Source organism: Schistocerca piceifrons, chromosome 6, assembly GCF_021461385.2.
Source record: "Schistocerca piceifrons isolate TAMUIC-IGC-003096 chromosome 6, iqSchPice1.1, whole genome shotgun sequence".
Classification (NCBI taxonomy): domain Eukaryota; kingdom Metazoa; phylum Arthropoda; class Insecta; order Orthoptera; family Acrididae; genus Schistocerca; species Schistocerca piceifrons.
This window is the reverse complement of record NC_060143.1, coordinates 416,907,964-416,980,052: the sequence shown is the minus strand read 5'-3', so window position 1 is coordinate 416,980,052 and position 72,089 is coordinate 416,907,964.

Here is a 72,089-nt window from a genome sequence, read left to right as displayed (position 1 = left end):
AGGACACTCAGATTGATGAACGCTTTAATCTTCACATACAAAACAGTGATACGCGTTTCTGCAAATTTATTCAGGATCAAAATAAAGTCAAACGTCAGGTCATGGAAACAATCACTGCACAAAGACAAGAAGACAAACGTAAAATTTTCGCGAAAGCGAAGACGTATGTAGACAACAATATTGCCTCAGTGTCCGACGAAATTAATACCATCAAACAGTCCAACACAGAATTACGCGACGAAATTTCCAATCTTAAAGCAAAAACAGATACACACACAGTAGATATTCAAACAGTGACAGACAGATTCGAACAATTAGAACTAACACAGGATTGCGATGTCGTCAAATCTGACGTTAAAAAACTGAATGAAACTACGCGTAAATTGCAAAAACAGATTAATGCTACTGACACTAAAACTGACGATCAGGCAAAAATACTGACTGAAAAATATGATGAACTGGCCAGTCGTATTGATGCTATCGAAAGTGCTAATGATAATAAATCAGACGATACTGCACCGATTTCATTTAACCAAACACCTGAATTTCAAAACTTACAACAGACAATTAATGAGATCGATTCATCTAACAACACGTTACGTAGGAAGTTGTCAAGTTTACAACAAGAAGTAACAGAAATGAAAAACACTTCAGTTAATAACATACAACAGACACCAGTTTATGAACATTTGTCAGATACACGCAGCGCGTATGATTTGGGTAATCTACAGAGAGTACGGGACTTAGATTGCGAACAATCACAGTTCAATGGATTTTCTTACGATCCTGAACCTGTTCCATCACACAGAGATGATAATTTCGATTACAAACATTTTCTGTCAGTGAGAAAGTTTAAAGTTTTTAAAAACGATAGAACGCAGATTCACCCACTGGATTGGATTCAACAATTTAGCTTTGCTCTTCCACCGACTTGGCCTGTAACGCATAAAATTGAATTTATTTGCAGTTTTTTGGAAGGCGAACCGGCAACCCGTATGAGACCGATCGCGAGACAGTGTTACTCGGTAGAGGAATTTCAGAATGCTTTTCTGTCAGCATACTGGTCGAAGACGACACAGCGCGGAATTAAAGATCAACTAATTAGTTTGCCAAATTATGAGAACTCCAATTTTCCCAGTGTCACGCAATTTTTTGAGCATATGGTCCAACAAAATCAATACCTAAGTGAACCGTACAGTGAATCTGCACTTATACAATTATGCATTTCCAAATTACCACGGTCATTACGAGTGTCGCTTCTAACGGGCCAGCAAAAAGAAAACATTTCAGCATTCAGGGATCTTTTACAGCTCTTGGAAGTACAACAATCTGATTATTCTTTTGTAAACAAAAACTTTTCGTATAATAACCAAGGTCAACAAACGTACAGCAATTATGATCAGGGACGTAATTTCAATCGGAAAGATAACAGACGCTTTAGGAACGACAACTACCAAAACTTTAATAACAGGCAAAATTCTAATTATCAATACCGTCAAAATTTTCAGCAACAGGAACAACACTTTAGTAACATTAGAGGTATTTCACAACAACAACATCAAAACCAGCCGGTTAGCATACCTAACCAACAATGGAATACACAAGGTCAACCAGGCTTTAATGTTTCGCCGCGTGGACGTATAGCCCCTGGTCCAACAAATAGTAACGCACGGGAGCAGAGAAACAACTATGTACAAAGAAGACAGTATTTCAATTCCCATCGCAATACACCGTATAGGAATGACTATTACGACAGACGTAAAAACGATGAGCACAATTACCCGCGTACATATAATAACAGTCGGTCTCACCAACAGCAAAATCATACGCAAGAACATATTGTCATGAATGAACCCGACAGTAGGTACCATCCAGAGCGTAACACGTCTGGAAGAAGTAATAGGACAGTTCAAATAGTAGAAATACCACAGAACCCTCCTAATAATAATAACACGTCAGATAGAATCTGACTAGATACTGCACAGGACACATCTTCCAATAACACAAGCACTACGTTTGACACGCAAAATGTTGTTCACGAAAATGTAATTACTTTTGACGATATCAGAGACACTCTTTTACAGGAAAGACCAGTTATTCAGAAAACCATTTCACATCCTGTTATCGAAATTAAAATTGGTTCATCGAAATTCTCAGCAGTAATTGATTCCGGATTACCTATATCAGTAATAAATGAGGAGACTTTCAACGAGTGCAACAAAGAGAATACGTATCCGACATTACCATTAGGCAAAACAAAAGTGAAGGGAGCAGTATCGAGTAAAGGAGTAGACGTTAAATTACAGACGCATTTATCATTTTGTATTGGAGGTCATACTTTCCACTCTAATTTTTGGATTGTTCCTTTATTGACAACAGACGTTATTTTAGGTACGAATTTTCTGGTACAACACGACGCAGTTATCGATTTTCAAAATTCTTATATAATGTTAAAGGATGAAAATGTACAACTTGCTTTAGAATTTCAGCACTCATTATCTGCGGAAGAACAAACAATTAACCGCACAGAGGTCATTTCCGCAACACGTGACATAGACTGTAATCCCACATTGTTCACGGATACGTACGTACACAACTATAATACTCCAGACGAAGTGGACTACGACGTAATACAAATGATTTCCGATAAAGTTAGACAAAGCAGTGCAACTACAGACGACGAACGAACGCAATTACATAAAATTCTTTTACAGCAAGCTCCAGTTTTCGACAACATTCCTGGTACTATGTCCGGATTTATGTATGAATTTCAAGTCAAACCGCACGACACATTTAAAGCAAAGCATTATCCCATCCCATATATTCACAGAGAACAGGTTAAAAAGGAATTGCAGGATATGCTTGCCCAAGGAATTATAGAACCGGCAGTTAGTCCATACATAAACCCGCTACATATTGTTAAGAAAAAAGATGGCTCACTTCGCCTTGTACTTGATTCACGTCACATTAATGACATAATTATTAATGAAACAGATCGACCACAGACACTAGAGGAACTTTTACAGAAATTTCATGGTACTGCTATTTATTCTACATTAGATTTGAAATCGGGATTTTGGCAAATTCAACTTCATCCAAATTGCAGAAAATATACAGCTTTTCTCTGTTTCGGCGACTGTTATCAATTTTGCAAATTGCCGTTCGGCTTAACTATTTCTTCTGCAGCTTTTATTCGCGGTTTGAACACAATACTTCCGACAGAACTTAAGGACAGAATTACGACGTATGTAGACGACATTCTTATCGCAGAAGCTAACTGGTCTGAACACAATCTGATTCTTGAACAACTGTTACAAACTTTCCATGCACAAGGACTTACAGTTAACCTCAGTAAATCGCATTTTGGCAAAACTTCCATAAAATTTCTTGGACACGTAATTTCAGCAGAAGGCATTGCGCCTGATCCAGAAAAACTTCAAGCTCTAAGTGATATTACTGTTCCGACGACAAAAAAGCAATTACGCAGTTTTTTGGGCTTAATTAACTTTTTTCGCAAATTTATTCATCACTCTGCTTTAGACACGCCTAGACTATGCCAATTAACAGGTAAAAACACTATTTGGTCTTGGGATAAGCAAGCACACTCTGAATTCATGAACCTGAAACATGCTTTGTTGAATGCTCCACTATTATCGCACCCAGATCTTACCAGAAATTTTTCCATTGCCACCGACAGTACCAACACCGCTCTAGGCGTACACATTTTTCAGGAAATAGAAGAAGATGGTTCAACAGTAATTAAAAACATCGCATTTGCAAGTCGCATTTTGTCACCTGCTGAGCGAAATTATTCCGTTACAGAACTGGAAACATTATGTGTTGTATGGGCTTTCACGAGATTTAGGCACTTTCTTTATGGCAGACATACCACCGTTTACACAGACCACAGAGCGATACAATTTTTACTTTCGGCTAAATTCACACACGACAGGTTAAGTAGATGGAAACTATATTTACAAGAATTTAATTTTACGATTGTTCACATTCCCGGCACACAAAATGTTATAGCAGACGCACTATCGCGTTCTCTCGGCAACAATCAGCAAGACGTAGCAACCAAGTTCTGCAAAACAAATTTCAGTGTCATGTACATTCAGCAAGTTGCATTTGAAAACTTTATTTCATCGTCATTACAGGACATAGCAAAGGAGCAAAATAAAGACAACTTGTGGAAAGAAATTAAACAGCTTTGGCAAGATAAGAATAATGTTACGATTAGAAACCACTACACTGTACGCAATGACATTCTGTTTCGCCGCTCTCATCCTGACAGCAACAATTGGTTATTATGCATTCCTGACGAACTGGTTAACAAATTATTCTGGTACACTCATTTAAGTTACGCACATTACGGAGCAAGAAAATGTTTTCTTATACTGAGACAGAACTGTTATTTTACCAACATGGAGAAACGTATACGACGAGTTTTAGCGTCTTGTAAAATTTGCCAGAAAGCTAAATCAGACACCACTTCACATATTCCTCCTTTATATCCCATTATACCTGTTAAGTTAAGACACATGGCCGCAGTAGATATTTTTGGTCCGATTCCGAGAACTAACAGAGGTTTTTGCTACAAATTTGTCGCTGTTGAGCTCACTTCAAAATTTGTTACTTTCACTCCATTACGCAAAGCTACTGCTAAAACTGTTTCGAAAGCATTTGTAAAACATTTTCTATCTCATGTAGGGCATGTGATGAAAGTAATTTCTGACAATGGATCTCAATTTCGTAGTACCATATGGACACGCATGTTACGAGCCAGAAACATTTCTCCGATCTATATATCCAAGTACCACGCTTCTTCGAACCCCTGTGAACGATTAATGAAAGAAATTGGTAAGCTGTGCCGAATATACTGCCACAAAAGACATATTGATTGGGATACATACATACTCTCATTCCAAGATGTAATTAATTCCATTCCAAATGAATCCACTATGCTATCTCCGTCTGTTATACTGAAAAATGCTGAACCACCTAACAAAATTAAAGAATTAATAACATTTCCTACATCTCGTCGATTATGACACCACGAAATAATTGACATTGCGCTGAACAACATCAAACGTGCCGCAGAGCGCCGGAGAAGACAGCAAAAACAGGTTTGTACACGCCGCGTCTTTCACGTTGGACAGAAGATACTAGTACGTACACACTATTTATCCAGCAAATTAAAAGGTAAGTGCAGTAAATTTGAACTTCTATACGCAGGTCCATATCGGATTCGCAGCATCCCTCACCCCAATGTTGTACACGTCGAAACTTTGAGAACCAGAAAATCGAAAGGCAATCACCATATCTCAAACATTAAACCGTTTATTGAATGAAGACACTTTATGATTCAACACACTATGATGCCATTTACTAATGCAATTATATTCACCTGACTAATTACTGATGATTATCGTATTTTTTTCTTGGCAAGTGCCCGGCAAGGTAAGGTTAGTAGGTCGCTCTTCTTGTCGTTACACAACAGACCGTGCATATTTTTTCAGACACACTTACGTATTTTATGACTATTTATGCAATGTTAGCTAATGACATGTTAATTTCATTACATTTTTTTTTCATTAAAGTCTTTAATTCTCGCCTCTATTAACTACACTACATACAAGCTGAACACAACGAACGTCACATTTGTCTTTTTATGTACGATTGTATTCCAGTTTTGTTAGTATGCACTGTGAAATAGTTAGGATATAACACACACCAGTTGACTTTGACATTTTTTGCCTTATGACATCTCAACATCGTGACTGTTTTACATTTTTGCTGCTGCATTGTATTATTCTGTGTACATTTTTGCATCTGAACACTGTCAATGTCTTTGACATATTACGTTTTCTGTCATGTTATGCTGTATGGCTAATTGTGTCACCATAAACCAGTCATTATTTAGTGGGTATATGATTTAAATGCAAGACATTAATCTTTGTTCATCAATTTCAGAAAGAAATGATGCATGTAAGAAATAAATTCAACAGAAATGGAATTTCACCTACGGAATAAACGAAAGAAGGTGCAATAACTTTATGAGGAAGAGTAAATGGATCAGGATTGGCAGGCATTAACAAGAATATACTATACTCATCACAGAATAGCAGTCTTAACTAATTTTTTCTTTCAGAATACAAGGTGATTGATGCAGGCTGTCAGACTGAACTACACATCTTAGTTTTAGTGATGAAATATGCTAGAGATAAGGAATAGTTGTATAATGAGTAATGAAGTGATTTTTTGCAGATGATAATGAATACTGATGAATAATGACGAAGGAAATGATGTTATGAATAATGAAGTTTTTCTTTACAGGTGATGATGATAATGAAGTTATGATGATATGGATAATGAAGTTTTTTCTTTACAGATGAGGATAATGTTGAAGTTATGTATTTATGCTACGTAGTTATTTAAGTATTTGTTGCAGTTTGTTTTGACAGCAGGTGTTATATTGCATAGTAGGATGACGGAAAGTTTTGGAAAGGACAGCTATGGAACACATTTTTATACACATTTCACTACCTGTTAATTCGAAGTTCACTACTTTTCAGCATAGTGTGCGTTTCTTCTTTCAGGTCAATAATACATTTTGTATTTTTTTTTTCAGGAGAAGCATTTCATGATACTTACTAAACCTGTTACTTATTATACCTGTTCTAGTACTTGCATTTTTATTTTTTACCCATTTGTGTTTATGATTTATAAATGTGATCACATATACTGCCTTGTTGCATAACCTTGCTACAGCTGACTCATGACGAATGACGTTACCTATCCTCATTTGCAGCAATAGCTCAAAAGCAAATAGTGTTATGCCTCAGCAATTAATTATCGATCTCAACGCAATGCATTGCTAACAAAAAAAATGTATTACCAGTCCCAAATAGTGATACCAGTTTGAGAAAATTCTGAATAATACTGATTAGCTCTGAATAGTATGTCACTTGAGTATTGACTTCTTAATGAGACAAAAAAAAAGTATATATTTAAAATAATGCTTTGTCACTAGTTAATAACTGCCACTGTTTATTGTAATGAGGCTACTTATAATGCCTATGATTACTAATGCTATGACTAATTAACTGATTTTAATAATGACTTTGTAATGATCTGAATACTACTGAAGGAGAAACACTGTTTATTGTAATGAGACTACTTATAATGCGCACGATTATTAATGCTATGACTGTAATTAACTGATTTTTAATAATGACTTTGTAATAATCTGAATAATACTGAATGATGATTCTATTCAATACTTGCTGGCCACTGAGTGCCAATAATTAATGTCACTTGAAGAATTGTTATTAATTATGCCATTAATTAGCCTTTTTTTTTCCATGTTGAGTTTTCATGTTTTGGTTAATGGTCAATGAGTGCCAATAATTTGTATCACTCAATGTATTATGTTAATGCTAGGCCAATAATTGACTCTCCTTTTCAACTAAGACTTCTGATGAACATTATTCTGTCATACTAAATATACTTTGTAACTGGCCAAGGACCGCCACTGTTTATTGTAATACGATTACCCATGATGCCAGCTAGTGATTCTTAATAGATTGGAATGACACATAATTAATTAACTATGGTACTGTTTAATAATGCTTTGTAATTAGGAGAAGACTAATAATTCTTACTTTTGGAATGACAAATGATTAATTAACGACAAATGATTAATTAACTGTAATTAGACAAATGATTAATTATTGACAAATGATTAATTAACTGTAATTAGGAAAAGGCTAATGATTATTATTGGAATGACAAATGATTAATTAACTGTAATTAGGAGAAGGTTAATGATTCTTAATTACACTCTGTAACTGAAAAGAATGCGATTATTTAATAATGCTTTGTAACCAGGAAAAGAAGGCTACTGATTCCATGTAAAACAATTAATGAACATTTTTCTGTAATACTACATACTTGGTACAGAAATGTTCAATAACTGGGCTATGAATGCCACAAACTAATTAAGTCTCTAAATGTCAATATTATGTGACTTGATGTCCTTCACCTCATAAGCTGACTACCCTGAATTATTGCAATGTCCATTTGTCCTGTTTATCCTAGTGATCATGGAGCACTATATTTGGTTTTACACTAATTCTACGTTGGTGCGCCTTGTAAGAGCGTGGTGTTGACACGACATGCTGTCCACCACCGTGAGCGATGAAGACGTTATTATGGTCGCACTGTTTGGTGTACCTAATGTACTGCCAAAATGAAAACATGGAATATTACTACAATTCAGTGTCTTGGGTACGCTGATAAATTCTGATGGGAAAAGAACTTCAAGTTGTGTCACTTGGTGTTGTACTTCTGTGGAAAGATATGGACTTTCAGAGCAGCTGTGTGCAATCTAAAGTGCTACAACCATGATGCAATCCTTCCCTTTCCTATCCTGATTCTTGTCACATAAAAAAAAAAAGAAATTTTTTTTGGTAACATCATTTATGTTCATAGGTTATACATTTTTCGATTTGTTGAACTCCAGTGCGAGTACACTTATGGCACTGGTCGACATGATTTTTTTTGCCGTTATGTTTATTTGTTGTGAAAATGCTAAAGACATTTCTTCAGTGCGTGTGCACTTTGGACATGATTTTTTGCCATTATGATTATTTATTGCGAAAATGCTAAAGACATTTTTCGATTTGTTCTCAAGTACAGTATATGTACACTCTTGTCTTTTATATTGTATATACATTTTTATTTTTATGATATGTTCTGAACTACAGTGCATGTGCACTTCTGTTAGGTGTTAATATGTTTTCTACTGAACTTCAGTGCCTGTACACTTATCTCATTTTTCAATATGTTTTCTACTATTCTGTATATTCAATACTTTAATGCGAATGCACTTATGCCATTTGTTACTAATTGTACATACATTTCATCAATTACTGATATGTTCTCAACTGCAGTGCATGTGCACTCATGTCACTTGTCAACATAATATTTTTTGCCAGTCTGTTTATTTGTTCTGAATATGCTAAAGAATTTTTTCAGTGCCTGTGCACTTTGTTATCTGTCAAATAATTTGTATATACATTTTTCTGATTTGTTACTATGTTTTGTACTCACATTTTGTCTTTGTCTGATTATCTTGTACTTAGTGCGTGTGCACAACATTTACTTTATGTACTACATCTAAATATTCTGTAAATTGTAGAAGTTTATTAATTAATTAAAAAATTTTGCCGCGATTGGCAAGTCCAAATGACTCACCATCGCTGCCAAATTTTGCCCCCCCAGTGGAGGGTTATGAAACACGTATGTAACGCAGCAGCGATGGCGAGGCATTGTAGCATCTGTGACCAGAGAGTATGCGCTTGACCGCGCGAGTGTTGCGAGCGGTTCTCAGTCTGTCAGTAGTCGTTGCGAGTCTGTCAGTAGTCGTTGCGAGTCTGTCAGTAGTCGTTGCGAGTCTGTCAGTAGTCGTTGCGAGTCTGTCAGTAGTCGTTGCGAGTCTGTCAGTAGTCGTTGCGAGTCTGTAGCTCTGTCTAGTTGAGAGCAGTACTCTGTCAGTAGTCGTCGCGTGCAGTACGCTAATAGTCGTCATGCAGAGCGGTCGGTCAGTAGTAGCAGCCCAGTGCGGTTGTGTGATGTAGGCGGTCGGCAACACTGGTCAAGATGGTGAATAAGGTATACTGTTAATTAATATAATCATTAGATAATGAAAAATTTTATTTATTGTAATTATTCTCCAACAAGTCCCCCAATAATAATTTTTATTTCAAAAGCATTTTTTCAAAAATTTAATTTTTTATTGAACTAAAGATTTCGTTGCACTTCCCATTTCATTCTACTTCTTTTGAAGAAAAATTTCACTAGAATCACAAAAAGAGAATATTATTATTTGCAATGCAGTTCCTCCAAGCGGTGCGCAACAACAAGAGCAGAAATGTGACGTCCATTTATTCTGAGGTAAGACTTTAATTCTGATTGTTTTGCACAGGGCCAAAGACCGATATTTCGGTTTAATTGAATTTTCTTGTCACTGAATGGACTTTAATTTTTTTATGAAAAACTTATACTTAAGTCAGATTGCGATTCTCACTTTTATTGTCATTAAATTTAATTGCTAGGGGAGGTTACACTTGGCTCCCATTTGTATTAAGTATTGTCTTCATTTCTTTTAAATTACGGTGGGGAGGTTACAAGGTGACACGAAGAATTAAAGTTTGAATCCAATTTTATTGTTTCTTGGTATTAATTGTCCCTACGCTGAGCACGCACATCGATTTCTCACTCAGGGAATTACTTCCGTTTGCATCAGTAACCCTGTCTTTGACGACAACTGCTGACAACTCAGCTCAATTGTACGTTCTTCGTATTTGAGTTTCTTTGTTATCTAATGGGGAATAATAATTGTTTTTATGTCGGCGATCTTTCTTTTCCAATGTCCTTGAATGTTCGTGCTTATCCAGTATCACGAAGGCTAAGTCCAATCACAAATCTCACACGATTTAATTTCGTCGCGAATCTCCGTATCCCGTTATTTTGCTAACGGTAAAAATGACTTTGCTTTAGTATGATTTCTTAATAATAGTTCAGTCTATATCGCAAAACTTTCTAACTTCTGATTAGCGTAAAACAATCTAATAGCGCTTTCATGCATGCTACCATCGAAGTAGTACTAGAGAGCGACTAGATAGCAACTGAATCTAACATTTCCATTTCCGAGTGACATTGTAGTCACATTGAACTTCCTTTTCGTTGAGGCTACAACTCTCTTCTATGGCCAATTTACCATCTAGGCTTTAACCTTCGTTATTAACTTATTTGCAATTCTTTCTAGGATGTTTTTGTTGCGTATGCTACCATATTCCTTCATTCAGTCTCTATTTCATAGTAAATGTTATTGTTCACATGACATTCCTGTTGATCAAATTATCATAAGTGTAAATTTTGTTGTCAGTAGCTGCCGTCACTCTCAGGATTACTAGTTTTCCTACTTACTTTACAACAAAGGGTTGTTTATTAGGGTTTCTGTAATTGGGGGGGGGGGGGGCTACAGTAGGGATGATGTAGTCAAAGACACTCGCATCGGTCGCCTGCAGTAGCCCATTAACGCCAAATAACGCCACAATGTCTTCGTACGTCACACAATGATTTGTGCGGCTGTTTCGCGCAGTGTTGCTTGTCTATTTGCACTGACAGTTCTACGCAAACACCGCTGTTCTCGGTCGTTAAGTGAGGGATGTCGCCCTCTGCGTTGTTCATAGTGAAAGGCGATGTATGATATTTGCTACTCTCGGCACATTCGCGACGCTGTCGACCTCGGAATATTAAACTTTCTGACGATTTACAAAATGGAATATCCCATGCATCTAGCGCCAACATCCACTCTGCATTCAGAGACTGTTAATTCCCGTAGTGTGATCATAATCATGTCGGAAACCTTTTCACATGGATCACCTGAGTACAAATGGCAGTTCTGTCAGTGCACCGCCCTTTTATACCTTGCGACCCGATACTACCGCCATCTGTACATGTGCTTGTCGCTATCCCATGACTTTTGTCTCCTCAGTGTATTCTCTGTTAAGAGTTAAGTTCTTACTCATATCGGTACGCTTACGACAGCATGCACTAACTAATATGCTCCAAAACGTAGCGCATAACGAGATTTTTCCAGAGCTCATACCTCGGATTCCATTGGCGATAGGAAGGTAGGGTTTCCGATAGCCCTTGGGCTAGGGTCTATATGTGTACCCAATAGAAAATCATCTGTCCTATAGTAAAGGGACAAAGTTTGAATAGTAGACACATCCTGCTGCCTAAGCACATGGAGAAAATTGGCTGGTTCTTTTTCTATTAGATTTGGTGTACGGTGCGCCTTAAGGGTGCTATCGAATCAGCACATAGTTCACAGGCGGTTCCTGAGAAAACTCGAAAGACGTCGTTTTGGGGTTCGCCGATTGCTCTCCGAGGGTGCCTTTCGCAGTTGAAGGCGCAACGTCAGGGGAGAGTCTTATGTATATACCACGGCATATCAGTGGTTCAAATGGCTCTGAGCACTATAGGACTTAACATCTATGGTCATCAGTCCCATAGAACTTAGAACTACTTAAACCTAACTAACCTAAGGACATCACACAACACCCAGTCATCACGAGGCAGAGAAAATCCCTGACCCCGCCGGGAATCAAACCCGGGAATCACGGCATATCAACCCGGAAATGTTAAGTGATGACAACACCTGCAGTGAAAGCCTTCATTCTATAATCAGAGCGGGATAACTCTGTGCAGCTTGTACGACTGATCAAGACTTACATCTCGTACAGATTAGGCACACTGCCCCAGCACTTAGGCAATCTACCTCTGAATAATGAACTAGATATAAGAAAACTAGTTCTTTGTTGTTGTGGCCTTCAGTCTGAAGATTGGTCTGATGCAGCTCTCCACACTGCTATTACCTCGACAAGCGACCTCATCTCTAAATGACTATTACAATTTGAGCTGGTGCACTGCTGGCGCCAGTCCCCATCGGTCCTCATCACGATCGCCTGAGTCGAATTTCGATGTCTGCTTCGCTTCGTACCTTCAGCGGATGGATATTTAACCGCGGAGCGCGTGCGCGCTCTCTGGGAGTTCAGTTCGGGTACCAGCTGTGTCAGCGACACTCACAATTTGTGTTGTGCCTTTATGTAGCGTGGCGAGTGTCCGAGTCGATTCGACGAAGGAGCGTGGGCCGCTGCTGAGGCGTGTTTAGCCGTGATAATGCAGATCCGCTGCCGATGGTGATTGGCGTTTCTTGGGTAGGTGAAGGACAGATTTCCTTCGTGTCTCTTGCATGTGATTCCAAGTCAATGAACTGGAGTCGTCGAAGTGTTCATCGGTGGGTTCTCTTCATGATAATTGAATACCCCTGTGCACTGAAAACTATATCGGCTGTTTCAGTTACCTTTGATCTTGCTGCCTGACATGTCGACGGAATTTAAGGGAATGACAATGACGCAAAACCACTAGACATGAAGCTGTGTTTAATGCATACCAAATAGTGCGTAAGTTTATGCCTGGCGTTCAGAAGCGCGCCGAAACTTTTTTCCTAATTCCTTTTCTATTTTATTATTTTATTTGATATTTTAGAGGTCGCCTGATCAAATCTTAAGAGCCACTGTCACGTATGTTAAGTCTGCTTAAGGTTCATTTGTGCCTCGTGAATTTAAAAGTTTAGTGATAACTGGTTGGGTTAGTATCCTTTTGAATCTGTTGCGTCAGAATGTTTCTGCCGCTGATGTGTTTATGTTTCAGATGATTGGCGGTGGTCGACGCGAGTAAGCTCCGAACGGGTATCACGGTGCAAGAGTGAAAATTAAGGACCTGGACCGGTGTCTATGGTTACGTGGTTAACGTGCGGCAATTCCATCTTGCCGGTGGAGCGTTGTGGTTCTCCGCAAGCTTACTTGCAGATCAAAGTTGAGTACATTTTTATTTCACCTTCTGGTCCGTGCATCTCCTTTCGTTTTGCTCACGGCCATCACCAGTTTATCGTAAGGTCGAGGCGGTCCCATGTTAAGACGATTTCCTATGTTAAGACGATTTCATATGTTACTATTTTATTGAATGTATTATAATGCTGTTAAATTTACAGAAATTATAAGACCAATTTTGGAAAGATCTGAGCTTATTGGACTTAAGTGGATTAATGTCCTTAGCCGAGTCCTGAGTTAAATGAAAACCAATTTCTGTGTTAGTTGAAGCATGTTTGAGATTTAATTAATTATGGTTTTATGAATATTGTTTTAATTAATGAAAGTTGGCTAAGCAAATTTCGAAAGATCTGTATTTATTGGACTTAATGCATCCCCTAAGTTGTGGAAGTGGTTTTACAGTTTTGATGTGAATTATAAGAAAAACAGTTTAAATGAAAGTTTTGAAGCTTGTGAGGTTTATTTATGGCAGTTACATTTTATTAATAATGGTTTTATGAATATTGTTTTATTCAATGAAAGTTGGTTAAGCAAATTTGGAAAGATCCGAGTTTGTTGGACTTAATGCAGTCTTTAGCTGTTGGAAGTAGTCAGTTTTGAGGTGAATCACGTGAAACACTGTTCCATCGAAGTCATGAAGTTTGTGTGACTTAGTTCACTCAGTCGTATTTGATTAATGATGCTTTTATGAAAATTGCTTTAATTAATGAAATTTGAGTGAGACAATTTTGAAAAAGATGTGTTCCTACTGTTAATTTGATAAGAGGAATGATGTTTGTAATAAAGAAGTGTGTGACTGCTACAAACTAGTTACGTGTTTAATTTCGATGTGTCGGAAGACTCCACACATGAAAAATTACTGTGTTCATGCCTGTCTCATACCATGCAGATTTTGCCCTTCGTACCTCGTCTCATTTCCAAATCGGCTATTCCTCGATGCCTCAGACATGTTCCCTTGAAGGAAGAGGGACCTGGTTGAGGACTGATCAGATAATTGGATCGCAAAATATACTTGAACAGCAGTTTATTATCAGAAACAATTGAACTCTTTACAGCGATGAAATACACTGTTTAATAGCGGGATATCTGAAGACTGATGAATAAGACAGTTGCTGCCAAGGCTCGCCACCATCAATCAGTACAATCTGTGAAATGCCTGGACGCAAGATCGTAATTTAAGAAAGATAACAAAGATTGCCCCACGCTACCACGCCAAAATCAAATTCTCCAAATAAGTTAAAGTTCTAAGCATCTGGAGAAAATTTATTAATTTTTTATACCCACCTCAAAAATATTTTTAAATGCCAATTTCGTTAAGTGATGTGACATTTTACTCATGACATATTTTTTAAAGAAGTACTGATGTGAAAGTAAGGTCCAGAACCTGAAAATGTTGTGTATGACATTCTTTTGGGAATGCAGTATCTCCTACTAAGAATTATGCTTTTTAAGTCAAGTTAAACTTTTAAAAAAATGCTATTTTTAAGGAATCTGGTAGAAGAATTCATTAAAGAAAATAACTTTTTTTCATAATTTTAAAATTTAAAGTAACAGACTATATTACAATATTTTCTCACTCGTCTATGTTGGTCCTGCGTGGTTTAAGATTACCTCTGAACGCGGCTCAGCAGACAGACAGGTTATCGGGCTTATAACCAGAGTGAGATAAACCGCGCAAGGGTGAACCTAAAGACTAAGTCTAACTTACACTAGAGCACAGAAAATCTTCCAGGCAAATCGTTTACAATTCAGTATTCAAAAAAATTTGTCATAAAGTGCAGGTTTGAACACACGCACTCAACTCATGCTAACCAGTAATACGGCGAGATGGCAACCAATATCGAATTATAATCCTCAAATCACGAATAAATCTCCAGAAAATCAGCTGAACACAGCCAGGTAGAAAAGTACGAATAAACCCCTTTGCTCACAACAGAAAATCATATGAATAAATACAGATACCAAGTAGACCTGAAAGGAACCAGCGTGTAGAGGTTCACACATCAGTTAAGAACAAAATTATCACCCGTTAGAATAGGCCTCAGCTGGCTTCCTCCAGCGGTCGAGTAGCTATTAAACTCCAGGTGGCATGATGGCACCAGTAACACTCCACAGGGCTGGCTGCTTTCGTTCACACTTCCTCGGTAAACCTCCAACTATCCACATCGCTGTCAGCAGCTCGCTTCCCAGTTGCTTGCCGGTCCTCCGATATACTAGAAACGGGGCAGAGACATTCACACGGTAGATGCAAGCGATTACTGAGCATCTAGGATCTCCCAGGCGCACCTCACGTTCCTGTCCAGCATATCAAGAGAGGTAGCCAGCATACCTAGGGGCACGCTTCGTTCTGCTGCGCAGAATGAAATGCTGCCTTTCAGACACTTCTGGACACTGATGGTCGCATATTGAACCGTTTTTGTTGCAGTAATGGTACCGGTATGTAGTTGTATGACGTACCGTAGCAGCACGTTAAATGTGTTTCAGTTGAATTGGTTCTGCATTATTTCTCTTCCCCACGTCCTTGACATCAATGCTATCAAGTTTGGTACTCGTACGGTAATTGGCATTCGTGTTACAGCGTGTGAAATAGGGAAAGTTTAATTATAAAATCCGGACGATAACGCTAGATTATAGTCAGTTCATTCAAGCTGTCGGCGCACTTCAAGGAGATCATATGGAAATATCCTGTGACAAACGCACTACGACACGTACTCAACGTTTCTCGAAGCTATTTACCGGCACCTACACTCCTATACACGACTAGAGGTGCCAATTGCCCTAAAACTGCCAGCATTTGGTTTGCTGCATTTTTGACTTCCTCGATGCTATTCACAATGCTGATATTCGTTCCTTAATTCTGTCTTGCAGTAGATGTCATCTCACTTTGGCTATTTCTGTTGCAGTATTCAACATATCACGACGAACAGAGTAGATCAGACTTCGGGTATGACATTTTCATTCAGTAAGTATCCTTCATCGGGCCTACTCCTCTACACCACATAGTGGCAAAGTGCGTCTTACAGTCTTAATGGCATTTTAAAGTGAAATAACTTCGTGAAAAACAAAGTTCGTTGAGATAACTATTTTAACAATATTAGTATCGAATTTGACACTTTTCCGGTCATTTAGTTCCAGTGGGATTATTTTTTTATGTGGAGATGATGGAAAACTCCTCCCATTGTTGAATTAACACTTCACATGACAATATGCTGTATCCATCATAACACTGAAATATATGTCAGTAAGTATTCTTTGAAAATAATAATCAAAAACTTGCTCAGTTTATTAAGTACTTGCGACTCCACCCCAAGTTAGCAGGAGGTAATCGTTCATACCAACGAACAGGGAGCACAATGTACGTGCAAAAATCTGCAGGAAATATGCTGTGTCAAGTTTGGTTACTAAACTTACGCCCTTAGGAGGAAGACATATTCCAACGAAATGAATTTGCACCTAACTTTAGACAACGCATATATATCCGCATTTGCACTCACTTCATTACCAGAGCCAGTTTCACGACTTTCATGAAATACGTGTTCACACGTAGGCTGTACCTGTACTAAGCGTTTCACCCACTGGTCAGCTTGACACTGTTACCCAGACTACCATCCGTTACTGCAGTAGTGTTTGAAAATATTGTAGAAGTATTATCCATATCATCCGTGCCACAGTGTCACAATTTTGAATCGTTTCTGTACTCTTCTGTGACCTCTTCCGCGGCTGTTTATTAAACGATCAGCCGGAACTTCTTCTGCCACCTCGATGACATGATTTCTGCAGACCTAAAAGAAATATTCAGAGATGTTGCTATGATCCCTCTTACTATAAAACCAACCATAAAAGTTAAAATAATATCCCTATTACATTCAAGTGTGTCCATAAAATATTTTCGTCACGTTGCATATTTTCAATAATCGTCCTACTTGTGCACTGTCAGCGGAAATTATTTATGTTATCTTAGCGGCTAACACTTACGAATTAGTTTGTGAAACAATATTATCTGCGTTGTTCATTCTCCATTGGAAAAAAGAAAACATTTTACTACATATAGCACGAAAAATTCGATGTAACAAGGAACTGATTCACCACAATCTGTTTACTTGCATGTGCCTTGCGGAAGAACACTAGCTGTAAATAAATATTCTTACAAACGACTCCCGTATTGATTCTACGCCCTATAATGTAAGAAATCTTACTGCGAATTGCTCTCAGTGTTATCTATATCGGAAAATACCAAGAGGCACAAATGCTAGCTGAAGAAAAAGCCAGCTCTGAAGGAGATGAGTGATCGTCGATAAACTATTCATACCATTACACACGTATACGCTGATATCTCAAGATTACAAGTTGATAACATGAGAATAGTGTTCATACTTACTAGAGAAACTATTGTGATTATATCAGTACGAATAAAATCGATTGCTCGTAGCAAATAATGTAATAAACATAATTTGAGTCTAGTGATATGTCTGTTTACCAATGTCAGTTAAAGACTTACACCGCTTACGGATGTCTGGTAAGAGTCAGGACACGAAAAAAACATAACGTTTGACACTTTCAGGTATATCTCTCATTGACCAACCGCAATGTATGTCACACCACGGCTGTGTAGTTAAACGCTTATTGCAATATGTACATGAAACGCATGAGAAAATAATCTTTACTAGTTTTCTGTTGAATGAAAAGGAAATGTAGAAAGACTTATGGTCACTTGGCCAACGCATGCGGGAGTGGCTCCTCTAATTTGGCGATTATTCCTGCCCATTAGGTAAGAAGGTTAGTTCGTCGAAAATATTTTCTCCTATCCAATCAGCTCTCACTTGTAAACAGTTTCTCTTAAGTGACTTCATAACGAATGATCACCCATGAATTTAGTCTTCATCAAGCTTTACTTATGTGCTGAAATGACCTGTCCGAAACCTTTATACCTTTTCCGTAACTAATTTATCATTAGTTATTTTTATGACGCATCTCTCTTACTTTTACTGAAAAGAAGTTCACTCTGAAGCTACTCTATTATATTAATAATTATTTATTTCCATCATAAGTCTTGATAAGTAAACATTCCTCGAGGGTTTCAATGACACAACACTAAAAAACTAGACTTTTTTTCGTTTCGTTGTGAATTACATTTTTCCTTGCCAGGGATGTAAGCTGTGTTAAACCATCGAACATAAATTGTAGATAGTCACTGAATGTAGACTACAATATCTTAAAACTGTCTCTATTTTTATTTTTTTACTGTGACGTCTTCTGTGAACTCAAGAACTGTATTTTGAAAATATGTGATAGAAAAATTTCTTCCAGTCCGTCATCTCGGCTGATACAGCAACCAGCGTAAAATTTGATACAAAAATACAATCTTGGTTGCGGAGGTTTTTATTTTCAGATTTCAGTGACGAGTTTCGCCTGTGGTAGTCTTCTTCGGATTATCTACAAAGGAAGAAATAATAAAAATAAGAATAAGGAAACGTCCTGGTCCCATCTTGTGAAAAAAATGTACTCTACCGGAAAAGTTTTCATCAGAATTACAGAAACTGGTCAAAGCGTACACCGTCCACAAAATGATTACACGATGCGAATATATCGGCAAAATGCGGCTGGGCTACCAAAAAGCTGAAAATCTCGAATGTGTGCCAACTGGGTTTCTGGAAAGAATCGGGACGATGAAAAATTGCAGCGAAAAAGTTTTTAAGGCTTGATAAAATGGAAGTAATTAGATTTGAAAAGGGCGATTAAAGAGACCGTGAAAATGAATATCGAAAAACCCCCTAAAATTACGTCACTCGTTACCATGAGTGACGGATGCCGAACAAGTTAGGAACACATGCACAGCAGAGCTTCACGGAGCGATAGCACAGCAGGTACGAGCGACCCCGCTGATAAAATGCCGAAAAATGTGGCAGTCGGGCCTCGAATGCAAGTAGTACAGTAGAATCAGACAGGTGGTGCTGACTAGACTATTACACTAACCATTGAGCAGGACAGTATTCACTTGCAGAACGTTAATAGCCTAGTAAATCACATTGTACATAATTTCTAAAACAGCATGGCATCTGTCCGATAAGATAAATCTACCTTATGTGTAAGCTGCCATAAATATAAAACCAAGAATAAAAATTGGTCCTTAAAGGTAAGGGTATTAAACAAATAAGGAAGGAGATACCAGCATACTTACAGTAACAACACTAAACATCTTTAAAAAGGGACATAATTAGATAAAAAAATGATTGATTTTTACTCGTCAGCTGATGATTAAGGAGGCCATCAACGCCAAAAAATGAGTGTTAGCGATCTCAAATTACTCAAGTAAGTTGAGTTTCTGACCCTTATAGGCAAAATGCAAATCTCCATATTATTGACAGTACGCTGACAATAGCCAGATGCCTTTAGATGTTTTGCAAATGGCGAGTGTTGTTTTATCTGGCCTCTTTTTTGTGAGCAAGTGTTCCTGGAACCTGGTTTTGAACAGTCTTCCCGTTTGTCCAAAATATACATCGTTTCATTGGGTACAATCTAATATGTAAACCTCAGACTTATCATAAATACTTTTCTGCGCCTGTTCATTATGAAGGACTTGATGTTTTACATGGGTGCCGCCAGTAAAAGCCACACGTATGTTTGTAAGCCGAAAAATCTTGGCTAGGTAGTAAGTCGTGTTTCCTAGGAAAATGAGGGGGATCCACTGAACCGTTGTTTGAAACAGTTCGATTGTGGACGAAGCAAGCAATTTCAGTTTCTTTTCTTTATACAACATCTGGACTGAATAAATACTATAACCGTTTCTACTTGCTATAAATTCTAAGTTGTTCATTTCTTTACAGATAGCATCTTCACCAAGAGGTAGACCAAGAATTAATAGAGGAGCTGAAAAAAACCCGTTTGTATCGCCGTGGATGACAAGATGAAGCGTGAATGATTGAATCGCTAGTGGTTGGTCTCCTATGTACATCAAAGGTTGCTTGATTATTAACTAATTTTAACTGGAGTTCTAAATAATTTAGTTTACCCGAGTCATCCATAATTTCATTTGTGAATGATATTTTCGGGTGCAGTTCATTAAATTCATTGACAAGTTGCCGTTTTTCCGAAGAGTGGCCAGTAATTTTTTTCGATGCAGTTGTTCATCGTCCCGGTTCTCTGCAGGAACTCAGTTGACAGACATTGGAGATTTTCAACTTCTTGACACCCGAAACGCATTTTGCCGATGTATTCGCACCATGTATTAATTTTATAGATGGCGTGCGCCGTGAGCAGTTTCTTTAAGTTTGATGAAAACTTTTCCCGTAGAGTACGTTTTTGCACTAGATGGGAGCAGGTCGTGTCCTTAATCCGTAGATAATGTGAAGATGGCTACCACAGGCGAAACGCATCACTCTAATTTTAAACAAAAATCTCCGCAACCAAGACTGTATGGGGAGAGTTAGTCGTGGTGCTGAAGTGCTCAACATTCTTCGCTGCTAGGCAAAATTGATTTACGCTTGTTTATTGATGTTCTCTTGAAAATATTTTGAGGTCTGGCTATTTTCCCATCAAATTAGATCCTTATATTCGAATTGTTTGGATTGAATATTCTATAGTCATGTAGGCTGTGCGGGCCGTATATGTGTAACATAAGCCACTCTGTAAGTCACTGAATTCTGCAAGGGTTAATAGTGTGTCCCTGCACATAACTGTAGCTGATCGGACTCTAGATTCTTGCAGGAAGAAGCGCAACTATACTCTCGCAGCAGGTGGTCCGAGTACTTGCGTCCAAGTACCAAACAAAAAAGGAGGCGTGAAAAGGAAAAAGAAGTCGATACCATATTGTGAATTCCGCGGAAAGCAGATGGGCAGCGGCCTGGGGTTCGGAAAGGAAAGAACAAGCTACTGCGCCGAAGACAAATTGTTCGATGCCAGCACGTCTGGGACGCATCGCCTTTGTCTTTCCCCCGCCGTATCCTTCTTCCGCCGCTCACTGTACGAAAAGAAATATGAAACAACAGACTAGCATCATCACGATGCAGCTGTTTATGGCTGCCGTGGTTCCCTACACTATTCAAGTAAAACAATGCACCTTGATTTCCTATTCAGTACTGACGTGCCAGCATGCTAGCAAATAGTGGCCTAATTTAAAACTTCATAAATGAATTAAATACCTATACGTAACATACGAGGATCATCTTATTGTAAGTCACTTGTTTCCCTTTTACTTAAGTAGAAAAATTGTTTCGATACTGTTCCACGATGTTTGCCAATCTTTTTCCTTTTATTTCTCCTAAAATTACAGTATTCGTGGTGACTTGGGGATACAAGTGAAAAACGATAAGACGCTCCCATGTGCAGTCCAGTGCTCATGCATGGCCTGGTGGTGCCGGCACAGTAACTCAACCTGTTCGGTCCAGCGGGCTGGCCATCCTGCGAATTAAAAAAAAAAAGAGTGAAGTAAGGTATCAGCCAGCACTCACCCCATTTCCAGTCATTAATATCAGCACCTGACTAAACGTCACAATGAAATAGAATTTTCTTGAAAAACTTTCAATTTTAAAGAGATGAAAGAACACCGATGTTTTCTTTTTGTAGGTGTTTTATCGCAAACTAGTGACTTAATGACACAACTGATACTGCTTATTTTTAACAGTCTGATTTACAGAATCGTGAAACAGTTTTCGATGTATCGCTAGTGTTAACAACAACTTCTTCTCAGAAACGGAAGCTAATTTTCCTCATTACGAGTAGAAACTTGTTACAAAATATTCTTCCTATGCACCACTGCTCTTACCTACACCTTGCACCACTATTTAAAATCACCCAAGTTAAAATACGTGCACTAATTTTTAATTCACTTGGTTGCTAGACTCTCTACTTCCGAAATGACTGAAATTTGAATTCCTCAGTCTGATAATGCTTTTCGTATGACCACAGCCACCAATAAATAATAATAATAAGGATGATAATAATGATAATAATGACCTTCATAATAATAATGAATGCCGCCCTCTGGGTAAGAGCGCTGTAGTACGGTCGAAATGTCGGTTTTATTGTTTATAATGAGTGGTACATCACCCAGAATAATTTTAATCATCATGATACCAGACGTGGAAGCCTACGTAGTTATCTTAGTTACTTTATTGTTGCGAAGCGAATAATAAAGCAATTTCCGGTCTATCGTGGGAACTATTTGAACTCGGAGAAGGCATTTTCATGAAATATTTAAGCGTATGTGATATAAATGTCTCAGTTTTACTGTCATCTGTGCCTGGTACAAAGTTATGCATGTAATACGCGGGGTATGTGAGGAACTTGCCACACATTTGTTTCACAAGCTATAACTTCCACTATATCGTCTCGCCCATTAGTGCTAGTATTTGAAATAAAAACTAAATGGAAATATTAACAACTTGGCTAATCAGTAATTCAGTCTTACTAAATTGTGATATTTTAAAAATAATGTAGTTTCGTGTCTGAAATAAATCGAAACCTTTTGTTTTAGCCCCTCAAAAAATTTCATTTTGGCTCAGAGGTAAATATCCTCAGATGGGGAGAAACAGTATTTAGGGCTAGTTTTCTGCTCTAAGACAATTTTGTACTCTCAGATAGCACTCACAAAATTTTTTCATTAGGGTCGAATCTTCGCTTGTAGTCACTGTCTGATAACTCGTTTGAGTACTGTCTGTGAGTGTCTGAGAGTCCTGCGAGAGCAGATGTCGGGAGTATTTATGCAAAGCAGTATGAGCGTGTCTGTGAGAGCTGAGAGATGACTGCCCGCTAGATTTTCCTGTCGTAGCTCTGTTGGTGAGGGAAGAGGTTGCGATGGAAGAGCGTCAGGATGCAGTTATTCTTTTAATGCTTTCGGTGGCGAAGAAAAAACCTAAACGACGTGTTCTTGTTGGATAAGAGATACAACCAGGCAGCAGGATGATTTTGTAGCATGGAAGAAACAAATTGTAAGCTTTTGATGGAAAATATACTAAAATTTAGAAATTTTAAGAGCACGACAGCGATGGAACCAAAATTGCCAGTCTAGACACTATTAAGCGTAATTTCATTAGTATTACAGACCGACTACTTGTGACACTAATATTTATAGCATCAGCTACGTCTATTCCCTTTACTGTTTGGTGCAGTAACAATTATTATGTAATAATGTTTGAACAATATGATGCTGATAATTCCATACTCTCAAAAGCCCGATATGTCTGATATCTGATAACTGAAACGTCTCTGGACGTATATTTATTTGAACGTTTTTACTTTAATTGACTTAAGGGACCACTTGTGAATTTCCTGAACATCTGTTCTTCAACACCCGACGTAATAAGATTGCCAATAAATACGTCATATAAAATTATAACGACAGCGGCGTTACTTGAAGTTAAAAGGCAATTTTATGATTCCGAAAATTTATTTTCAAACATAACTTCACTTGTTTCTCTGTGTTAATTAAAAGGACTTTGCTTGATTCTTTGAATTGTCGATATGCTATTAAATTTCTTCTGCGTAAGTGTTAAAAGCTGTAGCCATCTCAGCCAACAAATTTTCCTTCGTATCGCAGTTCCTGTAGTTCAGGAAGTGTGGATTCCACAACGCTAGTCTTTTCTCGTACAAACTAATTAAATGCACAGCTTCGTCCCGAGGACACTTCCTGGCATCTTTATTCGTTATTTTTTTTGTCCGAACATAGGTGATATTCACTCACATTGCGTATCAGTGGCGACATTAGTCTCATATTGTCTCGACAACATTGGTACACGTTTACGCTATGGCTTGTTGCAGTGTTAATGAGGCACGGTGCTTAGCGCGCTAGTCCTCAATCGTTCTTCAGTGGTCGCGTGGAATCTAATTCTCTTCAGTGACAAATTTTTATTTGCGTTTGTTAATTCTGTATAATACGTCTATGGTATTTTTAAATGTTATTTGTTGTGTAGCATTGTTTGGTTATAGAAATTTCGAGATAGGTTAGCTGCTCGTACTGTTCTTTAGAAAGTAAAATAGGTGATTTCTTCGCTTAGAAACATGTTAGAAGTAGTTTCGTGAGTACCTTTATTTCCTGTGTGCATGAGAAAGACAAAATACATGGTGCAAAAAACATGTACAGGACACGCAAACAGAACTCACCAGCATATTATGCAACTCTTCCTCTCAGATGTTCAATATGCCATCCATGGGCATTGATAAATGCATAAACCCGCGGTCGTAGTGAATTTCGGATACACTGACGCATCCCTGGAGTAGTGCGTATGGTTTCGCAGCCTTCCATAATATGGACAAGGAGACTCTGAATATCTTGTACTGGGGTTCCGTAAAAAAAAAAAAAAAGCTTTCAAATGCCCTCACAAATAAAAGTCTAGTGGGCTTAGGTCCGGAGAGCGTGCAGGCAAGGTAAATGGTCCAACTCTGCCTATCCATCCGTTACCGAATCTGTTATGTAGAAGAGGATAGACGATAACTCTAAAATGAGGGGGTGCTCCATCGTGCATAAAGAACATGTTCTGTCGCACAGATACAGAAAAACGTCAAGGATGGGCGCTAATGGCATCTTGAGCTACCGGTACCTTTATTTTTACCGTAATAAAAAATAATCAAGTCATATGCAAAGTTTAAGAAAGTTTTGTTTAAACATTTCCACATATACTAGACAATGCCATCTTACGATATAAAAAAAGTTACAATTGTGCTTCTCTTCCTCAAATGATGAATTCTATGGGCGTGTTCTTCCTGGCAAATTGTTTAATTACATTGTCAATAGGACAATCAATGTGAGGTTGAGTGTTCAACAGAGCTAAGCCATTAAGTCGATCCTCCTTCACTGTCGACGTCAGCCACGTCTTTGTACGCTTCAATGTTGGAAAACTTCTTTCTACTGTAGCAATAGATGCAGGTAGACAAGCAAATATTTTGTACAGCGTGTACAAAATAGGATTGTCAGATCGAGGACAAACAGGCAACGCTTCCATAACAGAATCACGATCATTAAGGGTGTTTATGCTCGTTAGCTTGTATTGAAGAATATCTCCGATTAGCCTATTTTTAATAACAAAACGTCATATTCACGACTTTTCTCGTTCGTATATGCTAGCAATCTACAGTAGGTGCCAGACAGAAACGTAGAAAATACGATGACGCGAACCCATGTGCTACGTAGGAAAGTAGGACTACTCGATAATTCGATTCAGTCGAGTCGGCTGACGAACAGTCACCAACAATTCCGGCCCAAACATTATCAGAAAATCTTTATCGATTTCTTGCTTCAGTATTTACGTGAGGATAAACGTCTGTCCACACAGGCCGACTGTGTGTTTCCCATGATTAATTTGTTGGAGAAAATGAGTTGTAACATGGATACGAAGTGTTTCCAGACCCATGTTCTTATAGTTTCTTCGTACACGTGTGATCAATGTGTACTGAAATTTGTGCCATACACTTTTGTTACACCTTGCATACTACGAAGATGTTGTGGGGTACAAACTATGAAATACAGTACAAATTTGTGACACAATATGGCTACTCAGTACTCTCCGAGTGCCCTAGTCTCCCCAACGACGACGGTACAGTTTTTCTCATCAAAGGGTTACGGAGAGCAGCTCTCAGAAGTTGGAGGTTGCCGTGTACATGACAGGTCTATACTCGCAGAGCGCAACTAACATCTTGCCCACTGAAACTTCCTGGCAGATTGAAACTATGTGCCGGGCCGAGACTCGAACTCGGGACCTTTGCCTTTCGTGGGCAAGTGCTCTACCAGCTGAGCTACCCAAGCACGACTCACGCCTCGTCCTCACAGCTTTACTTCTGCCAGTACCTCGTCTCCTACCTCCAAAATTTTACAGAAGCTCTCCTGCGCACCATGCAGGACTAGCACTCCTGAAAGAAACTGCTAGTCCTGCATGGTTCGCAGAATAGCTTCTGTAAAGTTTGGGAAATAGGAGACGAGGTAGTGGCGGAAGTAAAGCTGTGAGGACGTGGCGTGAGTCGTGCTAGGGTATCTCAGTAGGTATAGCACTTGCCCACGAAAGGCAAAGGTCCCGAGTTCGAGTCTCGGTCCGGCACACAGTTTTAATCTGCCAGGAAGTTTCATATCAGCGCACACTCCGCTGCAGAGCGATAATCTCATTCTGGATCTTGCCCACTCTCGGACACTGCCAGGGCTGTTCACGAGTCCACAGATTACTAGCGGAAGTCCTCTGATAGCATAAAGCTCTCATAATCTGTTGAAATCACGGGAACTGAACATCTAGACGAATGAACGTCGATTTGAACCCCTCCCCTACGAATGTACGTTCACTGTCTTCCACGCTACTTCCAACAAAAACTTAATGCAAGAAAGAGGAACGGCAGCCATACAGGATGTAACTGAAAAAGGAGAATAATAAAAATGAGAGAAACATTCGGAAGTGGAGTGGCATACGACTGAAAGTCAGTGGGCGGTCCGCAGACAGGCAGCAGACGCTTGCCGGCTACAAGGTGTGTCCCACTGCGGGCCGAGATAAGCCGCGGATTGACCAGTTGCGTGCCGCACGTAATTCGGGTGTCGGGCCACGTCGAGCCGTGCGTCGGGTCTCACATTGGCAGAGCGTGTGTGGGCGGAGATAGCGGGTCCGAGCAGAAAGGGCTGAGGGCACGTGTGGCAGATAGCCTGAGCCGCCCCGATAAGCGGCGGCAGGCCAGGGAGCCGAAGGGCAGGGCGCTGTCCGCTGCCCTGAGGATTACCACTTCCTTCCTACGGAGCTGTAACCAGCATGTCGACGGGATCCGTCCGTCAATGAGACATGCGGAGACTAATAAACTTCTTGTGACGCTTCCTCTCCTTTCTGTGTATCGCACTCCTGGAATACCAATATAGCCCTTTGTTCACTACTGCTATCTCCTCACTGTTATCTCAGATGTCTCCCCCTACCTCCTACGTATAGGCTACGGTTAGGTTTGAAAAATGAATTGCCGGTGATAGTAAATCCATGTAAATCTTGATCTGAAAACCGACAGTAAATTTTGACCCGAGAATTAAATTAAATAACGCAATTTGACGGGAAAGTTTCATGTAGGCGTGGCGCTTTACTCCGGAACCGCGCTGCTACTACGGTCGCAGGTTCGAATCCTGCCTCTGGCATCGCTGTATGTGATGTCCTTGGCTTAGTTAGGTTTAAGTAGTTGTACGTCCAGGGGACTGATGATCTCAGATGTTAAGTCCCATAGTGCTTAGAGCCATTTGAACCATTTGTTTATGTAGGCAGTATACATTTACTTTATAATAGGCTTAGGAAAATGTAACTTGGTTCAACTAAGTGTAAGCGATCGTACCAGCGCACAAGTATAAAACGGGAGTGGAGGGGGGTTATAACCATCCACTGTGCGATACGAATGTCCTTCCTATTTGTTGTAACAATATATAAAGCAAGAGAAATTAAATAGCCACACATTCTGGCGTACAGGCATTGTGTCTCTGCTTCCCGTATCAGTTCCAGCAGCTAAACTGCTGAAAGGCGAAAAAAAAAAAGGTTCAAATGGCTCTAAGCACTATGGCACTTAACATCTGAGATCATCAGTCCCCTGGACGTACAACTACTTAAACCTAGCTAACCCAAGCACATCACATACAGCGATGCAAGAGGCAGGATTCGAACCTGCGATCGCAGCAGCAGCGCTGTTCCGGACTGAATCACCTAGAACCGCTCGGCCACAGCGAAAGGCGAACACAGAAATGTAAATAACAATACTATATTCATAGAGAATATCGTTGTTGTTGACGTGCATCACGTGTAACTTAAACTGTGTCTAAAAGCCTCGGAAGATATACCGATGCCGACAGACTGCCACGTCATCCTCTATCACTGGACTGCGGTGCGAAGGTGCCAGCAGTTAGCACATCGCACTCCCTGCCGTTATCTATTTTCGTGAACAGGGGCCGCTACTGCTCGGTAAAGTAGTTATTCACTTGCCCTCACGAGGCCGACCGCACCTCGTTCCAACCCTCACACCAGAGAAAAATCGGTAGCAGTACCGGGTATCGAACGCAGGTCCTCAGCTTGGAAGTCAGCCGCATTGAACACTCAGTTAACGTTGATGTAAAGTGGTATGAGATAATAGTGAAGTTTTGCCACATTTTCGCATCAAATGATAACGTACCAATTATGTGTACATTGAAGGTGGAGGAGGGGGGGGGGGTGATGAAGGAAAGGGAAGAGACCAGTGATGTCAGCTGCATAGAGACATGATGCGGAATCAGCGACGACGAGTGATAATGTATGACCGACCGGGATTCCAACCCGGGATCTCCTGCTGGCTACGCAATTGCATTAACCTCTGCGCGTGTTTACAACAATCGCCTGCACTAACTCGACCCGTCTCTCGGCCGACCCACATTTCCACCTGGAGCTACCTATCCGCAATCCCTATCCATGTACTCCATTCTCGCTGACCAGAGATCCCCGCAGGAGGTCGGACTTGTCTGTGCATCAGCACAGAAGAAGATGGATGTGTTGCCCATATAGGCGAATAATTTATATGAATGCGTGGTGTCTGTTGTTTCGGGCATGTCCGAAAAACAGCCACAATGCAATCGTGTGATGTACCAACTGTTACATACAAATCAGTATATTCGTCTTAAAAGGAAAATGCGTGGAAACGAGACTGATTGTAGACAGTATTTGAATGTAAATTTATATAGTTAACGTGTGTATGCAGACTAGTGACGAACGAAAATTTGTACGAAGACCGGGATTAAAAATTGCGTTTCCTGCTTACCATGCAGGTGCGCTAACCACATCGCTACCCTTGCACAGTGGATTTTCCAAACTGCACGCACTACCATTGCACACTTCGCTCCTTAATCCAAATTCCTATCCATGATTCAACCCCCTTGGTACTCATCCTTAACTCGAACAGCGTTGCCGAAGCTCTTCAAAAAATAGGTACTCATTTCCATTTGTTGCGTCAGTCTGCATGTACACGGCACAGATGTTCGAGTTCTGATAAGGTCCCTGGACTAGGGACTACATGATTTGTCCTAACTGATCCCAGGAAACTGAATAAGTCACAACGAAACAGGTATTACATGAGCCTGAGAAACACATGGCACGCAGGTAGCCTAAATGTGCCTACATGTTGCGAAGCGTTCACAAAGATACTTGACTTAACTGATTGTAGCACCATTCGGATAGATTAATAGCGGGCAGATTCCAAATGAACTCACGAAGACACTAAGAGGCCACCTCTTAAAATTTAAACCAATTGCGCTAAGCAAGTCACGAAATTAGGTAAGCGCGAACCACAGACCTCATGTATGATCACATAGCACGTGTGTATTTATAGCACCCAGCCGAAAATCTCACCACTTCACCGACCAGCGTGCTCTACATTCGGCATTCGACACCAAAACCCGTCCTATCTCTCTACCCAGCGGTGTACAAGTGTGGTCTATTCGAAGCCCAAGCCTAGGGTCTTAACGCGGCCGGTAGAGTTCTGGTAACTTCCCCAAAAAACTCACAGACTACCCCGCAGGTATCTAAGCTCTTTCCAATCGATATTACAGCAGAATAGCATCTTTGTTGTACCCCTACTTTTGCAAATGCGCTGAACTATTAAAAATGTGAAAAATAACAAATTGTTGTATGAAAGTTGTACGAAAACAGACAACTTTCAACACTCCGCTTTATGAAAAGGAAATGACTGGGAAAGCAGTAGTGGGTTCAATGAGAAACGAATTTTATCAACATACGTTTTTAGATAAAGGAGTGTTTATATTTAGCATTTCTTAGTCATTCGGAAGATGATTTACTTTTAACTACGCCCATGTATGCCTTTCTTTCCGTCTGTTTGGAAAACTAATGCACGCCTTATTCAAATTATCATTTTTATGTAGAACTATATAACTAATTTCGGCATTATGTCATCGTGTGAAATCTGGTCTACCAGGACAGAGCGGATCAGTTTCTGGTTGTGGAGGGGGGCCGTAATGAGTTACTGTCACTTGCACAAAACACACAAACTTTTATTTTCGTAAGAACCATTTAATTACACATTGCCTTAAAAGGATCAAAATAAAACAATGTGGCTGCAGGCCTGGTTAAGGAAACATGAGATACCGCCTGGACTGAAGACCCAAAACCACACCCAAAACAAGAATGGCTGAAGGCCTTAACACAAGTTATAAAAAATTGCTTTATAGATTACACGCAGCTTGTTGTTTTGTTGTTGTTGTTGTGGTCTTCAGTCCTGAGACTGGTTTGATGCAGCTCTCCATGCTACTTTATCCTGTGCAAGCTTTTTCATCTCCCAGTACCTACTGCAACCTACATCCTTCTGAATCTGCTTAGTGTATTCATCTCTTGGTCTCCCTCTACGATTTTTACCCTCCACGCTGCCCTCCCATACAAAACTGGTGATCCCTTGATGCCTCAGAACATGTCCTACCAACCGATCCCTTCTTCTGGTCAAGCTGTGCCACAAACTTCTCTTCTCCCCAATCCTATTCAATACTTCCTCATTAGTTATGTGATCTACCCATCTAATCTTCAGCATTCTTCTGTAGCACCACATTTCGAAAGCTTCTATTCTCTTCTTGTCCAAACTATTTATCGTCCATGTTTCACTTCCATACATGGCTACACTCCATACGAATACTTTCAGAAATGACTTCCTGACACTTAAATCAATACTGGATGTTAACAAATTTCTCTTCTTCAGAAACGCTTTCCTTGCCATTGCCAGCCTACATTTTATATCCTCTCTACTTCGACCATCATCAGTTATTTTGCTCCCCAAATAGCAGAACTCCTTTACTACTTTAAGTGTCTCATTTCCTAATCTAATTCCCTCAGCATCACCTGACTTAATTAGACTACATTCCATTATCCTTGTTTTGCTTTTGTTGATGTTCATCTTATATCCTCCTTTCAAGACACTGTCCATTCCATTCAACTGCTCTTCCAGGTCCTTTGCTGTCTCTGACAGAATTACAATGTCATCGGCGAACCTCAAAGTTTTTATTTCTACTCCATGAACTTTAATACCTACTCCGAATTTTTCTTTTGTTTCCTTTACTGCTTGTTCAATATACAGATTGAACAACATCGGGGAGAGGCTACAACCCTGTCTTACTCCCTTCCCAACCACTGCTTCCCTTTCATGTCCCTCGACTCTTATAACTGCCATCTGGTTTCTGTACAAATTGTAAATAGCCTTTCGCTCCCTGTATTTTACCCCTGCCACCTTTAGAATTTGAAAGAGAGTATTCCAGTCAACATTGTCAAAAGCTTTCTCTAAGTCTACAAATGCTAGAAACGTAGGTTTGCCTTTCCTTAATCTTTCTTCTAAGATAAGTCGTAAGGTCAGTATTGCCTCACGTGTTCCCGTGTTTCTACGGAATCCAAACTGATCTTCCCCGAGGTAGGCTTCTACTAGTTTTTCCATTCGTCTGTAAAGAATTCGTGTTAGTATTTTGCAGCTGTGACTTATTAAGCTGATAGTTCGGTAATTTTCACATCTGTCAACACCTGCTTTCTTTGGGCTTACATAAAAATATTTCACGTAAATACTCAGCTGAAGGCCACACACAAGACATTGAACAACTCACGGCTTAGGGCCTCGATAAAAGGAATTTCGGATAGAGCAACTTTAAAAAAGAAATAAAAATTCGTTTTAAACAAATGAATCTTCAAAATTTAATTTAAGACGACTGAGGGCCTTATCTTAAAAATATTTCACGTAAAACCAATTTAATAGTTAAAGACCGTGCAGGAAGTCGGGTGCAAACTTCCGCCGAATCCAACACACCATACGTTGCTGCTAGCTGGTACGGCCCAGGAAGCAACAAGGGGCAATGAACGAAGAGATGTCACAGCAGTTGAAATTTCGTAACAGGTTAACTGACCACTCAACTTCAGCGGCCAGGTTCGGTGGGCAACGAACTTTGCAGCTCTCGCAGCTAGCGCCTCACAACTGGACTGCGCGTGCACGCCGCCAGTTCCCCTTGCCTGACCTCACACTGCGGAGACGTCCTCGCTGCTCTGTCCCAACCGACCGACTGCCACACACACCACCACACGGAAATGTAGCGGTCACACCAAAGATGGTACAGCAGTACTAGTATCGATAAGCGCTGCTGTTGCCACTGACAGAGGCAAGTCAGCAACTCGTTATGGTAGTAACTCAGGCAGAAATAAGACGTCACTAGATTGCGACAAAATGCCAAAGAACAAGCGGTATCAATGCTAGCCGGCCATGGCTCATCGTGTGAGAGATTTTACTTCTTTTTAATTGTTTTTACGTCATGCGATAAATTTTTCACCAGTTTTTTGCTGCATAAAGCACAGTCTGAGAGTTACATCGTGAAAGGTTACTCTCCCTTTCCATCTTCTAGTGAAGACCGATGTATCACAGTCCGTCTCCGTGTATAGATATCGGCGGCGGGAATTTAAATCTCGCAACAGCTGTTCCATAATGCACTGTTTACATAGCTGGTCATACTGTTTACATAGCTGGCCATTCGCATCAGTGGCCCACCGGTGCCCTGCACAGTGCGGACTGCAGTACCTCCCCTATTACTGCTTCAAGGGTTGGCTGCCAATACGTGTCCATAATTTTAAAATACACTCCAGGAAATGGAAAAAAGAACACATTGACACCGGTGTGTCAGACCCACCATACTTGCTCCGGACACTGCGAGAGGGCTGTACAAGCAATCATCACACGCACGGCACAGCGGACACACCAGGAACCGCGGTGTTGGCCGTCGAATGGCGCTAGCTGCGCAGCATTTGTGCACCGCCGCCGTCAGTGTCAGCCAGTTTGCCGTGGCATACGGAGCTCCATCGCAGTCTTTAACACTGGTAGCATGCCGCGACAGCGTGGACGTGAACCGTATGTGCAGTTGACGGACTTTGAGCGAGGGCGTATAGTGGGCATGCGGGAGGCCGGGTGGACGTACCGCCGAATTGCTCAACACGTGGGGCGTGAGGTCTCCACAGTACTTCGATGTTGTCGACAGTGGTCGGCGGAAGGTGCACGTGCCCGTCGACCTGGGACCGGACCGCAGCGACGCACGGATGCACGCCAAGACCGTAGGATCCTACACAGTGCCGTAGGGGACCGCACCGCCACTTCCCAGCAAATTAGGGACACTGTTGCTCCTGGGGTATCGGCGAGGACCATTCGCAACCGTCTCCATGAAGCTGGGCTACGGTCCCGCACACCGTTAGGCCGTCTTCCGCTCACGCCCCAACATCGTGCAGCCCGCCTCCAGTGGTGTCGCGACAGGCGTGAATGGAGGGACGAATGGAGACGTGTCGTCTTCAGCGATGAGAGTCGCTTCTGCCTTGGTGCCAATGATGGTCGTATGCGTGTTTGGCGCCGTGCAGGTGAGCGCCACAATCAGGACTGCATACGACCGAGGCACACAGGGCCAATACCCGGCATCATGGTGTGGGGAGCGATCTCCTACACTGGCCGTACACCACTGGTGATCGTCGAGGGGACACTGAATAGTGCGCGGTACCTCCAAACCGTCATCGAACCCATCGTTCTACCATTCCTAGACCGGCAAGGGAACTTGCTGTTCCAACAGGACAATGCACGTCTGCATGTATCCCGTGCCACCCAACGTGCTCTAGAAGGTGTAAGTTAACTACCCTGGCCAGCAAGATCTCCGGATCTGTCCCCCATTGAGCATGTTTGGGACTGGATGAAGCGTCGTCTCACGCGGTCTGCACGTCCAGCACTAACGCTGGTCCAACTGAGGCGCCAGGTGGAAATGGCATGGCAAGCCGTTCCACAGGACTACATCCAGCATCTCTACGATCGTCTCCATGGGAGAATAGCAGCCTGCATTGCTGCGAAAGGTGGATATACACTGTACTAGTGCCGACATTGTGTATGCTCTGTTGCCTGTGTCTATGTGCTTGTGGTTCTGTCAGTGTGATCATGTGATGTATCTGACCCCAGGAATGTGTCAATAAAGTTTCCCCTTCCTGGGACAATGAATTCACGGTGTTCTTATTTCAATTTCCAGGAGTGTATGTTATATATTAGCACTGTGAAAGAAAGTGGGTCTAGCGTATGACACGACATCATTTATCACAGGACACAGCTGTACTCTTGTTCTGGTTTGGATGACATTGTGCTATGCACTAGGCACTCTTACTTCTATTCGTCAGACCTACCACGAGTAAAGTGTGTCAATGTATGTTAGCAGTCATATGCGTCGCTTCCATTGTTGTGAAGTAGCGCATAACCCAACAAGAATACCATGCTTTATAACTTACGTGTCGTGACATGGTACCATTTGTAGTTGTTTTATAATGCTATAAACGCCGAAAACTACTTTAACAAAAACCAATTTCTTGAGAGTCATAATTGGACCGCCTTTCAAATTTTATTTCTGGCCACTTCCTAGCTATTACCTCGGAGGGTTCTTCCGGCACATTGTCTGTATGGTCTGAAGACAGGAAGGAGCAGTTGCCAGGTCTGGGTTCGATAAGGAATTGATATTACTCAAATGGATTTGGCTAAGTATTTTCTCCTCATAAAGAAAACATTTACTATTTAACAGCTGTTCTGTCTCCGACGCCGGCCGGGGTGGCCGAGTAGTTTTAGGCGCTACAGCCTGGAACCGCGCCACCGCTACGCTCTCAGGTTCGATTCCTGCCTCGAGCATTGATGTGTGTGATGTGCTTAGGGTAGTTAGGTTTAAGTAGTTCTACGTTCTAGAGGACTGATGACCTCAGAAGTTAAGTCCCATAGCGGTCAGAGCGATTTGAACCATTTTTCTGTCTCCAACGCACAGTCAGTATGATTTTTTGAAAAGGAAGTAGGACGTTACAGCTCTGCTTTCACTAAAGAATGCATTAAATCAACGTCCTTTCAACAGTGTGCATGGAGCTTCGTGTTCACCGCAATACCGTGTAGCAATACCGCAACTGGCACATTCCGATCGCCGCACTGTCTAAGATCGTGTGGGAGGCTATATCTCCCTTACTACGTTCCAATCATCGTACTGTCTAGCGTTGTGGGGGAGCCAGCACCGCCGTTTATTCTGGTCACCGCACTTCTAGCAATGTATGGGGACTAATAACCAAGCCGACAGGTCCCCATTACAAAGCAATATTTCTTCCACAATGTTCAAATCAGCAGATTCTGTGGTGTTGTGTGCAAATGAATACACACGTTAACTGGTTCCCATAACGACACCGTCTAAAGTGATACATGTCACCAGGTTCTGATCATCACACTGGTGAGCGTTGTAAGTGAATGTATACCGCAATCAGCAAGTTGCAGTCGCCTAACGTTGTTTAGAAATGCACGTGTTGACAGGTGGTGGTGGTGGTGGTTAGTGTTTAACGTCCCGTCGACAACGAGGTCATTAGAGACGGAGCTCAAGCTCGGGTTAGGGAAGGATTGGGAAGGAAATCGGCCGTGCCCTTTCAAAGGAACCATCTCGGCATTCGTCTGAAACGATTTAGGGAAATCACGGAAAACCTAAATCAGGATGGCCGGAGACGGGATTGAACCGTCGTCCTCCCGAATGCGAGTCCAGTGTGCTAACCACTGCGCCACCTCGCTCGGTTGTTGACAGGTACCCGTTATTGTACTGTCAAGTTCTTATCACGACTACCCAGCATTGTGCGGAACAAATACACAAGTCGGCAGCTTACCATCACTCCACTGTCTAGCATTGTGCGGAAACCAATTTCTCTGTCGCCAGATCCCAATCGCCAAACTTCGTAGGGTCATGTAGGAGCCAAATATTTGTTTCTGTCTGCGAGTGGTGCAATGCCCTATTGTTTGCCTCCATTTATTGGGGTACGTGAACTTCCAGAACAATCACCTTTCTGAAAGGTAATTAAGAGTCCCTCGATAATGTACAGTCAGAAGTGTGTTGTGCAACACGGATTACTATACAAGTATTTTTCCACCATATCTTTCAATAGGTTTGTGACCAGTAGATCCTATACACCAACATTACGTCATAGAACAACAAACGAAAAAACCTGCAGCTCTTCCATGTAGAACATAGTAAGATCATGCATAGTCAGTGAGTCGCCAACAGCATTACGGACAAAAGTGCGAAGGCTTCTACGGCCGGTCTGAATTACTGTTAGTTGTTTGTTGTATTCCAACCTCTGTCTGCCCCTACAGGTCTTACCCGTTGATGTCTCAACGGATATCCTATAATCCTGCCTCCTCTTACAGTCAAATATGTTCTACACGTTCCTCTGCTCCCCAATTCTGTGAAGAACCTTCTCACTTATTATCTTTAGATCAGTCTGCCTAATCTTCAACAACTTTCTGTGACATAACATCTCAGCTGAAAGATGCCACTATTAAAATCTAGGTTTCTACACTCTTTACAGCGATCCCCTTCAGAGAGGCGCAACCGCATTCACTGTTAGTAGTGATTTTGTATTAAAAGTTCTCGGTTTAGTTGCCACGTCTTATTCGGATAAAATTCCAAGCTTTCTATAGCTGCCTCCATCATCAACGTCAGATGTTAGACTGTCGTGAACTGGCGAGCACCTCACTATTATACCTGCAGGACGGAATCTGACTGGTTGTATTACGTCATGATGACAACACGGAAATGGTATGAACAAAGGAGTGGTCTTTAAGTTTAATTTAATTTATACATGTTATATGGATGTTGTTTGAGGTCTCCGACTGTATTATAAGATCATGTTGAATAATTATATACTGCTGCAGTCACTTTTTACTAATATTTTATTAGCACAATGCATTTCAGCAGCATGCTGCCATCATCAGGTGCATTATACAGTTACTTATACATCAGCTGATAGGTTATGTACATTAGCTGTGTGTGCCAGTGGGGTTAAGAATCGAAAAATAAACCTGTGTGGAAGGATAAATTTGTTACAGTGTGTACTTTATGTGAGTAGCATGGTTAGGTAATATATATTAACACGTTCACTTTGTAGTGCTACAACGATGAAAATTGACATTACGACGATGTCAAACCTTATTTTCATGATTTAAAGAAGTATGCATGATATTAAAAATGTAATTATAATTTTATTATTTTCATTTTTGTGCTCAGTGTATCAAAGACTTTCTAGTGCACGGAATAAATTAGCATTGTTTGTACTACGAAACTAAATATGATTGTTAAGGGTTAAGCATGTAATAATTCGATGTAAGACATTTTGTTGAGTCTGAATTTTGTTCTCGTACTGGTCGGTACAGAAGGAATAGTTTCTTAATCGATGTGAAGGTATAAAGGCTGTAAAAAGGAGAGAGAGAGAAGGTAAATACAATTTATTCAAAACAGATATCTCCCAAGTGTAACGTCTTGTCATGTCCTATAACTAAAAATTGCAAGGTCTAATCTGAGCCTGTCCTGAATAGCAGCGAAGAACATTCATGTTATCATATTTTTTCTTCGTTTGATCACGGTTGTGATTCGCATGTTTCTTTTTGTTACGCGACGTGTTATGAATATTTTCATCTTACGCGCAAAAGTGCACACAGCTTTAATCGAAGCTGCGTCTTTCGGAAACGATAACTTTTAATCAGTACAATTACGCGAATACCGTCTAAATCGCAACCGTGATCGCAAAAGTGTTTCCTGGACCAAATAATTATTACAAAATTCTTCAAAGCGAGCAGCATTGGACTATCACTGACTCGCAACAATCGAAAGAGTAAAAAACGATGCTTAAATAAAATTGCCACCTTTTAATAATTATCATAATGTTGAACTCTAAACTATTTTAAGCTGGAGAATCTGTCATGTATTGTGATCACAAAATGGACTTAGTTTTTGCAAGTCTTTGATGACTATTTAGTTTGGCTGACTTTCTCGTAGTTCTCTTTGATGACTGTTTAGTTTGGCTGCCTTTCTCGCAATTCTCTCAACGGAACTTTACTGAATTTAATAAGGGTATTTTCTGTCAATATCTTAACTGAATATCACAGGACCACTTACAGTTTTTGAGATGCCCTTTCTTGGATAAACATCATTCTCTGCCATCTTAATCAGTCACAGACGTTCGAATAAAAATCTTTTTATTAAATTATTCATTTATCTTTTATTTTATATTTCTGTGTATTTTATTAACTTGCAATTCTAGCCGACGCATATACTAAATTACTCCAGTGTCCGAGCTTCGGTCATTATTTGCAGCGAATTACCTGCGGGACATGAAAGCAGACGTGCGCAGCTCCACCCTATGACTATATCGAACTATTCTTTTGAAACAGAGCCGTGCATAGTCCTATTACTTAAAAGAACGGGCAGCAACAGGTAAATACGCATCTGGTTTGCTCGTATGGACTGCCAACATGAGTAACGTAGAAGTAGATATCCTCGGAGTAGTGAAGCAACTTAAATCACTTAATAAAAGTAAATCTTCTGGTCCAGACTGTATACCAATTAGGTTCCATACTTAACAATCGTATACAACCGATCGCTCGACGAAAGATCCGTACCCAAAGACTAGAAAGTTGCACAGGTCACACCAATATTCAAGAAACGTAGTAGGAGTAATCCGCTAAATTACAGGCCGATATCGTTAACGTCGATATGCAGCAGGATTTTAGAACATATGTTGTGTTCAAACATTATGAATTACCTCGAAGAAAACGGTCTATTGACGCACAGTCAACATAGATTTAGAAAACATCGTTCCTGTGAAACTCAACTAGCTCTTTATTCACATGAAGTGTTGAGTGCTATTGACAAGGGATTTCAGATCGATTCCGTATTTCTGGATTTCCGGAAGGCTTTTGACACTGTACGACACAAGCGGCTCGTAGTGAAATAGCGTGCTTATGGAATATCGTCTCAGTTATGTGACTGGATTTGTGATTTCCTATCGGAGAGGCTACAGTTCGTAGTAATTGATGGAAAGCCATCGAGTAAAACGGAAGTGATTTCTGGCGTTCCCCAAGGTAGTGTTGTAGCAAAAAAATGTTCAAATGTGTGTGAAATCTTAAGGGACTTAACTGCTAAGATCATCAGTCCCTTAGCTTACACACTACCTAATCTAAATTATCCTAAGGACAAACACACAAACCCATGCCCGAGGGAGGACTCGAACCTTCGCCGTTACCAGCCGCACAGTGCATGACTGTAGCGCCCAGACCGCTCGGCTAAACCCACGCGGCAGTGTTATAGCCCCTTTGCTGTTCCTTATAAACGATTTAAGAGACAATCTGAGCAGCAATCTTAGGTTGTTTGCAGATGATGATGTCGTTTATCGACTAATAAAGTCATCAGAAGATCAAAAAACATTGCAAAACGATTTAGAAAAGATATCTGAATTTTGCGAAAATTGGCCGCTGAACGTAAATAACTAAAAGTGTGAGGTCATTAACATGAGTGCTAAAAGGAACTCGTTAAACTTCGGTTACACGACAAATCAGTCTAATCTAAAAGCTATAAATTCATTTAAATAGCTAGATATTACAATTACGAACAATTTAAATTGTAAGGAACACATGGAAAATGTGGTGGTGCAGACTAAGCAAAGACTGCGTTTTATTGGCAGGACACTCAGAAAACGTAACAGACCCACTAAGGAGACTGCCTACACTACGATTGTCTATCCTCTTTTAGAATACTGCTGCGCGGTGTGGGATCCTTACCAGATAGGACTGACAAAGTACATCGAAAAAGTTCAAAGAAAGGCAGCACGTTTTGTATTATCGCAAAATATGGGAGGGAGTGTCACTGAAATGATTCAGTATTTGGGCTGGAAATCATGAAAAGAAAGGCGTTTTTCGTTGCGACGGTATCTTCTCACGAAATTCCAATCGCCAACTTTCTCCTCTGAATGCGAAAATATTTTGTTGACACCGACCTACATAGGGAGGAACGATCACCACCATAAAATAAGGGAAATCAGAGCGCGTACGGAAAGATATAGGTGTTCATTCTTTCCGCGCGTTATACGAGATTGGTATAGTAGAGAGTCGAGAAGGTGGTTCAATGAACTCTCTGCCAGGCACTTAAATGTGATTTGCCGATTATCCATGTAGATGTAGATGTAGATGTAGGCTTTAGGTACCATCCCAGTCGGAGGCTCGTCCGTGGTGTGAGTCTAATTCCTTTAAAATAGGACTTGTGAGTCTAATACTTCAGAATATACTCTGATCCAAGTCGTAAACCTATTGCATGGTAGGCAGTTTTGTTTGGTGCCCTGAGCATAAGTTTTGCAGCAGTTGCGTGAATGAGAATCGGTAGAAAAAGCCAGGTGTGGGGAAGTTCGCCGTGGAAGGCTAAACAGAAGCGTGCTGAGTTGAGACTGCAGCGGCCATCAGCAGCGGAGACTTCGACGTCGGCATAGCGGCAGCGGCAGTGGCCGCCACGGCAACGCGTGCCACCCACGGCGAGTTCGAGTATATCAGCATCGACACTTCGATCAGCAGCAGTACCGCTGAAGCAGCCAGCCTGACCGAAAAGTGAAGTACTTGGACCGACAGTGTTAAAATCTGTGAACCTCTAGCGCCAACGTAAGCGATGGAACTTCCAACGATTACGCTATCACCCAACGTGTGCGGTTCGGATACGTATCTGAGCTAATTAGTCAAAAATTTGAATGTGGTCATATTAACAGGGACGATATTAGAGGCGTAGATAGTCTGAAATCAAAGAAAAGAGATATAACTGTGAGTGATTCAATGACATGATTAAGGAAATTCTGACAAACTCGAACCCTAAAATTGGGGTATTCAGCACAAAGATAGGGTCAAGAAAAGCAGAAGTAAGTTCAGTAGAGTAACGAGTAGCAGAATGTATAAAAGCTGAAATGAAGAAAATTAAATCCGATATAGAAGGAGTGATAGATTCAAAAATAGAAGCTTCAAGGGCAGATATAGGTCTGCTTTACACCAGAGTCGACGAAGTGGAAAAAAATTTCGTTGACAAGTTGCAAAAGAAACATTACGAGCTGGGTGGCGTTGATACGTATTGTGTGCTAGGCAAGGTACACTTGAGGAAGTGACAACTAAGTCTATTAACAATATGTGTGGCAGAGTGGAATAGTGGGAAAAAGAGGTGGTGAAAAACAGACAACAGTTCGATGCAAAGATTAATAACGAAGTTTTTCGTTTTTCAGAGGGAACAGCAGATTAAAGATGTCGAGCAGAGTTAAATGCCTTAGGAGGGAATCAGGCTATTATTGTGATGGGTTTTGCGTGGGGTAATTAAGGAACGACAGAAGAGGCAAAAATTAAGTTCTCTAAAAGACATTAGAGGGCAACGTACAATAATAATAGGGAATCTGTTTAGTGCTTCATCCACTGCATAGGAAGCGTTTGAGAGTTGTTTCCTGTAAAGATTCTGGAGTGACGAAAAAGAAACGCGACTTCAGAATGAGTTACTAAACGCACCACGTTTTAAACACAGAAATGGAGCAACGCGGGATTTTTGTGATTGTGAACTGGCTAAGCTGACCACTATACTCGTACATCGTCGGCTGGGAGTCTGACGGAGATTATAACCTCAAGAGACCCTTATCATAACGTTTACAGTGGAATCGTGTCGGAAGCCCGACAGATTCCATCGATGAACATTTAGATTACATTGAGAAACTTGACCAGGCGTGGAAATTCAAGCCAAATAAATGGAACATTAGACAGGGAAATGGATATCACAAAGGTAACATTAGTAATATCCACAATATTGTAATAATCGTAATAGAAATAATTATCAACGTGATGATAATTTACAAAGTTGGAAGTTGGAACTTTCGTAACGGAAATTAAAACCGGAAACGAAGATGCGAGAGGAAGAGCCGCGTGAAATTCCAGAAGGCCGGAAAACTAGAGATGGCTGGATCTCAGGTCCGGAAGTGGCGAAGTAAACAGGCGTTGAAAGGAACATTTTATTTTAAAAAATTCTATGGATGTCAAAAATTCGGCAAAGAAGCCACAAATATTTGATTTTAAAACAATTAAGACTAAAATTGGAAATAATTTTAAGCTTCGCAGCCATAAAGAGGGCGCAAGAAAGGGAAGTGTTTAGAGACATTCTATAATGAGTATATTGGCCCGAAAAATTTATTTTGTTACATGAAAGTGAATGATGGTATCCGTTTGATGGAAAATTCTTTGATCAGAAGAGAGACTGAGGAGGACTTGAATTTAGTGAAGGTGGAATGTAAGACGAATTCTGATGAGGTACTAGTCAGAAGCCATAATTATAGTAATCAAGTGAAAGTAATGAGATGATTTTGTGTCTGAGAAATTAGGCCAAACTATATGTAGAGGCGGCGAAGCTGTTGGTCCCGTCTGCGGGAGATGAATTTCGTGGTGTATCAATGGAAGTATGCGAAAGTATTAATGAAGATTGCGAAGCAATAATCTCATCCGCCAGTGATGAATTTTATTACGTATCGGTGAATGTGAATGATTTATTATTAAAGGGAGGTAAAAGTGATGCTTTAGATGCGGAAATTGCGAAGGTTGAAGCTACTGATCGAGATTTCACGGATGAAGAAACTTGTGCATTTATTTCTATTGATGTAAGTAAATCGATGGCTTATAACGAAAACATGAATTGTGAGTGGATGTGGTACTATCAAGATGAAAATGTGTTAGACGGTATCCTAAACCATAAGGTAGTGGAGGTGTCTGAGAGTAGAGAAAATGTAACGGAGCGAGAGGCAGATCCTAATTTGGCGCAATTGGCGTGTGATATGAATTCTAATGGGGAAAGAAGTAATGGCAGCAAATTGTATTGTGTATCGGAGGTGGTTGAGAAGAAAGTTATTGGTAGTGTTTTCATAACATATCGCCGGATTTTATGGTTGTTTTATGTAATGAATCTTATGGATTAACGGTTGATGTTCATGGAGTTAATTGCGATAAGGCTTGTAGTGATTCTGCGGAAATAAGTGAGGTTTTTTCTAAGAGAGACGAAGTTTTAAATTATGTGCTTAATTGTAGGAATGTTGCAGCTAATGACAACGTTACTACAGAGGATGGGAAGAATATATTTGATGCTTACGAGGATGATGAAACGAAGGATTTTGGGGACGATTTAAAGCCTACAGATGAGTGGAAGTAGTTCACGAGAATCTAAGAATGGATAATGAAACTGAGGAGCAAAAATAAGAATGTGCAGCCTGCAAGTGAAGTAAACGAAGAAATAAAGGTTCCAGCAGTAGTTGAAAGTTTTGTCTGCAAACGCAGGAGTCCGTTAGTGAACGAGGTGAGAGGGCTCGAATTTGAGAAATTCAAGAACCGTAAAAAAGTGAAATTCAAAGAGAATCTCACTTTGGCGAGATGAATGTTGTAAGAGGAAACAGTGGAAGAGTTTCATTTTGTGTATAAATAAATGTACTTAAGTGTACTTTCATCTGCAGTATGTAAGAAATTAGGGGGATTATTTACGTTTTGATCAAGGAGTGACTTAGTGTTCCTCCACGGATCAGCACTACGGACTTCAACTATTGCTGCACATTCTATACGCTGGTCATTGCGTCCGTGATTTGGTCAATATGGTGGCTCACACAATCAGCGGTTATTGTTCTTGTTCAACTAATTTCGTTCATTCGGTGTGGGTGGATTATTTGAACCATATTGTGAAGGCTGTAGGTGTGTTTATACGTAGTCTAGAGGCTCTCTTAATTTAGTTATTGCAATACATACTTGAATGCACTAATGTCGTTCATACTATGGCCCACAATCATATCTCTCACAATTTCGCTCGTACATTAGGAACAACACTTTGTCAATGGAAGATCATTACTGAATGTCGAGTGCTGGAAGGGTTCCCGTTATCATCATATGAACTAGGGGTTTCAATAAGTAATAGAACACATCTTATTATGAAAATTGGTTTTCATTCAGGACTGCAATGCACAATATGATTCCCCACTCTTTTGGTTACAAAACCCTATTTTTCAACACAGCCTGCGTTTAACGCGATGGTCTTACGTGTAACTGCTCCTTCTATTGAAAATGCTCGTTGATGAAGTTCGTACTCCAAGTTAGCGGTAGAATGTCTGTATAGTGTCTGATAAGGAACGTTACAAAAGAAGTCTGCCCAGCAGCACTATATTCACGCCGATTGCGTATGAATTGTACCGGCAAGCTAAAATCATATGCTCTCCGACTTGTACGAGCACAGTTACACGTAGATGCATTCAAATTGCTATTATTGCACTAATCATGATTATAGTCTATATACAGCAATAGTTTTTCCACTAAAGTTTTCAGTTTACGTAAGCTAAATAGTATGAATCGGTACGATAACTTTTTTAGAGCGACAAAGAATAGATATACATAAGCAGCGCTCTGTTATGAATGTGTATCGTTGCAGTGATCAAATGTTTCGTAAGCACGTAATATTATTTGGTTTGAAATAATTGTCAAACACGTCACATTCACGTTATGTTGGTTTATTATAGTCTAAGCACATCCTGCCATTGTCGTAAAGAAGTAACCTTTCCCTAAGCTGGGTGGAATTAGTTACGTAAATGTGAGTCAAAGAGTTTGCAATAAGATCCAGATTTCATTAGTTGCTTTAACGAAATCTAAGTATTTTCCCACAATTAGATACTAGTATTCATTTCCTTTTTCGTTAAATTACTTTGGGACAAAGTTCAGTCCTCCATTGACAATAATCAATTTAAGAAAAATTTTGGTTTTTTTCCCTGTCTTTACTTTGTGTAATGATATACTCAAAGTTGCTGATCTACCTGTTTCAAGCTTAATGATTTCTAGCAAATCGCAAATCTCCAAAATGTAAAAACAGGATCGTATAGCCTACGTACGAGAGCACACGTTAAGTTACGACACGATCAAGCGAGCGCTAGAAGCACATTAACAATATATAACTTTATCTTCTGTATTACGCGGTGTCCTCAAAGAGTACTCATAAGGAGTATTCTTTGGGGTCACTTGTTCTGCTCCGTGATCTATAAGTACACTACTATGCGATCTACTTTAACTTGATACAAAGGGGATTCTATTTTACGTTCTTTTGCAAAAATACTAAGTTCCTTTATACTGGATTTCTTTTTACATTGTTTCTCTTCAGTATATTTGCTACTATTCAAGTTATTCTATCACAATGTTACTTTACTTTCTTTTTTTTATGAAATTTAGATCTTGGATTTGGGGCTTGTATTGGGTTTTGGGTACTATTTTTGTATTTTCGTCTTTGCGTCCAAAGGAAGCGGCGTTACATCCTCCAACTTACTGGGAGGGCCGTATGGCCGAATGGTACCGCTCTACTGGTTATGTCGAAGCCAACGTCTTGCTGCATCAGTAACCTCCCCTTCATCCGCGCACTGCCTCCCGCGGAGTGCTTTCTCCATTGCGCAGACACCAAGGTGCGAATCCGGGCTGTAAGTTGGATGTCGAAGAACAGTCCAATGAACTTTAATGAACTCCTATCGGGTGCGCAAACTTGAGTTAGGAAATCAGCTGCATTTTTAAGGTGACAAACATGCCTGTTACCTGACGATAGCAGAATACAGAGTTGATGGTTAAACCAGGAGGGAGGACATCAAGCAAAATAGCCCCTTCAGAGTCCCAGAAGACCGTCGCATCACTATGGTGCAGCTTTGAACTTTTTATTCAGAGAAGTGACGCGGGGCCACTCCATGTTTTGTCATTTTTTTTTTTTTTCGAAGTGATTAGCCTATGTTTCATCGCCTGTGACGATGTTCGAAATACTGTCACACTCAGCCTCGTAAGTCGCAAGCGTATCCGTGCAGATGGTTCTTCGTTACTCTTTATGGTCTTCCGCTGGGCAACGGGAAACCTAGCGGGCACACACCTTGAGTACCCCAAGTCTGGCAACAGAGACATACAGTTGAGCAGCGAGATGTTTGATTGTGATACGTCAATCACCTCGAATGAGAGTGTCCGCATATTTCAGCATCGCAGGAGACACAGCTGTTGTGCGGCGGGCCAGCAAGCAGCAAATGTATGAAATTTGGATCTTGAGTTTGGGGCTTGTATTAGGTTTTCGCGACCTTCACAGTCGCCTCGCCCAACGACTCACCGTGCTTCTGTTCACCGGCAGGTCTCTATAAACATTATAAAAACGCCTATGAATGTCTGCGATGCTCTGGTTTTCGGCTAAAAGAAACTCAATGACAGCATTGTATTGGGAAATCATCTCTGTTACAGACGCCACTTTGAAAGGTACGTAAAGCGCCGCCACCAATCGGAACTTCATAAAAGTGTAGGGGCTGAAGGGGGAGCATTCCACGGTATCCTACAGCAAATTCCGCATGTGTTGAACAGAAACTGTCGATAAGAATGCGGCTTGCATTACGTATTGAACGTCCCTCGACTGTAGCTCTTAATCAATGCAGTTGCAAGGCAATGGAGATCATCAATCAAGACAACATTCACCCTCAATTGTGTAGTAAAAGATAGAGGTTCCAGTATTAGAATAAAAATTGAGAAGACCTTTGGAGGATTTAAAATTAAAATTCTAGCTTTTGTGAGGTTTCCTAGTGCGTAAATTCTACACCTTACAGTCCAATTAATGTAACGACCATCTATGTTCGACGTCAACGTACAATAACCAGTCAGAGACGGCAATTGGCAGCACTAGCAGTGGAGGATACATAAAGCGTTTTGGGGGACACGCATATCACTGCAGCCGTTGTCTTTATTTGACGTCCGAATGGGCAGGATCATTGCCTTTCGGGCGAAGGGTGCAACCATTACCAGAACATGTAAGTCTGTAAACTGTCCGCGTGCAGCCATGGATAAAGTATACCGTGTATGGCAAATGGTGATGCCCAAAACCGTCGCCAAGGCAACTGTGATGCACCAAGGGCCATAGACGACATGCGGAAACAACGGCTCGGAAATGTGAACCGGCGAATGGACATGCAACAGTTGGGCAGCTGACAGCTGAGACGAACCGATGGGCTAGCAACAGCGTCTACTCAGTGACTATGCAGCGGACGTTGCTATATTGCAACATCTGGACCTCTGCAGCGTGCTCTCGGGTCATGGACCCCCCCCCCCCCCACCCCCCCCGACTGCTGTTCATCGGCGACGAAAGATGCAATTTGCACGCCATTACCGCAAATGGACGTACAATAAGTCGCCATAGATAGCCTTTTCAGATTAATCACTTTTTATACTCCATCGGACAGACGACCGTTGGAGATTAGGATATGAAATGTATGAAAGCAGACACCAAGCAACAATCGTCGAAAGGCCCCAGGCAGGAGGGTATTCACAGGACGATCTCGTTACTCTGGAAGGCATAATGGATCAACAAAGCTTTGTATCTACGCTTGTTGTTGTTGTTGTTGTTGTTGTCTTCAGTCCTGAGATTGGTTTGATGCAGCTCTCCATGCTACTCTATCATGTGCAAGCTTCTTCATCTCCCTACTGCAACCTACATCCTTCTGAATCTGCTTAGTGTATTCATCTCTTGGTCACCCTCTACGACTTTTACCCTCCAAGCTGCCCTCCAATACTAAATTGGTGATCCCTTGATGACTCAGACCACGTCCTACCAACCGATCCCTTCTTCTAATCAAGTTGTGCCACAAACTTCTCTTCTCCCCAATCCTATTCAATACCTCCTCATTAGTTACGTGATCTACCCATCTAATCTTCAGCATTCTTCTGTAGCACCACATTTCGAAAGCTTCTATTCTCTTCGTGTCTAAACTATTTATCGTCCACGTTTCACTTCCAGACATGGCTACACTCCATACAAATACTTTCAGAAACGACTTCCTGACACTTAAACCTATACTCGATGTTAACAAATTTCTCTCGCTTTATATCCTCTCTACTTCAACCATCATCAGTAATTTTGCTCCACAAACAGCAAAACTCCTTTACTACTTTAACTGTCTCATTTCCTAATCTAATTCCCTCAGCATCACCCGACTTAAGTCGGCTACATTCCATTATCCCCGTTTTGCTTTTGTTGATGTTCGTCTTATATCCCCCTTTCAAGGCACTGTCCATTCCGTTCAACTGCTCTTCTAAGTCCTTTGCTGTCTCTGACAGAATTACAAAGTCATCGGCGAACCTCAAAGTTTTTATTTGTTCTCCATGGATTTTAATTCCTACTCCGAATTTTTCTTTTCTTTCCTTTATTGCTTGCTCAATATACAGATTGAATAACATCGGGGAGAGGCTACAGCCCTGTCTCACTCCCTTCCCAACCACTGCTTCCCTTTCATCTCCCTCTACTCTTATAACTGCCATCTGGTTTCTGTACAAATTGTAAATAGCCCTTCGCTCCCTGTATTTTACCCCTGCCACCTTTACAATTTGAAAGAGACTGTTCCAGTCAACATTGTCAAAAGCTTTCTCTAAGTCTACAAATGCTAGAAACGTAGGTTTGCCTTTCCATAATCTAGGTTCTAAGATAAGTCGTAGGGCCAGTATTGCATCACGTGTTCCAATATTTCTACGGAATCCAAACCGATCTTCCCAGAGGTCGGCTTCTACTAGTTTTGCCATTCGTCTGTAAAGAATTCGCGTTATTATTTTGCAGCCGTGACTTATTAAACTGATAGTTCGGTAATTTTCACATCTGTCAACACATGCTTTCTTTGGGATTGTAATTATTATATTCTTCTTGAAGTGTGAGGGTATTTCGCCTGTCTCATACATCTTGCTCACCAGATGGTAGAGTTTTGTCAGAGTATCTACCCTTATGAACACTTTTTTCCTCGTGCTGATGATTTCTACCGTCCAGAAAATGCAACGCGTCACTCAGCTCGCAGTGTACGTTCGTGGTTCGAAGAGCACCAGCATGAGTTTGCAGTGCTCCACTGGCAACGAAACTCCACGGAATGAAACCCAATCGAGAAACGGTGGGACCATCTCTATTGGGCTGTTTGCGTCGTGGCTAATCGACCGAGAAATCTAGCATGGCTGTCCATGGCACTGGAATCGGCATTGCCCGCAGAAGGCAGGCTTTTGAAATATGACCGCGTTTATGTTACTGGAGAGTGCACATTATACAAGGGTTTTGGCTCACTTCACTAACAGTGAATAAGAACTGAAAGGCTACCGTAAAGTGACAAAAAAATCATATCATAGTTATGTCAAGAACACCGTCGTGGTGATCCGTTAATGTATTTCAGAAGCAAATTGTCAGTTCCTTTATATACTTACGTTTCACGTTGCCTTCCATAATGATACAGATATATCATACAAAACGCAAAAACTGCAGCAGAGCACGCAGAATAATGGATGAAATGTTGGAAACAAAGAATCTTGAAAACAAAAGAATAAAAGGTGATAAATATTCACCACTATTGAACGATACGCGATAATGAGGTACGAGCCATTCGAAGTGAAACCAACAGAGGTAGCGTGAAGCTGGAGCAGACAATATGCGGTGGAGCACAGAGCAGCTCACGGCTGCAGAAAGTTACTGCCGCTATCTGTAAATATTTTATTTTCCTTTGCCACAGGCGGAACAGGATTCCGCCGTCCCGCTCACGTCGAATTCCACTCACTCGGCGGTTTGATTGCTCTGTTGCCCCTGGCCCAGATGCGACAGCGACGGCGAGGCAAGCTACCCCAGCGGCGCGCTGTGCGATAACGACCTCGAGCAGGCCTCCGGAGACAAGTGGCTCTCGCGCCACGCGGCTCCACATCCCGGGACGGTGGAAGTCGGGTGCTGGTGGGTGGATGTCCTCTTGAGCAGCCAGGATGTGATCCATCTGTCTCCTGGCAGGAGTCGACCCCGCTGCTGGAAGGCCTGGTCCGTCATGCTGCTGGCTGTCTCCGAGTCCCTAGTGGTCGAACGGTGGCCCTGCCAGAGAAATTGTGACTATCCGTCGGAAGCTTCACGTGGCCGGCCTTGCAGCACAGCACCGTCGTCCGGGAGACCTGTGAACCTCTAGGCACTTGTATTACTTGACTGCCCCCCTATTAGTTCCCGGAAGTGCGCATATGTTTTGCGGCTGCATCTCTTCTGGTCACGTACTGACAGATGTTAGGTTAGCTCCAGTGCGCTGGTTTTGAAGACGGTTTGCGGCAAGAGTTACTCGCAGTCCCATTGAGCTCACCGTTTCCCCGATAGTTGCGTCCATATCGGCCCGACATACTTTGCTACTTGACGTTGCTCGAAGCTGTAATCAACAAGCCCGTGCCTGACTTACGAGTACGGCTGCAATTCACTGTCGTAAATCACACTAAAACTGCTTTATGCGGTGAGGTCGCTACAGAAGGAACGAAACGCTTAATAGCCACCCAGAGACAACTTATCCGCACAACATACTACGCCATACACACTAGAAAACAACAGCCGAACTTTCAAACATATGGTTAAAGTTGGCTCAACGCTATAGTAGCTTGTAGTGTTCGCGACTGCCACGACATATTGTAAGTTAGAAACTGTGAGCGAATATTTGGGTCGGTCGGCGATACGAGGAGACTGTAAGAGATATTTGAGAAGAAAGTTTGATGATGATGATGGTGATTACTTTTCATTTACTATTCCTGGGTGCTTTGCTTGTAAAACTCCCACTTACTTTGATCACCGCATTTACAAAAGATGTCATTAGAGCAATTTTTTTATGAAGCGGTAGAAGTAGAGTTTTCTAAGTATCCACGAGAGCTTGTGACTTAATGGTGTGGGAACAAGGCGTCAGAACAGGTCTTGCGTCCCAGATGCATTGTACATAGTGGTTCCTAACTACCTGAACATCCCATATGCATAGGAAGCTTGTATATTTCGCGTAACTACCTTGTAGGCACAGCAGTATGGTTGCAACCAGTAACAAGTAGTATTAATGTGTACCTGTGTATGGAATTACATACTTACAAAATTAACACATTAAGCATACAGTGTATTAATCTAAAAAATGTACTTTTTAGTCTCTACATATCTTCTCCCCACATATCTTCAAGGTGTAATGATCGTACATCAGAGTAGTCAACAAATGTTCCATATTACTAAAGGTTTACTTATTTGTACTGAATGACCTACTGGAACAGAAGCAGTCACATTACACATGTAGAGTAGTACACTTTTCAAACTTCTGCTTGATGAATCTACGAGAAGCAGCCATTCAGTAGTGATATACGTTATACCCAAGATTCAGTGAGACCGCTAGTGTCATGAGAGTACACTAGAGAAGGTTCTTCATCCTTTCTAAATTCTATCGAAATTCTTCTTCATGACTACGATAACGATAGAGGGTTGTTCCCGGAGCTAAGAATCTATATGCAGGAATACGTGACCTAGTAACTAGGCCGACTATTTGGATAAGCACTAATCTCGTGTCAAATCTTTCAGTTCTCCTTGAGTTAGCGCTTTTGGTTTGCATGAATCTGAGGGGCCTTGATATCATGCATTTCATCATCTGTCGCAGAAAAGTCACTCTGATTGTCAGGTGGTGTTGGAATCGGAATTCCTGTTCCAAGAGGCAGTGATCTTGCGGCAGACGATACGTCTGATTATTTTACGCTCTTTTTCTTCGAATACCTAAGAGTAGAGGCAGATATATTAATTGAATTAATCCAATTACAATATTTATTTTAATTAATTTAAAAGATACTCATGAAGACACATATTAAGTTCACAATGAGAATTAAACCTATTATGCAGGGATGGTAGTCAGTAGGATAATCTCTTCACCCCTCCAAATCGTAGGCACACCAGAATCGAGACAATTCAGCTGCTTTTTGCGTCAGCGTCCCACACTTTCATCACATGTTTTGCAGCATACGTGTAGTTAAGAAGGACTTGTTACCATCACCATTTTTATTCCAAGGCATGCATGATGTATTTTTCTCACAAAGGGAGTAATTTTTGAATTCCATTGTGGCACGATGACTTTATCACAGATGTAGAAAATTCTGTCAGTGTGATTCTTGCACTTCAAATGAATTTTGTAACAACTTTGGTTTCACTCAGAGAGCTCAAGTCATACTATCCTGCAGGTTACTACAAGGTAGAAGCAAGATTAGTTCAACCTTAACTTCCCTGTCCTGCAGAGTAGCCACCTCAACCTCTGTATTCAAGAGTTCCAACTATGACTATCTTTTTAGCGTCGTTTTCTAGGCCTTAAATGAAACACAGGTAATTAGAATTATCTCTTCATCCTTGTTAACTACATTTATTTGCGTATCATACATTTAACGTAACTACATGATACGGAACCGTTTCTGCTTAGTGATAATAAACTTAACAATTTCAAACACTTGTATGGCTTATGTACCTAATAGCCTACTACAAATATTGAGATAGTGAAAAGACGTGACGGGATTGAGCAAAATGAGCTACATGTTTTGACTGAACATGCTTGACATATAAAAGGTCACCTACAAAATCGTGACCTTAGAAAATGAGTTTCGAAATGCAAACAGTGATAGCACTGGGCATTTGCTATGCAGACGAGATGTGCTTTGCAGTAAAGATGACCAACAAGTGTTCATAGCAGTTAAGGTATTCATTTTAGAACCCAATTTGTCACCTCTCAAAATAAACAATACACTTTTTAACGCGCTATATTTTTTATATATAGTTCTTTTGCAAACAATAAAAATGGATTTCCAAGAAATGAGTTTCAGTTGACTATTGTAACTGAAAAGTCATGAATGAGGAGAGAATGTTAATTATAATGGAAGAGGATGACCTACGAATAAATATTTTAACACTATAAATTAAAATAAAATAGATCAAAATAAAGAACTGCCAGAAAGACAGCAATGGGCAGGCATTTTAGTTTATGGGGATCCAAGATGTGAGTTATCTTCTCTCTTCCAAGTGAAAATTTCTCACCTCGTCAAGAAACCGAGAAATACATGCACTGTTACTCATATCCTTCCACTCGCTACCTGCGTGTCATTTAATATGAGGCACGTGCAGTTTATGTGAAGGAAACTCTGTAGTTGCCATCAAACAGAAAATTTTACTAATGACAAATTATTATGTGACCTGTTATTCTCATGCGAAAACCGAGTCCTCTTACATTCATGTTTTTTCAGTATTTTCCGTTTCCAAGATTTAATCCGTTTCTTGTGTTCATACTCCGTAGCACCCAATTAATGAAGCTACATTTAGTTTCCAATCTATGGTTGCGAACGGTTTACCTCCAGTTTCCATCTGATTTCTGCTTTTCTACGCACGTAGATAATTTGTGGATACGATATAGTTTCTGCGAATTGAAATTAGGATTACTCCGGTCGTGGGTATTTTTGAGTTAGATTAAGATCGAGTTTGTAAACATTCTGCATTCTAATAACTTTTGCCAATTTTTGACCCCAAATATTCCAGTGCTATTGGTCAGCGCTGAGATTAAGAGACCAGAAATGCACACACGTCCAAGACCCGACTTCATTCGCGACGAGTGTGAGCATTTGCTATTGGCGGCTACGCACCATGTACAAAGACGTAAGACACCCGAAAGACGTGTATAGACTTTAAAGTTTACATAATGAAGATAACGAAAGTTCTCGGATTCTTCTATTTTCTGACGCGCTAAACTACCTCTGTGTTTGATGTAAATCAGTACAACGATTTAAAGCGATAAAAGTTGTTTGAAGAAGGGTTTCCGCTTCAAAATCAAAGCAAGCGAGGGCAAATGAAATTAAAATACTCGGGTGTGGAACAATACTCTACCTCCACAAAACTGAAACACTCGTATATCTTTCTGTCAACTCCATGGGTTGTTAGGACTGTTTCAATTTATTTCACTTGTACATGAGTTAGCTACATGTTTCATAGGTCATTTGAACGATTCTTTTATCTAAATGACGCGGAACGGGTCAGTTTACAGGATATGTATACATGATTAGTCTTAACATTAATGAACACGTTATTAGTTTTACGCCTCTTCATCCCACTACGTTTTATTTATTTATTTATAATTTTTAGTTTTATTTTACTTTATTTCTTAATGGCTACCGGTTTTTAAGTAGGATTTGACAATGAAATAGAAGGAATTGTCCAGGAGAAATGATTTCAAATTAGATTTAAAGCTTACCTGATAGACATTTTATGTTATTGGGGAAATAAACAAAACTGTTATTACTACATATTGACACTCTCATTTATACTAATACATAATCTCACTCGCACTGACTCTCTCACATTTTGTTGAGACAATGTATAAATTAAATCCTAGAAGTTCAGTCATCTATTCGGGCAAACAAGTTTTATCATTCTGGGAATTTCACCTATTGACAACCTCTGAATAAATACCACCAGCTAGGTAATCCCCAGGTGTTTCACCTTTCCGTAATAAGTAGGTTTCAGCTTTATGAGAAAAGGATCGCCGATGCTGTAGTCAAAATATTATCAAATTCCCTCGCGATATGCGAAAAGCAGGCTCTATTCACAAATGTACGGGGTGCGGCGCTTAAATCTGAACAAATTTCAGTTTGAATTTCCCGTCTTATAGTAGTTCCACCACAGGTCGCGATTGGCGTTCTCGAATGTCTTAAGCCTCTAATAAACCTCAAAATGGAAAATGGCCAAGATGCTACGGACGAGTGCGGAATACAATCGAAGAGCCGCGATTATCGAAAGTGCGCTCGGCGTTCGCTCACTGAAGTAGTTCGATTCGTCTGGCAACAGAGATCAACTTTTTACGACATTGTGGCCAAGTATAATGATTCGGAGAAGTATGGGGATGTTCCGCTAACCCGGCGAAGAAACCCAGTTCGACGAAATGTGTGTCATGAAGTGTGGTCGCCACTGAAAGGGCTCAGAATCCGGGACAATCGCTGAGGAAACTGGCGTCAATATTGAATCTCAGCCAGCAACAATGCGTTGGATGGCGGAGGAGGACCTCATACGAGCTATTTATTCCAAAACTAGCTCCCGGATAACGTTGACATGTTCTGATCAAAGACCCGGATTTGAATCCCCTCTACTACTATGTTTGGAGCGTAGCCGAAAGAGTTACCAATAAGACGAGGCACCCTAATGTCGCATCTCTACGCAGAACTACCGAAGCAGCATTCGCGAATATGGACAGCGCTGTTTTAAAGAGGGCGTGCTAGGCTTCAGGACAAGATTCGAGGCGGTCATTGCGGCTAAAGGGGAATACATCGCGTAATGTTACTCTTGAAAGATATCACTACTTATACGTAAAAGCATTTTCGTTAACATTTGTATTTTGTTTTAGTAAATTTGTTTTTTGAAAAAAGTTTCATTTGTGCGGACTTAAGCGCCGCGCCCTGTATCTTTCCACCAAGTTGACATGGGTTTTCCGTATTAACCGTATGACGAAGGTCACGTTAGAAATTTGTGTTGGAAAAATAAAAGAGCTATTGAAAGGGGGTCAATGGAATTCAGTGATGTGACTTTCATTTCACAGCACTTCCTATATTAACAAAAGGCAACGAACATCTAAACGTCACACGTTGTGTCGTTACTCGTCTTTTCGATCATGGTAAGGCCACTACCAATAAAAACTTCAGAATTCAAGTATAGTACATCATCTGTGAACAAGCTGTTAATTATGGAATAATGCTACGGCACTCTGATCTCAGTTTACGACTAGCGTTTGACAATTTCATAACAAGACAATAGGCAGTTGATACAAAATCCGAAAGTAACTAATACTACGGCTACGAAAACGGCCACTTCCAATTCTTTAAGAAAACTTGGGCGATTTTTTCCTATCAGTTACGTTTCTACAGCATTTCGCGGTAATGTAATATCAGGAACCTTGAGGCTAGTAATATGGGGTAGGTTGAGGTTACCGACAACGTAAGTCCGGTATTACTTGTGATGTAAACATATTGTAGTGCGTGACGTCGTTCGTGTGAAAACAGATGAAGAGTAGTATGCTTACAACATTTTTCTACTATTATATCATATTCTGAACACATGTTTGGGATGTACTTTATACTGGTGTGCAAAACTTAGGGATGGAAGTAACTTTGATTTAAAATTAATGGTGAACCTTCAACTGTCCTTTACTTTGCACAACGCGCTTCGCTACTCGTTTCGGTCGAAAATCAAATAAATCAAATCAGTATAGAATACATTGTTCACAGGTAACAGACCGTTAAATAGTGTATTACTTACTGCCACGAACGGCTGAAAAGTTATATATAAATAAGAGTAATTTGCTCTTTTGAGCACAGGATAGTCACAAAATTTTTAACGATGTAATCAAGCAAAACATTGACGTATACAGTCAAAGACAACGCCATGTATGAGATAAAAACTAAAGTACGTGCTAGCAATATCCGTATCAACTTAACAAGAGGTACATTATTGTCTTTGGTTCCATGTAAACACTGTACATTAGTGAGACAGATCGTGAAACTCCAAATGTGCAAACTAAATACATCAAATACATCTTATCTGAAACACATCATAACTGCCGTAAAGAAATCAGCTTAAAACATAGGAAACCATTTATTGACATCATATAAAGCCAAACTGGCGAATTTTATATATTACAAAACATCGTAATTTCCGAAAAATATGTCATATAGTACATTTTAATGGGCTAGGATGTTGGTGAATTAACATATAACAGCAAGTAAACATCAGCTCACAAAATGATGCACCGTAAATACACATGTACTTTGTAAATAACAACAAAGCTAATCTCATACAGTATGCTATACCAAAGTGCATTATGACGGTAACTGCATCCCTCTTGAACATATAGATAAAAACATTATCATACTTTTAATTCACATACCCAATGGAAAATGTGTGGGGTGGCTCTTGTAAACAGAAGATTATTACATTTTTTATTTACTTATTTATATTATAAATTTTATTTTGTCTGTGTTGGACATACCCTCATACGGCGGGACGTGGAAACACGTAATTCACGCAGGAACATCAGTGAAATCAGTTGGAAGTAACGATAATTCGAGAACACAATAGTAATTTAGATTCCCATGTCCAGAATTCTGGTGGACATACTTTGTCGTTTGTTGTCCGTGGCACCAGGCTCCTATACTGATTGAGATCTTTTCTAACTTTACAAGTAAACGAAGAATAACTTTAATTAATATTAGTTTATTACTGTTCTGCAAAGTAATAACACGAAGTCGATGCTCTGAGATATCTCGCTGCCTCATTGAGTCGATGTTGTCACTTTCACATTTTGCTGAAATTAAAGCGCGTCATCTTGGAAACATACACACATCTGAGGCTGTCAAAGTGTCTGATAATACTCGTCTATATCCTTTAATACTGTCAGCAGAACAGCACAAATGCTACAGCCCAAAAAGTAGCTCCCTTTACCTATGTGTATTTATATTCTGGTGGCCAGTTTTAGGACACAAATTAACTATCGTGGGAATTTAAATTGACAGTAACCCGTAGTCTAGATTTGGCGTTTTTGCTCACTAATAAAACCGCCGTCGGTCCCGAATTGGAGCCCCGCCACCTCTTAAATTTTGACTAAATTTATCAGCTATGGGGGCCGAAGACTTTGGGGATAAGAAGTCATCCTCATTCTCCCAATATACTCGCAAAGAGGGCGAAGGTGCGACAGACGTTCTGGGCACTCTATAGCCTTTGGGATGGGAAAGGCGGAAGATTAAGCGTTGAACCACTGTATGAGGATACCGAAGGCAATAGAAACCACTGCATTAAACATACAAAATGTGAATGCACAGCAGATGTGGGCTGTAACTGAAAATGTGTTATGACAGTCTTTCCATTGGCAGAATATTCCAAAACAGTGTCCATTCGGATCACCGGGAAGGGACTGCCAAGTGGAAGGTGACCATGAGAAAAAGACTGAATAATGAACGAAAGGACGACGATTTACGAGAGGGAGTGTGGAATGTTCGAAGCCTCAACGTCGTAGGAAAGCTAGAAAATCTTAAATGGGAAATGCTAAGGGTCAGTTCGGATACAGTTGGGATTAGAAAAGTGAAATGCAAAGAAGACAAGGATTTCTGGTCAGACGAGTATGCTGCTAGGAGATAGGGTGAACAGGTCACTGAAAGGGCTGTTCTCATCAGAATCGACAACTATCCAACGTGGACAACGATAGTGAAGGTATACACGCAAACGCCGCCAGTCGAAGATGAAGAGAGAGAGAAAGTACACTGAAGAGAAAAAATATAATGACCATCTACTTAATAGCTTGTTTGCCCATCTTTGGAACGAAATACATCACTGCTTCATCGTATCAGGTACCCAAATGTTTGTTGGTGGGTTTGTGGAGGTATGTGGCATGAGATGTCTACTCACAGGTCATTTAAATCGCGTAAAAAACCTGACCGCTGATTTACGTATGCCGTGATGGCGCCCGATAGTGACCTAGATGGTTTCCATAGCTCTTACATGAGCCAAATTTGGTAGTCGAGACGCCAATGTGAGATCACTATAACGCTCCCCAGCTTAATGTAGCACGATTCTGGCTCCGAGACACGGAAAAATGTATTTCCAAATCGTGACATCCCCGGTGTGGAAGACATCAGGCGTGAAAGGATACAGATGATTCGTAGCTGTCAGCTTATCTTCGATTACTACCATAGGTCCCATGCAAGCACAGGGGAATGTCTCCTATAGCACAATACTGCTCCCGACAGCCTGTGACCGCGGCACGTAGCGAGTATCGAACCGTCTTTCACTTCGATGACAACGTTTGTGCAGACAACCATCGACCTAGTGGTGCAAAAACTTGATTCGCCTAAAGCGGCGACCCGTTCTCATTTATCGACGGTCGAATACCGATGGTCCCGTGCCCAATGCAATCGTAATTGTCGAAGTCGTTGGGTTCAACATGTGAACGCGTAGACGTAATTGGCTGCGGAGACCCATGTTCTACAATATACGATGAACGGTGTGCTCCGTAACACTTCTGAGTGCACAGATCGGTAGAGATCCCACAGATCACCTTCTGCCCTACTTTAGAATCTAAACCTCCGAACCCTCCTTTCTGTGAAGAATCGTGGACATCCAACTATTTAGCGCCTGGTGGTAGTTTCACTGTCCTACCTCTTTCCATGCTTTCTCACGACTGTAGCAAGTGAATATTTGCCGTTTCCGGCATACTTATTTAGACTCTGTATAATAACAATCGGTCATTTTTCAAACTCACTTACGTTAACGGATTTATCCGTTTGCATTTCATATCTTCATTAGGGTGATCCTCTGTCCGTGTCGGTTCCGCTTACGTCTCTTTGTTACCGCGTCACGTGCCCGCAACACCACCAGGCGGCATCCAACGTCGCGGTGGGACAGCGCTAATAATGTTTTGGCTTATAACTGCAAATTAGGATAGTTAACGGGTAATTCAGAGCGTAAAGGGAGATGAAAATCTAGTAGTCATATGGGATGCGAATGCGGTCGTAGTCGAAGGAGTGGAAGAGTTGCGGGATGTAATGGGCTTGGTAGTAGGAAAGACAAAGGAGAAAGACTAATTAAGTTACGCAGTAATTTTCAGCTAGTAATAACGAATACTCTGTTCAAGGATCACACGAGGAGGATGTATATTTGGAAAAGGCCGGGAGGTACGGGAGGATTCCATGTAGATTACATCATGGTCAGGCAGAGTTTGCGAAATCACTGGATTTTTAGGCTTATCCAGGAGCAGATACAGACTCAGATCATAATTTAGTAGTGATGAAGGGTAGACTGAGAAAGAAGTAGTGAGGAAGAATCAATGCACGAAGAAGTGGGATACGAAAATATTAAGGAATGAAAAGATATGCTTGAAGATCTCTGAGGTCATAGACAACATGATAACGAATAGCTCAGTAGGCAGTTAAGTTGAAGAGGAATGAACTTTACTAAAAAGGGCAGTCTCAGAAGTTGGAAAGAAAAACATAGGTACAAAGAAAGTATATGAGAAGGAACTATGGGTAACAGAGTTGATATAGCATGAGTGGACATAGAGGAGATAGGGGATCCAGTATGAGGAGCAGAATTTAGAAGATCATTGGTAGACTTAAAATCAAATAAGGCAGAAGGCACAGAAGCCATGGCAACGAAAAGATTATTTACGTTAGTTTGTAGAATGTATGAGACCGGCGATATACCATCACAGTTTCGGCGTCATCCACTCAACTCCCATGACTGCAAGAGCCGGCAAGTACGAGAATTATCAGAGAATCAGTTTAAGAGCTCAAGCATCGAAGTTGCTGACAATAATAAGATACAGAATAATTGAAAAGATAATCGATGATCTGCTATAAGACTATAAGTTTGGTGTTAGAAAAGGTAAAGACACCAGAGAGGCAGTTCTGACGTTGCGGTTGATAATGTCAGCAAGACTGAAGAAAGATCATACACGTTCATAGTATCTGTCAACCTAGAAACAGCGTTCACTAATGGAAAATGGTGGAAGATGTTTCAAATCATGTCATCGTAAGCTCCTTACAAATGAGCTTGCCGTGTTCGCTAAAAACTGTCTTTATCGGTTTGAAAGGAATAACGTACAAAAAATTCATTAAAAACTACGAAAATAATAACTAAACAGAATCTTTTGGTGACGAACATCAAATGATTCCGTTTGGTCATCGACTTACGAAAGTGAAATTGCGTTTTGAGCATTCAGAATGTTGCGAAAGTTATTGGCGAGTTGTTATTGACGTTTTAATTAAATAGTCCTAAATGTAGTCAGATACTAGTTAGTATCACCCGCACCCCCAACCCCTGCTTCGCATCATCATCGGTATTGGCGTCTAACTAACAGTTACAGTGAAATCGTATTAACTTTGAAAAATTTCAATTTTTACGTGACTAAAGATAAATTACGTTCAAATCTTGAGAGTTTTTTATTAAAATACTAAAAAAGAGTCAAAGAGAGTGCAGGTAGTGCTTACCTGCAGAGCATTTTGCAGAATGGTGAAACAATTCTCAGTGCACCACAAGTGCTACCTACTGCAGCTCCTCCTGACTGAAGAAAGCTAAGCAGCCACACTAAGGGTAGACACGTCCTCTATAGCGCTCCTGTTCCCAGTGACACATACTTCATGCACATTGTACAACCTCAGTTAAAATCAACTAAGCTAAAATGTATGCATATACTTAGGCTACTGTTTGTAAATAACTTGATAGTTGCTCTCCTTCCACTGAACAAAAATAAATTGCGATACTTCTCGCTGACAATTCTTTCTTCGAATGGCAGTAATAATAATAATACATTGTAGGTCCTAAAGTAATGTAGTAGCCACTACGTAGTTACTTTTGTATTGTACTGTCAATTAGTTCGTATACTGTTGCAGAGTTGAAAACGAAGGAATTTCTGGTCTATCGCGTTAACCACCTACAACTCTTAGAAGGCATTTTCACATTTAAGCATATATGATGTACGTACACGTATATGTCCCAACTTTAATATCACTGACGCATGATACATTACAGGGTACAGACTGTGTGTAGTGGGTGGTCTATGTGAGGAAGATTATGTTCATTTATTACTTTCACAAGCTCTGACCTTCCACCGCATTGTGTCGCTCGTCAGTAATGGTACTTGCAAAAATATAATTATAGGAAAGTTATTTAATTAGTATTACACTCTTGCGAAATAATGATAGAGAAATTACGAGGGTTGGAACTTTAATAGTTTCAACTATTTATTTACATTTCGTACAAAATAGATACGTGTTTCAAAGTTTTGCTGACCCTCAGAGTAGTCACCAGCATTGTGTATAACCTGTTACCAGCGATGTGGAAGTCGTAGGATATTCTTAGCAGTGCCAGTTGAGTAGACAGTTCGAGCGGCGCTGTCTGTTGCTCGACGAATTTGTAGCAATTCTGAAGCGAATGCCGTGAAGTGTTTCCTTCAGTTTAGAAATCGAGTTGAACTTATGAGGGCTTAAGTCAGGAGAGTGCAGTAGGTGGTATAGCACTTAGGAGCCCTATCAGTCAAACAAATCAGTAACAGCTTGCACTGTACGTGCTGAACATTGTCCTGCAGAATGATTGTCAGGTCCTGCAGAATGTGGCATCACTTTTATCTCTATGCTGTTCATTTTGGGAACACAACCTACGACCAGCTTAGAGACAGAAGTGATTACACTTTCTGCAGGATCATTATTGTGCAGGACAATACTGAAGCACGTACAGTGCAAGCTGTTACTGATTTGTTAGATTGATGGGGCTGCTAAGTGCTATACCACCTATTGCACTCTGTCTCCTGACTTACGTCCTCGTGAGTTCGACTCGATTTCTAAACTGATGGAAACACTTCAAGGAATTCACTTCTGAATTGTTACAAATTCGTCGGGCAACAGACCGCGTCGCTCGAACAGTCAACACAACTGGCACTGCTAAGAGCATCCTACGACTTCCACATCGCTGGCAACGGGTTATATACAGTGCTGGTGACTACTTTGAGAATCAGCAATACTTTGAAACACGTATCTATTTTGTACGAACTGTAAATAAATAGTTGCCTCTATTAAAGTTCCAACCCTCGTATCTTAAAAAATAATTTAGTTTCTTAACTGAACACAATCGAACCCTTATGTTATTACCCCTTACAAAATTTCATTTTATCCCCCTCCCCCGAGGGAGTAATTACGCGCAGGTTGGGAACCACTGTGCTACCGCCTTTGAGAGGTGACCGTCTCGACTTGCTTGGCGTAGATGCCTTGCCTGGTAACAACTTCCTTAGTGACCTCCAGTCATGTGTGTACTCCGCTTATGCACTGTTGAAACACGTCTAAGTTACGGGACAGTCGGCGACAGCGTGATTTTCGTCCTAGTTAGCAAACCTTATTGCCGAGGGGCTCTGGTTACATGTGTGTTTGAATATCAGATAGTTAAAGAAAGAAGGGACATATACCTCCACCAACATGCTTACAGAGGTGGTAGATGGACCAAAACAACAAAAAGTCCAGTAAACATGAGCTCTAAAGTGGATACCTTAAGTGATATGAGCACTTGCTCATGTTCTGTACTATGAAACATATCTCTTCCATTGCTGGCTCTTTGGTTTCCATATTTTGGGAGGAGTTAATGCGTATGAAACAAGGAAACATGGGCACTAAACGATCCGTCTAAATTTCACGCCTTAAGAGCAATGTGCACTTGTTCTGTGGAAGATGTGTTTCTCAGTAGCAAAGGTAAACACATGTTCACATCTCGTAAGGTACGCAACTTAGAAACCATGTTTACTGGACTTTTTTTCTTGTCGTGTTCCATAATGCGATCTCACAAAATTTGTTGGTTTAATTCTTCTTCACCGTGCATATAAAGATATGGGTCCATGGTATTTTTGACGCTAGTGAAGTTCGAAGATTGTATGCAAACTTCCGTGGGATGAACATGATTTTGGGATCTATGGATATTTTGTGATGGGAAATGAAGCGTTTGGTGCGTGAGAGACTGATAGACACTACAAATAAGAAGGTTGCCGTTTGGCTGAGACTGCAGTCTCGTTGTTTTGGGCATGTTAGACAGCCATTAGCAAGCATATTTCAATTGTAGATTAATGTAAACAGACGACATTTTATACAACATTACTAATGCAATATTCATCACATGGCAGTTTCAACAGTATTACTGAACACTAGTGTCTAAAACTTGGTGCAATATTAACGGAGCAACAGTACATATGTGACGTTTTTGTCATCAAAGAAAGTTTTTCCTTTTATCTCCTCTAAACACTTAAATATTTTGAATGCATAGTATACAGGGTGAGTCACCTAACGTTACCGCTGGATATATTTCGTAAACCACATCAAATACTGACGAACCGATTCCACAGACCGAACGTGAGGAGAAGGGCTAGTGTAATTGTTTAACACAAACCCTACAAAAATGCACGGAAGTATGTTTTTTAACACAAACCTACGGTTTTTTAAATGGAACCACGTTAGTTTTGTTAGCACATCGGAACACATAAACAAATACGTAATCAGTGCCGTTTGTTGCATTGTAAAATGTTAATTACAGCCGGAGATATTGTAACCTAAAGTTGACGCTTGAAACCTCCGACGTTCAGTTGCGTGTTGTAACAAACACGGGCCACGGTCGGCGATCAGCATCTGCAGGAACATGTTTACGATGACGACCGTGTTTACGAGTGTGGCTGTAGTGCACTGTTGTGGTTTGGTCTAGCCGTCGCAGTGTCCGCGTGTAGCACTTGCTGCTATTGTTATTCTGCATTCGTCTCCGCACGCAGACCAACTGTAGTACACCGTGTTACCAGACGTCTGTGATAGTGTAGTGTTGTAGGAACTGTGACCATGGTGTATTCGAACTCTGAAAAGGCGGAGATGATACTCATCTATGGCGAGTGTCGACGAAATGCAGATGAAGCCTGCAGGGTGAATGCAGAACGGTACCCGGACAGAGAGCATCCAACGTGCCGCACATTGCAAAACATCTACCGCCAACTGTATGCAATAAGTATGGTCGTAGCACGCAAACGGGTCCGTAACAGGCCCGTCACAGGAGGAGCGGGTGCAGTTGGTGTGTTAGCTGCTGTTGCCATGAACCCACACATGAGTACACGGGACATTACGAGAGCCGGTGGACTGAGTCAAAGTAGTGTCATGCGCATACTGCATCGTCACCGCTTTCACCCGTTTCATGTGTCGCTACATCGGCACTTACATGGTGATGACTTTAATCATCGAGTGCAATTCTGTCAATGGGCATTAACAGAGAATGCGTTGCAGTTCTACCTGTTTACCGATGAAGCGGGTTTCACAAACCACGAGCAGTGAATATACGGAACATGCATTACTGGTCCGTGGACAATCCTCGCTGGCTCAGACAGGTAGAGCGGCAGCGACCGTGGACTGTAAATGCATGGTGCGGAATCATTGGCGACCGCCTCATCGGTCCTCACTTCATTGCAGGGGCCCAAACAGCTGCAACATACATCGCGTTTCTACAGAATGATCTGCCAACGTTGCTCGAAAATGTCCCACTGGAAACGCGTCAATGTATGTGGTATCAGCATGATGGTGCATCTGCACATTCCGCAATTAACACTAGGCTGACCCTTGAAAGGATGTTCAAAAAAATGGTTCGGATGGCTCTGAGCACTATGGGACTCAACTGCTGAGGTCATTAGTTCCCTAGAACTTAGAACTAGTTAAACCTAACTAACCTAAGGACGTCACAAACATCCATGCCCGAGGCAGGATTCGAACCTGCGACCGTAGCGGTCTTGCGGTTCCAGACTGCAGCGCCTTTAACCGCACGGCCACTTCGGCCGGTAAAGGATGTTCGACGGGCGTTGCATAGGACGTGGAGGACGCATAAATTGGCCAGCCCGTTCTCCTGATCTCACACCTCTGGACTTCTTTCTGTGTAGTACGTTAAAGGAGAATGTGTACCGTGATGTGCCTACAGCCCCAGAGGATATGAAACAACGTATTGTGGCAGCCTGCGGCGACTTTACACCAGTTGTACTGCGGCGTGTACGACATTCATTACGCCAGAGATTGCAATTGTGTGCATCAAATGATGGCCACCACATTGAACATCTATTGGCCTGGGTCTGACATGTCGGGACATACTCTATTCCACTCTGTAATTGAAAACGGAAACCACGTGTGTACGTGTACCTCACCCCTCATGGTAATGTACATGTGCGTCAGTGAAAAAGACCAATAAAAAGGTGTTAGCATGTGGATGTAATGTGCTGTTCCAGTCTCTTCTGTACCTAAGGTCCATCACCGTTCCCTTTGGATCCCTACGTAATTCGGTGCTCTCCGTTACACACGATCGAACAGCGGAGGAGTGGTACTGAAGCGTCAACTTTAGGTTACAGTATCTCCGGATGTAATTAACATTTTACAATGCAACAAACGGCACTAATTACGTATTTGTTTATATGTTCAGATGTGCTAACAAAACTAACGAGTTTCCGTTTAAAAAACGTAGGTTTGTGTTAAAAAACATACTTCCGTGCATTATTGTATGGCTTGTATTAACCAATTACACTAGCCCCTCTCCTCACGTTCGGTCTGTGGAATCGATTCGTCAGTATTTGATGTGGTTTACGAAATATATCCAGCCGTAATGTTAGGTGACTCACCCTGTATATACCTCTTGCATTGTACAAATTTATATATGCGATGATCCCTCACGTCTATTTGGAAATTCTTTTGTACTTAATAGTGGTTGAAAATGGTTCTTGTACATTTCTTTGATGTCACTTTCATTATTAGGAAGGTAATGTTCGCTGTCTCTCCGATATTTCCGTGTTCTATTGATTCATATATTTCCATATGACTCATTGGTAACCATTTTCCGCTGCTGCTACGTAAATTTTCTTTTGCAAATTAAACAGCATTTTTCTTTCTTCAATATTTCTATTTGATTTTCAATATTAGTTTCGCCTCTTATGTGTTTGTCATCTTCAGTGGGTTTCCTGGAACAATATATGGGCGATTTATCTACCCCTATCGATTCTTTTTATGTATGCAGATTTGTTCCCAGAGCTTTGGACAACACTTAGCAAACGGAACCACATTGTCTAAAACAGAAGTGGGGATTGACCATGATCTACACTGTATTTTTGAATCAAAATATGCCTTACTTCTGCCATACTCATCCAAATGTCTCCAGTCTTTCTTTGCGTAATTAGCGCTGTAGTCATACATTTTTAGATATTTCTATAAATTTACATTGTTTGTAGTTCTTAATCTTTGGTAAATGGTTCAGAAATGCTTCACTCTCTTAAGAAACGAAATTAACAGGAGCTATCAAACTTTTCTGTATATAACCTCTTAAATATCTACGAAAGCTTAAATACTATAAGCGGAATACACTTACAGTGATACCCAAAACAGTTTGATTACGCTGCAAATTCCACATTGAAAGTTTGGGCGCACTTGGATAATTACGGTGGAAGTAAGATATATCTTCCAGAACGAAATTTTCACTTTTCAGTGGAGTGTGCATTGACATGAAACTTCCTACCACATTAAAATAGCGTGCAAAACCGAGACTCGAACTCGGATCTTTTGCCTTTTGCGGGCAAGTGCTCTATCGACTCACCTACCCAAACATGGTTCACAACCCCGTCTTCATAGCTTAACCTCTGCAAATACCAAGATGCCAAGATATTTCTTGGGACAAAAATACCATCTTTCTCATGGCCAATCCTGACTTGTATTTTTTACAATACGATCCAGTTTGCTAACTGCTGACTGCTCTCGTCACTTGGATATAGATCATCGTCCTGGGCTTAGACAGGGAACGTCGTTTAGTGAACTCTTGGAAATGAACAGAAGTGTAAATTGCATTGGCTGTGTACTGTGAAGTTAACTTACGATTATTTGCACTTAAGTATTGAGGGCCTTTTTTGTGTTGTATTAGATGCAGTGTTGCAGACTTCATTATCCGACAAATCAGGAAGATAGGTAAACCTTTTTAACTCATTTGTGTGACTCTGTTAAGTACTAATTTGTTGGAGTGTTGTAGAACCTACATTCTCCTATCCTTTACCTGACCCTTTGGCATAGCTGTGTAATAGCGGCAGGGAAAAATTGGCTTACCGATGTACTGCACTAGAAGCCGTTGCAGGAACTTAGGAACCCGACCTTCCGTAACAACAGTGGCAACTCGGCCTCCAGAGCAGTAGCGTCGAGGCCTTTACAAAACTGTCGACGAGGGTTTATAAAACTAACGGTTACCGAAAACTCTGAGAAGATACTTACGCTGACTGCTTAGCTGTTACTTGTCTGTAGACTGTTCTTAATATATACATAGTGCGGGCTGCGGAAAGCGAATCGGGAGGTTCAGCTGAATCACCCTCTATGCTTCTGTTTTTAGATGATATTAATCACAGATCTTAGACAGTTCGTGCCCTAAATTTCCAATAAATAAAACCAAGGTGTAAATGCTTCAAGCCTATAACTAACATTATAAAGAAAAAGGCTGAGAATCATTCGAAAAATATCGAAGGTCCGCTATTTATATACTGACTACGAAATTCCTCCGGAAATTAAAAAGTAGCACCGCAGCAAGGAAAAATTCTTCACAAACTAATATTCCATATGACCATGTATTCTGTCTCCATCGAGCTATCGTGTATCACTACAACGATTTAGTCACTCTCAAGTCATATTTACATTGATTTTCTGATAACGTAAAGACCTCCTTTTTCACATTATTTAAGTCTCGAAAGTATTCTGTAAAGCCATTGTCTGTTTTCGTCATTTGTCAATTCGACTTAGCAGTCTAAAACATTCATTTCTACTGACTTAATTAGTCCTGTGGCTGCAAAGGTAGACGATAACCTATTCTGCTCATCATCTGGCCACTTTAGAAGGTACACATAGATGATCTGATCGTAGCTCATTATCATTCACTGCAGCTAACCAGGAGTACACTTTAATATCCACGATCAATAACAATCCCTGAGATAAAGTCTCAGCTAATCAGTATTCCATGGACACGAATTCGTAGTATTGTTACAAAAGCAAATATTTGGTACGCTAAGATGTATTGGCAGGAACCATCTAGCCATAAATGTTTTAAGTTGCTAAGTGAACAAAAAAATCTCTTTTCTTAGCTTCAGAACAGATTTATCATGTCGAGAAAGCGTTAATAATTTCACATTTTAATTCTCAGTGTGTCATCGACTGAGAGCGGGGTGAGCTGATGTAGAACTTCTTCCGATGGGATTTACAGTTCTAGTATTCGTCTGATGATCAAGGCAAACCTCCAGAAAACGTCTTTCTGACTGGATGGTTTGAACTATTTCGAATTTCGATTTATCTGTCGATATACGAAAAATTTACTGCAGGGATTAAATCTTCTATAAAATTAAATCTTTCATTAAGTTATCATTTATTGATAGAATTCGTTTTGAGTTATAATACGAGCCCCGCTCTAAATATACGGCAATGTGTTCAAGCTGCAGATTGTTTTAATTCTTACATCTAGTGATAAACATTCATAAATGTTGAGACTTTCACTGAGAGTTTAAAAATGATCATTGAATTAGCGAATAATCTTCACTTTTTGTTTTGGCATTATCACGTTCTACTAACACTCAACATTGTTAGATTTCTTAAAATCTAAAACTTAAGTTCGGTGGCCTTTAGAACAACTGGATTCCATTTTGCAGGATCATTTCTCGTATTTTGAGACATAATGAATATCTATTTTACCAGTCATAATGTAACTATTCCGTCGTTCGGGGTTTCTACGCTACATTTACTGCCACTAGAGAAAATATTATGCAATCCTTTATTAATCGACTGCGTGTAGATTCAATAAACGTAAATATTCATTTGTGTATATGTGATCACTTGTGCAGTCCTCTTTAAAAATCCCGCGAATCGCGTAACTCTTTTTTAAAAAGAGGAATGTAATTTCGACGTTGCTTAACACAAATTTTACAGATTTATATTCCTGCGTGTTTCATTCTCGCCACACATGTGCCAGAAGTAATGAGAACCTGCGGCGACAATTGTGGTCATTATCCTGCAAGTACAACATTGGAGTGCTTCACTCTTTTTTTTCATTTGTTTGTAGAGGTGACTACTGTGTGCGTGTGCACGTGTGTAAAAAAAATGTCTCATTATATTTCTCTCATATATTGTAACTGAACAGAAACGTGGCAAAAAATTAAAAAGCTGACGCACCTGGATGTGCACACTCCAAAATGCAAATGAACAAAACAACTCTAAAATTTTAGATGATTTAAATGGCGAAACCTAAATCTAATGAAGATGAGATCTTTATTTAGTACAGAGAAGGTGACCGCAATATACACAGAATATTATTGTAAATGGAGTACTACATATAGTTCATCCGGACGTCGCTGAATAGGAAACTCAGTTACCGGTTCCGAAATTCTGTTTTCCTTTTACAATGTTTGTGAAATAACTATAGTAGACTGAAGTTAGTGTAAATGCTTATTGCATTTACAGTTGAACGAAAAGAAAAATGACATCAAAAGTTACGACTAGAAATGTAACTACGATGAGAGTGAAAGCTTTCGGCACAGCATTAAAGGCAAATAACACACAACAATATCCCTATTGTCATGTTCAAACAACTGAGAAAGTACGTAGATCAGGGATGAGAAGTCGAAGGATTTGGTAAATATAAATGATATTGCGCAGTTAAGAAATGCAATCTACGTCTATATATCTGTAGGAATTATGAAGTTTGGTACACTAAATTATTATACAATTAATGTCAGCACAGTTATATTATCATATTTTAACAATTTCATTCAACTGGACGGCATTTCTACGTCCTTTTTCCACACACCAAATACATTTATTCACTGGAAGCAGAGAAATTCGTTAACTCAGGATAACGTTTCTTCGTCTCACCCAGCACATTAAACGGCTGAGTGTCGGTGCGTCGGCCACCCAGGGCGTCGTTTTACGGCGGTTTCCCTCACCTCTCTTGGTGAATATAGGGCTGGTACCTAAGCGTCGCTTCAGTTATACGATTCGGAAATATTTAGAAAACTTTCACTCACTTTGACATAAAATAACACTAGACATATACAACTGAGGTGCACACATTCCGTACCGGAAGTTAACAACGTAGCGACTTGAAGGGCATCCCGTTATCCCTTAAATTAACCATTCCGAGTCAGTTTATAGCAACGAGTTTAAATGTCATAGATCAGCTATAAGTTGGCCATCATGTGTGAAGCAAATTGAATTACCATCTGCGATTTTTTCTGAAGTCAAGGGCGTTCTCTGCTTTGTCGCGTCCCCTTGAAATTACCTATAACACATTTAATATAGCCCGTGGAAGCTTTACATTTTTTCAAAAAAACAGGAAACATCCAGTCAGCAAAAATAAAAGTTCCGACCGAAGTGTTCATTGACTTTTCGATGCAGATAAGGCTGAAAGACGACGTAAAATATGTTCGTCTACTTACAATGAAGATTTGTTGCTAGCAAAGTGAATGAAGATTATGTAGTAAATTTCGAAACGCGTTATGTTTAGCTAACTGAGATAGGTCCTTTCGCAGAAATTCTGTATTTTTGTTTGTATTTTAAGCATATTATCATGTCCTCAAAAACCTGTCCATCACCAATGACAATATTTTTGAAAATTTATGTTTTTACAGGTAATTAATATCAGTAGTTCAATAATAGTAATGATAACTTACAAAACAATAAAATAATTTATTCCCATTTCACTTCTGGAATGTGTTACTGATATTTCATTTGTACGATGTTTTAATTGGTATTTCATTATTGTAGAGATTTCAATGTCATTTTATTTTTGTAATTTTTCCACTGACCTTTAAATAAAATGAGCTTTGTATATAGTTGGATTGCGACTTTACACGTCTCTTCAAAATAGTTTAGCTTAGCATAAATGTTTTATTTTGCAGATAAAATTTTGCTTCAAGTGCCAAGTGATGTTACCTACAAAGCGCTTTCTGTCAAAATTCAGTTGCTGTAGTACGTAGGACGGTCACTGTTCATAAATAAAGCTCAGTAACTGCAGTCAAGTGTTCTTGGGTGAGATAACCGTAAGTAGCCAAACACCTTAACAGAATAAAAATGTAGGGTCCGACCCTTCTCTGAGAATACTGTGACAATTAACAACCAGCTTCAAGTTCGAAAAACTGCTTCAGTAGATCCGTTACGTTTTTACTTTCTAACATATCAGAAATTGGTATATAGCACACAGCCATTTTTTAAATCAGCAAAACAAGATTCTGACTGAAATATTGTTCTTTTTGTCGCATATGAAGTTGCTTTATATGCTGCTTCAGCGGAAAATTATCTGCTTGTACACTGTCATATTGCGCTTTCAGCCTTTTTTCGACTCGGAAGTCAGTAATTATATTCGTCATAAACAAGTTTACTAGGCACCAAAGTAATGAAATTCCGCCACAA